This window comes from Schistocerca americana, chromosome 4 (genome assembly GCF_021461395.2).
Source record: "Schistocerca americana isolate TAMUIC-IGC-003095 chromosome 4, iqSchAmer2.1, whole genome shotgun sequence".
NCBI lineage: Eukaryota > Metazoa > Arthropoda > Insecta > Orthoptera > Acrididae > Schistocerca > Schistocerca americana.
Genome location: NC_060122.1, coordinates 135416915 through 135489003, shown reverse-complemented (window position 1 = coordinate 135489003; position 72089 = coordinate 135416915). Strand labels below are relative to the sequence as shown.

At 43.9% G+C, this 72089-nt stretch overlaps 1 protein-coding gene across 1 annotated transcript; it reads left to right on the top strand.

Moving 5' to 3' along the window:
* The first annotated feature begins 25653 nt into the window (after window positions 1-25653).
* On the top strand, window positions 25654-64223 carry LOC124612486 (tyrosine 3-monooxygenase). The gene is made up of 11 exons (XM_047140720.1): window positions 25654-25965; window positions 40055-40166; window positions 40448-40549; window positions 41503-41613; window positions 45267-45412; window positions 46847-47030; window positions 49047-49203; window positions 49289-49485; window positions 51408-51543; window positions 60115-60471; window positions 63984-64223. Exons 1-11 carry the CDS (start codon window positions 25897-25899, stop codon window positions 64156-64158), a joined length of 1746 nt encoding a protein of 581 aa, XP_046996676.1. The 5' UTR covers window positions 25654-25896; the 3' UTR covers window positions 64159-64223.
* The last annotated feature ends 7866 nt before the right edge of the window (window positions 64224-72089 follow it).

The window sequence follows — 72089 nt, the reverse complement described above, 5'->3', positions numbered from 1 at the left end:
ATTGAAAATGTCTGGTCAATAGTGGCCGAGCAACTGGCTCGTCGCAATACACCAGTCACTACTCTGATGAACTGTGGTATCGTGTTGAAGCTGCATGGTCAGCTGTACCTGTACACGCCATCCAAGCTCTGTTTGACTCAATGCTCAGCCGTATCAATGCCGTTATTACCGCCAGAGGCGGTTGTTCTGGGTACCGATTTCTCAGGATCTATGCACCCAAATTGCGTGAAAATGTAATCACATGTCAGTTCTAGTATAATGTATTTGTCCAATGAATACCCGTTTATCATCTGCATTTCTTCTTGGTGTAGCAATTTTAATGGCCAGTATTGTAATATGCATATCGATTATCTTGTGGTAATCATAGATTTGATGTATGTTACAGGTACTATCGAACCGTGGCGTTACACTTCAACAAACTAGACGCTGGGTTATACGCCTACGCGAATGTAAACAAAGCCATGGCAGCGGTCGGCGACCTCCCGGCGCGCAATAGCCGGCGCGCCGACCGCGGCTGGAGCCGGTTTCGCAGCGTGCACCGTGGTGGGGTGAGCCAGGCAGGCAGACGAGCTGCTGGCCGCACATTAGCGGCGTGAGTCAGGCGTCTGCGGGGCCTCCCCGCCCGCCACCTCTAACTGTACCGCCCGGCTTTCCTACCGCCTACGTCACGGCAGGTGCAGCGGGTCCGGGCTGTGCTACTGGCCGCCCTGCCGTGTCAAGGCCAAATGTCACGTTCCAGTCTGACTACTGCTCTACACTCTTTACAAAACTCAATACCGTCTAAAACACTGGTCTTCAAACAGCGGACCGTGAGCCACATGCAACCCAAATCAATTGTTCGTGCAGCCCGCTGTTCTCAGCCGTGTAATATACATCTAACACCTGAGTCCGAAAACGTCAACTAACGTTAAGAGCGTCTTAAGGGTGCTCTCTAAAAACACACTACTAGCCATTAAAATTGCTACACCAAGAAGAAATGCAGATGATAAACGGGTATCATTGGACAAATATATTATCCTAGAACTCACATGTGATTACATTTTCACGCAATTTGGGTGCATAGATCCTGAGAAATCAGACCCAGAACAACCACCTCCGGCCGGCTTGATACGCCAGGGCATTGAGTCAAACAGAGCTTGGATGGCGTGTACAGGTACAGCTGACCATGCTGCTTCAACACGATACCACAGTTCATCATGAGTAGTCACTGGCGTATTGTGACGAGCCAGTTGCTCGGCCACCATTGACCAGACGTTTTGAATTGGTGAGAGATCTGGAGAATGTGCTGGCCAGGGCAGCAGTCGAACATTTTCTGTATCCAGAAAGGCCCATACAGGACCTGCAACATGCGGTCGTGCATTATCCTTCTGAAATATAGGGTTTCGCAGGGATCGAATGGAGGGTAGGGTCACGGGTCGTAACACATCTAAAATGTAATGTCCACTGTTCAAAGTGCCGTCAATGCAAACAAGAGGTGACCGACACGTATAACCAATGGCATCCTATACCACCAAGCCGGGTGATACGCCAGTATGGCGAAGACGAATACACGCTTCCAATGTACGTTCACCGCGATGTCGCCAAACTCGGATGCGACCATCATGGTGCTGTAAACAGAACCTGGATTCATCCGAAAAAATGACGTTTTGCCATTGGTGCACACAGGTTCGTCGTTGAGTACACCATCGCAGGCGCTCCTGTTTGTGATGGAGCGTCAAGGGTAACTGCAAGCCGGCCGAAGTGGCCGTGCGGTTAAAGGCGCTGCAGTCTGGAACCGCAAGACCGCTACGGTCGCAGGTTCGAATCCTGCCTCGGGCATGGATGTTTGTGATGTCCTTAGGTTAGTTAGGTTTAACTAGTTCTAAGTTCTAGGGGACTAATGACCTCAGCAGTTGAGTCCCATAGTGCTCAGAGCCATTTGAACCATTTTTTTTGGTAACTGCAACCATGGTCTCCGAGCTGATAGTCCGTGCTGCTGCAAACGTCGTCGAACTGTTCGTGCAGATGGTTGGTGTCTTGCAAACGTCCCCATCTGTTGACTTCGGCATCGAGACGTGGCTGCACGATCCGTTACAGCCATACGGATAAGATGCCTGTCATGTCGACTGCTAGTGATACGAGGCCGTTGGGATACCACCACGCAAGGTGTTACGCCAGTATGGCGATGACGAATACACGATTGCAATGTGCGTTCACCACGATGTCGCCAAACACGGATGCGACCATCATCGTGCTGTAAACAGAACCTGGATTCATCCGAAAAAATGACGCTTTGCCATTCGTGCACACAGGTTCGTCGTTGAGTATACCATCGCAGGCGCTCCTGTCTGTGATGCAGCGTCAAAGGTAACCGCAGCCGCGGTCTCCGAGCTGATAGTCCATCCTGCTGCAAACGTCGTCGAACTGGTCGTGCAGACGGTTGTTATCTTGCAAACGTCCCCATCTGTTGACTCAGGGATCGAGACGTGGCTGCACGATCCGTTACAGCCGTGTGGATACGATGCCTCTCATGTCGACTGCTAGTGATACGAGGCCGTTGGGATCCAGCACGGCGTTCAGTATTACCCTCCTGAACCCACCGATTCCATATTCTGCCAACAGTCATTGGATCTCGACCAACGCGAGCAGCAATGTCGCGATACGATAAACCGCAATCGCGATAGGCTACAATTCGACCTTTATCAAAGTGATGGTACGCATTTCTCCATGTTACACGAGGCATCACAACAACGTTTCACCAGTAACGCCGGTCAACTTCTGTTTGTGTATGAGAAATCGGTTGCAAACTTTCCTCATGTCAGTACGTTGTAGGTGTCGCCACCGGCGCCAACCTTGTGTGAATGCTCTGAAAAACTAATCATTTGCATATCACAGCATCTTCTTCCTGTCGGTTAAATTTCGCGTCTGTAACACGTCATTTTCGTGGTGTAGGATTTTAATGGCCAGTAGTGTAGCAGTGTTTTTGTGACAGTATTACAATAAAGGTTGCAGCTATGTACAGAGCCAGTCGTAGTTCTGGTCTTATAACGTTAAGCATTGTTGTGAGATGAATAGTCCTTAATATATTGTGACCAGTTGCGGTACAGATTGATGACATTTATCAACTACAGGCCTGTCGCTGCTTTTGTACTAATGTTAAGTGGTGGTGGTGTAGCCTGTACAGGGGTTGGACAAAAATATGGAAATATCCCGAGAAACGCGTTCTTGAACATAAATACAGATGCTAGCCAAGCCTCCATACTGCACTGTCGTATTCGAACACACACGGCACCTGGGTATGTTCTCAATACGTTAAAAGCCTCAGTTGCGACCAGACGAGGTTATTGCAGTTGTGAGAGCACTATGTCGGAGCCAAATGAATTCGAACGTCGGAAAACTGTTGGGGTTCGTATGGTGGGTACTTCTGTAACCAAGGTAGCCGAAGTATTTGATGTTTCATGTGGTATCGATAGTAACGATGCCACATAGTTTTAAAGGTTGGCACTACTCCGAGACACCGACGGCAGCGCCCTCTAGCTGTTGCTGTGCAGCTCTGCGAGTTCCGCTACAGACTGCCCATTTCATGCGGTACAGCCAGCCAGGACACTTCGCTTCAGCATCCCACCTTGCAAGTTATGTAAAATGTTTGCATATGTTTATCCACTAGTAAAGGTGCTTTTAACAGTATGTGCAGTACCGAGAGATTACTACCTTTTCCCGTTCCTGTTCCTTACATACGCGCCGCCTCCCAGGCTGGATACAAAATTTCAAGTGGCACTTCATCGAAGATATATACTATCTACAGGGGAAGCGGAAAAACACTATCGGCGAATCAAACGCAGACGAAAGTGTGTATTGGGTGATCGTGACAGAGTCATTGAAGGGGATTATAACGAAAAATACGGGGAAGACAGCTGCAAAAGTCAATGCGTAACTGAATGTCGCTCTCGTGAATCCTGCCACTACCAAAACAACACGAAAAAGCAGCTGCAGTTCCAGAACCACACATCAATGACGCAGATGCCGGTAACAGGAAAATTTGGTGCCGAAACCTTACGTTTGGAGCAATAGAAGAAAGCCATTTGGTTGGGTGGGTCTTATTTCTCACTGTTTCCAACTACTGGCCGAGTAAGAGTGAAATATGGCGGGGTTCACTGATGATTTGGGCAACCATATCTTGGTATTCCATGGATTCCATAGGTATACTGGAAGGTCGTACTGACCATTTTAGCTGATCAGGTCCATCCTACGGTACAGTATAATATTTGTTCCCTAATGCTGATGCTGTGTTCCAAGATGACAGGGCCGCAGTCCACACAGCTCTCATCGCCAATGATTGGTTTTGAAAGCACGAGCGCATCTTCCCCGGCCACTAACACAGTCACCAGATCTCAACATTACTGAGCCTTTGTGGTCTACGTTGGAGAGAAGGTTGTGTAATCGCTGTCCACCTCCATCCATCGTTACCTGAACTTGCTAGTATTTTGCAGGAAGAGTGGTATAAGATCCCACTGAAAAGCCAAAAATGACCTGTATTTCTCCAATGCGAGACTACTTGGAACTGTTTTGAATACCAACGGGTTTTCTGATCAGCATAAGACATGCTAATATGTTTCGGTTTTGGTGTTTCCGTAGTTTTCTCAAATCCCTGTAGATGGGCTTCAGTAACTTCCATGCGCTGACTACGTGTGGAGTTTGGCTTTCGTACGTATTAACTGAAAGTTTAGCGGACAAAGATTGGTGGACATGCTTGTCAGGAAATGATCTCTGTATCGACAGTCTGTATCATTGTCAAATGAACAGCAATTAGCTCTAAATGGAGAAAAATGTAAGTAAACGCAGATGAGTAGGAAAAATAAAGCTATAATGCTCGAGTACGACATTAGCAGTGTGCTGCTTGACACACTCACTTCGATTAAATGTCTAAGTGGAACATTGCAAGGCAGTATGAAATGGAATGAGCATGTATGGATTGTAGGAGGAAAGGAGAGTGATGGACTTCGGTATATCGGCAAAATTTTTAGGAAATTGGAGTACATATGCAAAGCAGACGGCATGTAGGACTCTAGTGCGATTCTTTGTTGAGTACTGTTCTAGTGTTTGGCATCAACACCAGGTCGGATTAAAGGCTGACATGGAAGCAATTCAGAGATGAGCTACTAGAGTTGTTGCCAGAAGGTTCAGACAACAATTATTACGGAGATGCTTCGGTAATTCAGAAGGGAATCCCTGGGAGGAAGGCGGCTTTACTTCAATGAGCACTATTGAGAAAATTTTGAGAAACGGCGTTTGAGACTGACAGAAAGATTCTACTGCCAATGTACATTTCGTGTAAGGACCATGAAAATAAGATTACAGGGACTAGGGCTCGTACGGAGGCATATAGACAGTCGTTTTCCCCTCGCTGTATCTGCGTTTGGGACTAGGAAGGGAATGACCAGTAGCGGTATAGGGTAAGGTCCGCCACGCACCACACGATCGTTTGCGGAGTCTGTATGTTGGTGTATATGTGGATTCTCCTGCTGCCACCGTATATTTCGTGTAAGGACCATGAAGGTAAGATACGAGAAATTAGGGCCCATACAGAGGCTTTTAGACAATCGTTTCTCCCTCCTCTATTTGCGAATGGAACAGAACAGGAAATGACTAGTAGTGGTACAAAGACCCTCTACCACGTACCTTGCAGTGGCTTTCGAGTATGTTTATAAATGTAGACGTAGAATGAAAAACTAGGTAATGTGTGTAACTGAATAAATGGAGAAGTTATAAGTAGTAGGGTAGTGGGGTTCCGAGCGCAATTTTGATATCAAATTAATATGCAAATTAATTAAATTGATCCCGCCAACCCCGATCACCGACCACGCCCACCCCCGCCCCTGGATGATGTCACGTGTTTTTCTCAGCTGCACGTGTGCCCCAGTCCCTCCCCCTCGCCCTCCCCTCGCCCACCCCTGCCCCTTCCCCAACCTACCCTAACGGCGGAAATTTTAATTTTGGCGGGAATTTCGAATTATGGTCGGAATTTCTTTATCCCAGGGCTGTGCTGACATCTCATCCCACCCCCCACCCGAAAATTGACAGGAAATTAAAATCGGCAGCACCATTTCTGCAACTCGAACGCTGGTCCTCATGGATGGAAAGGCCAAGTGTCCCTCCCCCCCCTCCCCCCCCCCCCCAACGCAATTAAACCACCAGAGTCAATTGGAATTGACAGGAAATTAAAAATGGCTGTGCACTTTCTCAGACTCAAACCTTGATTCTCCTGGATATAAAGCCAAAATGCACCCCTTAACATATGGAAACTGTCCAGACGTGGGAGAGCAAGGTTAGGTTAGTATACTTTATTTATTTTGGTTGGGAAACTGACGCAAAGATCGATTCTAATTACGTAATTAATCACAAAGATTGGACCTAATTGCACAACTATATGCATAGTGCTACACAAGGATGGCCTAAAATCGCAATAAGCTCAAAAACTGACGATGCCATACAACTGGTTTTATCCAACTAGGAAATAATTTCGCAATATCACTCGAAACTAGCGACAGAGACACTTAGACTTTACGCTACATCTACAAACTGGCAGGAAAAAGGCAGGGGTGTAAGGTACTATCTTTATTCTTTTTGGTGGAAATAATTCAACTGACGAGATGCTGTTGTTGGGCAGAGAGGTTAAAAAGTGTATTACCTGTAAGCATACAGTATCTGTTGCTGTTTGGGATCAGAGTTCGCTACAGATGCCTGCTCAAAAACCATCCTGCAGCCCAGATAATCGAAGCCAATACATGTTACCACAAGTGATGGGGGAAAAAAAAACATGTCACAGATTTAATTACACTTTGAAATTGTCATGAAAAAACCAGCACTCGTAATGAATGGGTCATAATGCAACACATGTACTGGGGAAAATCGTCGTCCTAAAAGACTTCAGAGTGGGTGGTAGTTGAACATGCGTTCTCCTCTATAGGCAACCACAAACTGCCGAAATTCGAGGCCCTCTTCCTCCCTCTCTCCATCTCTCCCTCCCTCCATCCACCTACAGGAGGGGGCGGGGGGGGGGGGCACATGCTTCTTCAAATGGCCGGATGCTCCACAGAGATTCTCACGCCCCCGCTGCCCACCCTTTGCTGTTTTCTGCTGACCTGCATATGGCTGCAGGCCCCACCAGAGCCTCCACGGTTACTCGCGATATGCGGCATGCCTTTGAGGCTCCACCCCTTAGCACAAAAGGGAAATTTACAGGCATAACTCTGCCCATCTGGAGAATGGTCCAGATGTCCTGCAGCAGTCGGCTTTCCACCATCTGGCCACTGCCTTAAGGCGACACTCCTACGCCAACGCAGCAGCGTGTATAGTCAACTGAACAATAGGAGATAAGCCGCCTCAAGTGCAACTTGTTCGTCTAATGTATAGGGCCCCTGATGGTTAGGGAGCGCACCTGCAGCAGTGACCTGTCACAGACTAGGCAGGCCCCCAACGCCTTCAGTAGGCCTCTCGTTCTGCGATGGAAAACACTTTCATTTGACGTCAACGCATCTATAATCAAGCATGTATTAAAAACAGGAAAAAACGTTGGCGACCATAATAAATGTTCTCTTTCCAAGAAAATAGGCAAAGTCAATTTTCTCTTCGTTTTATGAGCAATCTCAGTATAGTTTTTACATCCGACTGCAGAAAAAAATCTACATTTAGCAATTTCTTTCAGCTTATTGAACAAATTATACGACCTGAGAGCGTCTCTTGCGTTCAGTGTCTGTAAATAAACTGTCATGCATGTGTGTATTACGAACATTTCAGACAATCTTTCATGCCATTGGCACACATTTCGGAAAAACCACATTCATTTTAAGTTTGGCAAGAAGAAGCTATAATTCAAGAGAATGTAGCTGTTTTGTACACTATGACAGGTCCCCTTTTACCAGTGTGATGCTGTATCATACTAGCGTTTACGGAACAAATCGTGAGAGCCTGTCTCGCCCTGTGTAGGTGGGAGATTCAAATTTCTTTAAAAGATATTGCCGCAACGAATAAAAAAAGAGAGGAACGCTTGCCAAGAACCATTCCGTGGCGCCCTATCCATTTCTTCCACCCGCAAGGTGGTATATCATTGATATCAATTTGATTGGCTAATTAATTAAATTGATCATGAGAGTCAGTTTGTATGGCGAGCAATTTTTTTTTCAGCAGTCGGATTACACTTGCCAAGTAGGACAACTGGGAATCCATGGAGGGGACATGATGTTCTTTTCGAGGAACAATAATGAGTCTATTGGCACACACGGTCACATAGTGTTACACTTTCAGGCAGAAATTCTGTCCGAAATGCTGTCCACAATCTGGAATCAAGTCTACCCATTCTGCCACATATTTGTGTTGGATCCTGTACATACATCTTTTACTGATTACAGCCACTGGTGAATCATATTCGAGTTACTCTCGTACCTCAAAACGAGTCACCTTTTTTCGAACATATCTGCTAAGAACCCCATACATCAAGAACTCCAGCGCTGTTTTAGACAGTCCCTCTGCATCTTGTAACTGCTCCTAACTCTCTGCCCAGCCCTCTCTGCAACTTGATCAATGTGATAGTTCCAATTTAAGTCTGACCTGTACGGAAGTAGGAGAGCGCTATATCTAAGAGCTTCTGCATCATGTGGGGAAACGGGGCGAGCTAAGTTAATGCGACAGGAGCGCGTTTTGACCACTTGGTGGAAATGGGAACATGGTGTCGCAGCTCTGCCAACTGAGTACAGTGTATAAGGCCAGCGCCAAACGAAGCTTTCCCTGTAACACAAGGTAATAGAAGAGATAGTACAAGTAGTTATAGTGGCGTTTATTGTTGGGAAAATTGCGAAGACTACACATCATACATGGCGTGGAGGAAGGATGAAGATTTTGCTGCTACATTGCGACACATCTACAAACTACATGCAGGTACTTCAGCCTGAAGGAGATCTGTGTCTCTCAGGGTTCTAGATGTACCCATGACCGGTTAGTGGCTGACGCTACAGATCTTTATTTATGGAAATATACACTACAGTCACCAACGAATTTTACATATTCACATACACCTTTACCTTTTATCCAAATAAATACAGATTCAGTAGGATTGAGTTTTCTTTTGTTACGTGTATACAATACAAGTGGAGACGTAGAGTCATAATCAGATTTACCAAAGTCTTTATTAGCAATTTCAAACATATGATAAGTGCGAAACGAAATTACATCTCTATCATTAAAACTTTCGAGTCCAGGTACACTTGGAACTCCGCTACCACCTCTTACTATGGCAAATCTTAACCATCCATTCCCATGGGAGAAGGTATCGTTTGTGTCCAAACTAAGAGTACATCCAAGAAACACACATGTAACAGCAACTGTTGCTGTCACGTCTTCGTACGAAGCATTTGTATAACGATTGGAATTCATGATATCCATTGTTTTATGGCGCTAAACGATAAGTTAGTTTCTTTGAATAAAACCGTATAGGGCCTGAAGACGAAAAAATGAATTGCTGTAACTGGTTGCTTTCAGAATAAAATAAAATATCTTAAAGTATACGGTCGTCGGTGAAGTTCATTGACACTAAAAGTACTTACCAGCCGATGTCTCCTGGCCATGATGAACCAACAGAGACCCTAAATATATACAGTGATCATGCTGCGAGATTTCGATTACTTCTATATATAAATGAAGAACTGCATGTACTCCCATTTTGTATCCATATTTTTCCATATTTTGGTCACTTTTTCCTTATTTTCTAAATTCTCCATATTTTCCAAATTTTTCGCACACTTTCCATTTTTCCCCATTTTTTGCCATATTGTATGTGTAAATGTGCAATAATTTATTAGGCCCTTATTGCGTACGCAATCACGTTTTTGAGCATTCAATAGTGATTTTGATGACTCCAATATACCAGAGAGTTATTACAAAGTGTCTGAAATATCTCTTTTTCCTCAAAATGGCAACCCAGAAAGGAAACCCCCATCAGCATATAATGCTAACTACCAGATCTAAACTTCAGATGTACTAACCAAATAATACAAAAATCCGATGCAAGTCACACAAATATGGCTTCATTCATAACCTCTGAACAATATGGAAACAGCCTTTTGGGATTCCACAAGTCTGAGCACAATTGATGTGCATGATGCAAGCCAGAGTAGCATAGGGTGTCAGTCAGCATTGCTCTGTGCACATATATGTACAAGCTGCTGGCAGATGGTATGACGGAGACCACAACACATGCTCACCTCCCAAAAGCAGCCCCTAGCAGCCAACCAGTGTTGATACAGTTGGCAGAGGATTCAAGGGTACATGTTTGGTGACGCACGCTAGGCACACATCCATTCGTAGTAGGATGCAGCACATCTCTCCCTGACGCAAAGTGGTACCCAGTCGATGGAGGAGATGCAGACAGCCTGACAAGAGACTTATACATTTGATCTGCAGCCAGTGCCAATGGAGGGGACAGGACGACGTGACTGGTGGGCACCAGAGAATAGGTCTGGAATGCATGAAGAGGCAGGGTAACCTGAGGGCAGTGGGCCGGCATGGCGCCCAATGACAGCATGGAGACGAGGGTGCCACTGCCATCTCTGTATCATCATCAGCAGGCAGGTCCTGGTGCCAAGGAGATGGGGCTGGACCCACCAGCGATGATGGTTGAGGCGATGATGACGAGAGGGCCAGTGGAGATGACCAGAACAGCAGGCTATGGCAATGGACCTATGGTTGGAGGTGTACCAGCACCCAGCACTGGAAAGCTGGAGCCCAAGGGCACTACCCATGGAGGAGGTAACCACCTCCATAGCAGAGCAACAACAGACTTGAGTTGGAAGGTGTCAGAGTGGGCTGCAGTGACAGGGACCACACTTGTGAACTGGTAGGTTCCAGTGGGGAGCAGGGATACAGCTAACTGAAGTGGCGAGCCACCAGCCAATCGACTGTATGAAAGTCACAAAGAGAGCGTCCATGGCGGCGGACAACGGTGATCAGTATCCACCTGGGCCAGTCGCACCCACACTGGTGATCCTGGCATGAAGCACCCGGACGAAGGCAACTGGGGCAGCCGCTGGAGAAAGTGGAGGAGCAGAGCACGCATGGCTGCAGGCCATGATGCAACTCAGCCAGGCTCCGCTCCCCCATAAGTGTGAAGTGATAGGTTCTCAAAAAATGGAGAGAGGCAACGACTAGGGAAGAATCCACAACAACGTTTCTCATTTGGGACTTGAATGTACGCACTAATCATTCCGCCACTCCACTTGATTGGAAGTGGAATGGCGGAGCCGCAACATGACGAATTCCGTGGAAGGAACAAAAAAATTGAAAAGTATGAGAAACAATTTTTCTTTCAGTCCCAATATCTTCGTGCCTTTGTTTTTTCCAAATCTTTATGTAAAAAAATTATTTCTCTTGAGACGCTTTTATACATTACTAGAGGCAAAAATTTTGACATGAAAGTACTCTTACCTTAGGCTACTCTAGACTAACAGAGATGTGTAAAAATTTTTCAGAATTTTTACTATTATTTAAAATTGTCACTAATTAGACGTGGTACAGTGAGTTGACCTTGATCTACACATTTTCATGATGGTAACTATAGTTAATGTACTTAATGTGAACTAGGAACTCAGGAAAGAGAGCAGTCTTAGAATCTCCCTCTTGAAAACTGCGAACAACACATTTATACTACAGCAGCGCATCTAGGAGAGAGGGAAGGCACTACAGACATGTAGCCATTGTCCTCGCCTAACAGGAAACCAGTCAGGTGCATTGGCGAAACCACCTCTGAGAGGAGTGGGCTGCGTCTGCACAGCTTTAAGCAGCTCTCACACGCTCAGTATGGTTGACACAATAACATTGTGTCAGTATATTGCATGCAAGTGCGAGGTCAAGATCGGCACAATATCGCTGCTCAGTATTTATGTACAGATTAGATTTTTTAGATTAAATTTACTTTCATTCGAATTGATCCGTAATGAGGAGGTCCTCCAGGATGTAAAAAAGGTCAGAAAAACAATAATACATGACAAATATTTACAAATCAAACAAATAAGCTAATGTATCATTCCACAGGTCCCAAGTGGAATGATCGTAATTTTTTTAATGAACACTATATGAAAGATCATTTTACAAACTATGATGCACTGAATTTAAAATAGAAAAGTTTTTTTATTTCTAAGGTAATAAATATATAATAGAACTACTATAATGCTTATTTACAATGAACACATTACTGCACTAAAATGGTGCACAAGTTAGATTGTACTTTATATATATCTTACACACACACACACACACACACACACACACACACACACACATACACACACGTGCGCGAGCGCGTGAGCTACTGAGAAATTCATCAATGGAGTAGCAGGAATTGGCCACCAATAAATCCTTTAGGCTTCTCTCAAACTGAACTTCATTGTTTGATAAGCTTTTCATGGCTGCTGGCAATTTATTGAAAATGTGTGTTCCCGAATAATGCACATCTTTTTGTACAAGAGTGGCTTCAAATCCTTGTGAAGATTATTCTTATTTCTAGTATTGATTCCATGAATTGAGCTGTTGGTTTGAAAAAGTGATATATTTTTAATGACAAAGTTCGTTAAGGAATAAATATATTGGGAAGCTGTAGTCAGTATCCCTAGTTCCCTAAACAGGCTTCTGTAGGATGTTCTTGAGTTCACACCACATATAACTCTTACTGCACGTTTTTGTGCCCGGAAAACTTTAGCTTAGCTTGATGAATTACCCCAAAAAATAATCACGTATGACATTATGGAATGAAAGTAAGCGTAGTATGCCAGCTTTTTCATTTTTATATCCCCTGTGTCTGACACAATTCGCATTGCAAACAGAGATTTGTTAAGACGCTTCAGCAGTTCTGTGGTGTGCTCGTCCCAGTTGAATTTATTATCAAACTGTAATCACAAGAATTTAACACTATCCACTTCTTCTATCTGCTTGTCAGCGTATGTTGGGCACGTACTCGTGGGACAGCCCATACAAGTTCTGAACTGCATGTAGTGTGTTTTTTCAAAGTTTAGTGACAAAGAATTGGCTAGGAACCAGTGATTAATGTCCACAAATATTTTATTAGCCGATCTTTCTAAGACTACACTTGATTTGCTATTTATTGCAATGTTTGTATCATCAGCAAACAAAACAAAACAGGATACATCAGTCAGAATTATGCCTTCGCAGTAAATATATCGGTGCTCAAAGATGTGTAACTCGTATGTACAGTGATTGAGTTGCTTGTCTCGCAAAACACAAGCAGAAACTATGGAGAAAAAGCAAAACCGCTGTGGAACGCTTACAGTCGCCATCTCAATGGGTCATGAATTATTCGTGGCAGAATATTTTCTTAAAAAACAGCTAATTACGAACTGAACTAGTGAACCGTGTAATTTATCATGTACAATTGCCGTTTTTATGTATTTCTCTACAGAAACTACTGTTACAGACGAAACAAAACAACTATTTATTGATTACTGTTTGCAAGCTTACCTGATCATTCTATATTGCAGAGCCTGTTATTCTGAATTACGGTGCAAAGTTTCTTTGGACATGCGTGCATGTGACTTTCAAGTTATGATCTACTTTTCTTTGTTTAAATAGATTAAGTACTTTTTGCAGTTGTTTAGATAGTACAGTTTATTGAAATGCAACAGACCAGAAAATGATACATTTTAAACGCTTGCTGCTATCTCTTAAGCAGCAATGTTGAAGACATTTGGATTTTAAGCTTCTTCTTCAAACAGATGACGTATTTTTTGTCCTAGATCTCACCCAAATTAGAAATACGGTTAGGTAGCGTGGTTCAATGCTCGAGTACATATGAGACAGTTTCCACACATTAAAAAAGTGATCTACAATCGGAGTTGTATCAGTGAGACTCTGTGATCATCGCAGCAGGCTTTTAAAATCTGTTATTGTGATATCACTACACTATTTTAGCAGAGCTACCCCTCTACTTTCTTGTGCGTATCTTATTTTCTATAAATAACAAATGACAAAATAAATAATTTACAGAACACTGTATATTCTTGCATTCATAATCGAATAGGTACATATTATATTTTGTTTTAGTTAGTTAGTTGTTTAGCAACATGTTCCATGAATTATTTTGCACAATAGATCGTAATGATATGGAACGAGTCATTATCATTCACATCGCACATTAATTTGTACATACAGTTACATTCTGAACATTTCTAACTATTTTTACAAAAAGGAAAAAAGATATACAAATGTGAGTTAGTAATTCCTATCCACCACCTCCTACACATTACAATAACAAACATTCTTCTACAGAATAGAAGAAGTTGTCAAGGAGTTTCTCAGTTTGTTATCAAATTTTACTTTTCTGTCTGTCAGACATTTTATTGAACTGAGTAAATGATGAAAAATTTTGGCTGCAGCACTGTGCGCCTCTTTTTGTGCTAAAGAGAACCTTAATGTGGAGTAATGAAAGTCATTCTGGTGCTGTACTTGTGTACCTCATTGTTCCTCTTGAACTGCAGTGGATTATTTACAACAAATTTCATGAGGGAATAAATATACAGTGAGGCAATGTTCAGAATGCCCAAATCCTTAAACAGATGTATTGCAAGATGATCGTGGGTGACCACCATATATTTTCACAGCACGTTTTTGTGCGATGAAGACTTTCTTTCTTAAAGATGAGTTACCCCAGAACACAATTCCATATGACACTATTGAATAAAAACATGCAAAATATAACAACATACTGATTTGTCTTTCCCCAAGATTTACAACGATTGTAAGCACAAATGAGGCTGAACTATGTTGTTTTAGGACTTACAAAATGTGTTTTTTTCTGATTTAAATCCTCATCAATGTGAACCCCTAAGAATTTTGAATTTTCCACCCTATTTTGATTTCCTCGCCATGTGTTACACTTATCATTGCATAGTATCTCTAGAAGTACAAAACTGAATGCGCTGGGTCTTTTTAAAACTGAGAGTGAGACCATTCACAGAGAAACAATCAATGATACTTTTAAGAACTTTGTTTATCATTTCTTAAGTCCCCCTTAAACATCCCAACAACCACCACCACCATTTCTTCTGTTTCTGTATGTATGCTTCGATTGGTTACAATAGTAGTGTCATCTGCAAAAAGAACTAATTATGTTTGTTGTACACTAGATGGAAGATCGTTTACTTATATGAGGAACAGTAGTGGACCGAAGATTGACCCTTGGGGAACCCCATTTGTGATTTCTCCCCAGTCAGAATTACGTCCCTGAACTATACTGCTTGAATTATTCAGAAAAACTTTCTGCATTCTTTTGTTTAGATATGACATTGTTTGGTTGGCTATACCATCAATCCCATAGAATATTAATTTATCTAGGAGAATACTTGATTCACACAGTCAAATGCCTTAGAGAGGTCGCTGATGATACCAACTGGTGCCACTTTATTATTTAATGCTTGTCACATCTAGTTAGTGAACATGTAAATGGCATTCTCAGTAGAGTAACCTTTCTGAAATCAGACTGTGATTTGCTAAGGATACTATTGTTGCTAAGGTGAGATACTGTTCCAGAATACATCACCTACTCAAAAATTTTAGAGAACGATGTCAGCAGTGACAGAGATTGGAAATTATTGTCATCTCTCTAATCACCTTTCTTAAAGAGCAGTTCAACAGCAGCATATTTCAGTCTGTCTGGAAAAATGCCTAGTTAGTGACGCATTACACATTTCACGTAAGACAGGGCTTATTACATGGGAACAAATTTTTAGTTCTCTACTCGAAACACCATCAGAACCAGATGAAGTTTGAGAGAACATATAATTTTCTTAATTTCAGAAGAAGAAGTTGACGATACATTCATATGACTGAATTTTGTGAAGTTACATTTTCAACATACTGTTGTGTTGTTGCCCTTGAACAGTTTGTCTCTATGCTTTCCACTATGTTTAAGAAATGATTATTAAATGCATTTGCTATCTGTCACGCATCATTTATAGCCCTTCCATCCAGTTCAATAGTGCTGATGTGTTGTTTTCTGACTGATTATAATGTCTCTCGCTTCACTACTCTCCAAGTCTGTTGTTGGAAGTAGAGATTTCTGACATTATGTGCATGTTCTTTGATTTTTTAATAACCTTCCTTAGTAATTTTAAGTATTTTTTGTGGTGTGTAACTGCTGCAGGTTCCCGACTTTTTCTTGCTAAAAGATACATTACCCTTTTTCTTTCACAAGATATTTTAATTCCTCTAGCGATCCATGGTTTTGACCTGGATATTTAGTGTCCTTTCTGACTGCCTTATGTAGAAAGCTATTTTAAAATAATGATATGAATTTATCATGGAATACGTTAAATTTTATGTTAGCTTTCAGTTCATTATAAATTACATCTCATGTTGTCTCCTGTAAACAATTTTAAAAACATTTGTCCTGTAGTCATTAATTATTCGAACTGATTTCCACTGAGAGTTGATGGACATATAGTGGCTGGTCGGTTTGTTTGGGGAAGAAGACCAGCGAGGTCATCGGTCTCATTGGATTAGGGAAGGACGGGGAAGGAAGTCGGCCGTGCCCTTACAAAGAAACCATTCCGGCATTTGCCTGGAGCGATTTAGCGAAATCACGGACATAAAGTGAACCAGAATTAAACGAAAAGGGGTAGACAGTTTCCCAAATGTCATATTGATTTCAGAAAAACGGGAATTGAGTGTTTTATTTGAATTTTTTGTTCAAGTGTAAACGGAAAAAATATTGTTTATGTGGTGTCACCGCCAGACACCACACTTGCTAGGTGGTAGCCTTTTAAATCGGCCGCGGTCCATTAGTACATGTCGGTCCCGCGTGTCGCCACTGTCAGTGATAGCAGACCGAGCCTAGTGGTCCTGTAGTCACACCGCCGTGCACCGGTGACAGCGGCATGTAGAGAGGGACACCACATGCTAAGTGGAGTACAGAAAATCCGACTCCCAACGCTAGTGTGCTGTTTTGATGACTCTGGAACCACAGTCCATATGACTCGAGTTAAAGCGACAGGAAACATGAAAAATTCAGGAAGCACATTTTGTGGTGTCACCGCCAGACACCACACTTGCTAGGTGGTAGTTTTAAATCGGCCGCGGTCCATTAGTACATGTCGGACCCGCGTGTCGTCACTGTCAGTGATTGCAGACCGAGCGCCACCACACGGCAGGTCTCGAGAGACTTACTAGCACTCGCCCCAGTTGTACGGACGACTTAGCTAGCGCTGCAACACTGACGAAGCCTCGTTTATTTGCAGAGAAGATAGAATAGCCTTCAGCTAAGTCAATGGCTACGACCTAGCAAGGCGCCATAGCAATTGATAGTTATCGTATGAAGCATGTCTCATCAAGAACGATGTATTCAAATGATGGATTAAAGTTAAGTATTCCAGCAGCTACGTACTTTTCTTTATAGCATTCATTACGTATTCCTTTTCAGACCTCACGCCAGCCTGCTTGAGTTTAACGCGTGCATTTCGGCCTTCTCTAGCTATACAACAGTTTAGTTAGAACAAAACAATTAGAAGACATGATCCCCAAACTGAATTCGAGACCCAAAATCCTTGCGTAACAGAAGAGATATTGTGAAAGTGCGGGTGTGAATGGTGACTCACCGGCAGCCTCACCGTGTCGGAACATGTTTTTGCTTCTACTGCACCTCACACGAGTCTCTTACGTCTATTGCCTGGTACTGAATGTTTTAAATAATGCTGAATGGTTTACGCTAGCGGTAGATGATAATAGTCCCGCTTTCTTTTTATTATCTCCTTTCCGAAGCTTGTTTAATTAAGAAACTGCGTCAACGAAGATGCCAGCCAACAGTAGCCTCCAAAAATGGACGCAAGCATTGACGTAGGTGCAAATACGTCAGCATCACACAATGGAGGATGCTGTGGAACAGCTGCACAGATCCTGCAGATCGAATATGGAATGTACCTCCTAAGATCTCATCCATATAATCATTAAATGAACAAAACGCAGTAAATGGGCGGGAAAACTAGAACGCCAACTTCAAGTGAAGCAAGACTGAAAACCGTCGTTTAAGGTGTACTTCGAAGAAGCGATGAATTTTTAAAAAAATCGAGAGAGGAATAACAGCAAGAGGGGGGAGGGGCAGGTACAAAAACGAATGAGCACATGTGACGCAGTCCGTCAGGCCGGAAGTCTCAGAACTATTGCGCAGACTACTTAACACAGAAAATAGATTGACACTAAACAAAAGAACAACGGAAGTGAAGACGACTGATAGGAAGGAGAACAGCGACTTGGCAGAGGTTCATTTAGAACAATACAGTTGAATAATTGAAGTAATTTTGCTGTAATGAAGGCGAGATTTCACGAGATGATCGAAGCAAGGAAGATATAAAATAGATGGGCGCCAGTAGAGAGAACAAGAAAACTTTGCGTATCACAGCATATCAAATGGTTTTTAGTACTGGTGTGAAATTACAGAACATGTTACTGAAACTTTGTATGAAAGTGAGACAAGGAGTGGGCGGGGGAGGGAGGGGGAAGAGAGGGAGACGAAACTGTAAATATTTCAAATGTAGTGCCACTCAATAGGCTATTTAAAAATATATGGACGGGTAAAACGCAAACTGAAGCGATAGTAAGAACAACAGGGGAAAAAGTAAGCCTACGGAAATCCTTACCGGGAAAAGGGGAACGACAGTGGTACCTTTGGTAGGTAAATCAGATTGAGTTAATGAGCAGAAGAGGGTAAATTTCTTTTGGTGGAAAAATACTTGTTCAAACGAACTTGCCAAAATATGGATTGAGGTGTAACCGCTGAAGAAGCGAAAGATTTTTGCTAAGTAACAGCGAGATTACACTATGTCGCCGAGGGAAGAAATACATCAGAAGCAAGTATATGATGACGTTACGTTTGGTTATTATCTAGAAGTAAAACGTCTATAACATCGTAGGAGAAGGCGGAAAATGGCATCACACAGTTCAAACGAACAATCCCTACATGAATGCAAAAGAACAATGAGCAATCTAAGTAGTGAAAAAGAGAGAGGGTAACATTCAAACATTTCAATAAGATTTTCATTCAAAACGGTAACATTTCGATAAGAAATTTTTTTGTTTCAAACTGTCATTAGATACTTTCAGATATTTAATTCAAATGTAACTGAAATTGACTGGTGTTGAGTACATTATATTGAAACTTAGTATCCTCTGTTTAATGAAGAATAAACAGTTTTCACATATACGTAACACCTTTCATCTCCAAGAAAACATTCAGATTAAATCTTCAGTTACGAAATGAAATAGTTTGGGCATGGTTTTTACCACTGAGTTACCCACGAAGGCGTTAAATTCGCAGTATTATCATAATAGGAACAGAAGAAATACCTTTTGAGACTTTCTAGGTATATGTTGCTCTCCTGAACGAAATAGGCATTTATAAAACCTGCAAACGGGAGCAGTCAAATACAGCTTCGGAGCAGATTCAGTTGGTATACATGCAAGTATGGAAATGAATGTAAAAGAAACTTAAAATGACAATGGTGCTGGTTTCTAAGGTAGTCTACGGTTTCTCTTCAATTTGATTTACGATTCTCCTCTCGAGGTATAAATAAAAAATAATCTAACTCCCTGAGGAGGTCAAGGGCCCCCGTCGGTCTAAAGAAGCAACAATAAATTGTCAGACGCAAGGAAGGACTATACTTCCCACACCATAGGTCGGAGGAAAACACCACCTTAGTGGTCATTTTTGCTTTGTCGCGTAACCGCAAACAAACAGAAAAATAAACTGCAGTTTGACCACAGCAAACTTTTTCCGTTGTGGCCCTTTGTTCACTGGCAGCCAACTCTCAGGTAAAGGCTGTGCGAAACGATTAATGGGAGAGATGGCTGACTGAGTACGCAGATTGATTTGACGCTGCCAATCTACGCCACTGACAACACTCAGTCCAGCACCGAGTGGACGTAATTACGTAACGCTTGCTCTGCAGTCATTCGCTCTCGACTTTTAATGGTGGCTAACCTGTTCCATCCTAGCAGGTGTTTCAACAAAGAGGGAGAAGAGAGCGTGATCCTATCCTACTACAATGGAAAAAAAGCAGGCTTGAGGAGAAGAAAAACAAGAGCACTGCACGTCGATATCACCTTGGAGTGTGGAGATGAGAATTTTGTGTGTGTTCGTAACTATTTCGCGTAAAGGTTGAAAAAAGCTGCAAGCGGTACAAACTACGAAGGTGTCCAACCATTTTCGGTTGCCAGTGATATCCAGTCGCCACGCAAGTCACGTACTCCAGTCATAATTTCTTAATCTATAGGAACGTTTTTATGTAGGTGTTTCTATTGTCAGGCCACAAAATCAACAAAGGAGAATTTTAGCTTCGGAAGCTGGATTTAATCACGTTAATTTGCAGTTTAATGTTGAATGAACGTAGATCTGTCATGTACGGTATGCTAACTATCAAGTTGATAAATCAACAAATGAGGTAGCGTTGCCGCGCTGCCGTTCCAACGTCAAAACGCAATTTTAGAGTAGTATCAGATATCTGACAATATTGCCTACGTGTAAGGTCGACGACAACGGGAAGATTCAGTAGGATTATTATCCGCAAAACGACAAATAATTGCAAGTATTTGTCACTCTGTGATGCGAAGAAGAAACAGTCGATAGAACCCGTAGAGCGACTGTATTTCACTGGCTAAACTCTCAGCTGTCTGCCAACAACACGTACGTGACCCGGCGGTCAACCAGAAAAGCAAGCGATACATTCTTGAAATACCAGAATTTAATAAGTACGTTCCACGACCTCTGAATGCGCTAAGTAAGTACGATACTGGCTGAAGATCGCAGTACTGTGAGTCGTTTTGGACCAATGGGCTACAAAGTAATGTTGTCAAAAGGAAAATGATTTAGTACCTTCAGGATCACTTTGACCCAAATGGATCAGTAACCTAAGATGATTTTTTTTTCAATGCACAGCAGAGTCAATAAGTTTTTATGGCATAGTGAATTAACAAACCAAGAACTATTTCTTTTTTACGTATAGCCAGTGACCAAGTTGCTCTGAATATATCCTGTATGTCTCACACGCTGTTGTACACACTGTGAAAATAATAGAATAGGACCTCAAGGTTTTTGACACTCTCTGTAGGGACTAAGCAAACCTTCTTACCACGTTTTTCAGAAGGGATAGCTGCAGTTGTTTGTTCGTAACAACCCCTTCCCGCAATAAAGAGATCGTCTACAACGTCACATCGCAGACGACGCCTTCCGCCCAGCAAAGAAAAAGTGATGCCCACTAGACCTTGTATAGTGTTTACATACATTTTGCAACGTGTCAGTCACGTGCATGAACGTTGAAAAGACAGAAAAGGCAGTGGGTCGCGACACAGGGAAAACCGATGTTCCACGTTTTTATGTAACGTCCCACTTACATTGAGCTTAGCATCTTCACAATTCATTTGAGGATGTCCTACCTAAGCATTTATTTTTATTCCTGACTCACTGACTTTCTGACGTATTATTCTCGTGAACATCAACGTGATTTGCTTCGCAGGTGGAAAGCCCTGAGACGAAGCACTGCTCCCTGTCACACACCTCAGCTGGTCAAGTTCACGGGAGACCTTACACGGCGGGCCCCGCTGTCGTGGCGAGTCCCGTTTTCCGACGCAGCACCGCACCTGACACGAGCACTTAGTCTAATTCAGCGTATGCGTTGTAGAAACCAAAAGCATCAATACGTATTTCTCTCAGACGGAAATAATAATTCTTCGTCCGTCTCTCCATCACATTTTATAGAAATAATGGTGATAGTTCGTGTGACATTCACGTGTATTCTACTACTAGTCTTAGAATTAGTTTCGCGCAAGTATAAAATGCTCTGAAACGAGTCCAGTATTCGCATAAAACTGTGAGAATATAGCTTAAAATTTATCTATTAAGATTTATTTAGAGTTGGATAGGTTTGGATGTGGGAACCGACGTCTTAATAAGGTATGCTCTCCTTTATTTCTCCTAATTACTAATTTCCTTACTGTTATCACCTCTGTAGTGAAGCACCTAGTGAGATGGTACAGTGCTAATGGGATGAGCGATGTTCAAAACCCCTTCCGGCCATCCACATATAAAACTTAGGTGATTTCCCTAATAATTTAGTGTGAATGTCAGGATAATCCTTTCCCTTCCTTGTTCCATCCGAACCCGTGATCCGTCTCCAATTACCTCGTCATCCACGTAACATTAAACTTTTTTTTTTAATTCAGTCAACCTTCATTTTAAACAGCTGGAAAGAACTTTCCTAGTCTAGTAAGTCACCTGTCAGACTGACATGTCAATTGTTTGCTAAGTCTGCACATCCTTTTTTCATCACCTCCAGTAATGTGGAAGAGGTTTATTAACGTTTATAATCATTGTAGTGTGTACTGGATACGAGACATACGGATAACTGATATTTGCATTCGTTATTTTATTTATTCCCTCACGAAATGGGAAAATTTAGCGAATAGGTCTGCAGAATAGGAATTACATTTGTGTAGAATAACGACACAGCTTGATAAATAACTTTTTACTTCGTGACCAACTCATGGAATAGTTATGGGTACTCTCGATGCTAATTACATTCGTTGTACACCTGAAAATGACTACAGCAGCTGATGATATTTTTGTCAGTTCAAATTCTCCAGTTTCGAGTACACAGAAGTAGCTCTTTCATCACCAATTGTCTCCACACCATGGCTAATTCTCTTCATGTACAACACAGTACACACCGAAGCGTAAGAACACACTATTGTATTTAGTAAACAATATCCAGATGTGCAAACGAATAAAATATAGAAAAATCTAATTCGCTTTATCTGAAAATAAAATGAACAACGAGGCCCAGTTCCATGTGACTCAACTACGCTATAAATAAACCTATTACGCAGCACGTATTTCCGAAACATATTAACATTTCTGCCCAATAAAGAATTCGCATGAGTATAGGACTCAAATTATTTACTCTAGAGGACAACGCTCTCCCACATGACAGGTCTCAGTATACATCGCGGCCCAACTACAGCGAAAAAAGACAGCACAACCTGGCGTAGGCCAAGGATCGCTTTAATTTAGACACGGAGAATCTAAATCGTGATTTTCGGACAGGAATCTGATTCGCCGTTCTACTTAATGAGAGTCCTGTGGCTTATAGGCTTGCTCACAGCGTCAGGTCACAACTACAGTCTGCAGGGAATACATTGATAACGTAGCATTCGCTTTAAGTCCTTCTACAGACACTACTGACATCTAAACAGTAAAGAAACGAGGGGGAATAATAATGCAGTCTTCACAAATGGCAGTGCATCGAAACTGTCAAGACCATCAGTTACGTTAGCTTTACGACTCCCTTGCATCAACACTAACAGAAATTCTCGTCTATATTCGTCACATTAGGTTACTAGTCCAAAGGGAAAAATATTGGTTCAAATGGCTCTGAGCACTATGGGACTTAACATCTGAGGTCATCAGTCCCCTAGAACTTAGAACTACTTAAACCTAACTAACCTAAGGACATGACACACATCCATGCCCGAGTCAGGGTTCGAACCTGCGACCGTAGCGGCGCGCGGTTCCAGAATGAAGCACCTAGAACCGGTCGGCACTACGGTCGACGGAAAAAATATTCTACGAGTTTTGCAATATCGGTCGTCACAAGCCATTTCCACAAGGGATTTATTTTGCCGCTGTTCACGCACTATTCCCAGTGAAATACTCATATTCTCCTCTCGCCACTGAATATTAAACGCTCATTATAATGACTTGCAAGGGGTCGACATTTCGACAGTGCCAAAATTGTAAAGACACTCAGACAACTTGCAAAGACACTGATACAAACATTTTCAGAAATGACTGCAACCAGTCGCCTTTTGTAGTGGTAGAATTTTCATTTTACCTTTACAGGACATAATATGAAGCGCTTGGAAGCTGTTTTACCTCTGCAAAGTTTGTGCCGTGGTGTGTAACTAACATAACTCGAAAATCACAATTCAACCAGAACAGTGATGTCCATACCAACAACACTAGAGACAAAAATAATCATTGCTACCCCTTACTAAAGTTGTCAGTGGCTCATAAAGGAGTTCAGTATGCAGCAACAAAAAATTTTTGATCTATCCAATAACATAAAATATCTGACAGGTAGCAACGCAAGTTTTAAATTAACCTAAAATCATTTCTCCTAGACAGCTCCTATTCAACGGATGAGTTTCCATTTCAAAATTGATAGCCTGAACAAAAAACACTTAATATCAAGTATAGCAGCACGTATAGGACTAAAAAAGCGTTAATGATAACACTAATCATGTATACGTATCTTGTAAACTGACTCGTCCCACATCATTTTGATAAAAAGAATCGCTCAAATTATTTATGAAACATGTAACTAACCTAAACTACGTTTTACGAAGTTATTTCTGCCCCAGGATTCAAATAACATTACACAACGCCTCCGCAACCTCCTCCACAATGCTATAAGCAGTCACTAAAAGCTGTGTACCATCTGATGACGAGTGGCTAGGCGACTTGATACCTGTAGTGTTCAAAATGGCTCTAAACACTATGGGACTTAACATCTCAGGTCATCAGTCCCCTAGAACTTAGAACTACTTAAACCTAACTAACCTAAGGACATCACACACATCCATGCCCGAGGCAGGGTTCGAACCTGCGACCGTAGCGGTCGCGCGGTTCCAGACTGAAGCGCCTAGAACCGCTCGGCCTGTAGTGTTAAAAGGACAAAAGGTGAGTGATTGCACTCATTCTCAAACCCTTTAGTCATCACAGTCACAGTGTCCCACACATCCATAAATGGAAAAAACTTTGCTGAGACAAACGGTCTACACGAGAGAAGCCTACAAGTGCGTTTTTGCAATCCTGCACGGCGCACACGAATTCAAGTCATCACAGTACCGACACTAAGAAACTCAGTCACAGGAAGGAAGCAAAATCTACGCATCCGTTCGGAAGATAGTGGAACAACGCTGGCACACGCGATCTGGACGCGCGCTGAGCTCCGCGCGACGCTGCGGAATGTTTACGTGGAGACGCGGATGCTGCTGCAGCGACGGCGGCGGCGGCGGCAACGGTGGGCGCACTGGCCACCGCGGCGGCCGCGGCCGGTGAGAGCGGCCGTGACGTCAGCGCGCTCGTCTCAACCTCATTTTCCTGCAACCGGCAGTGCAGGCTGCGACAGCGGGGGAGGCCACAGAGGGCGGCGCGAGGATTTTCGTCGCGGTGATTCAAAGTAGTTTTCCCACAGCGCGTCGGGCAGGGCGCTCGTGTCCACCGCCGCCCCCGATCCGCGCAGACGTCCCCGCATTCATTCACGCAGTCGCGCAACAGCCTCTGCCGCTAAGGTCAGCCACCGCCAATCGCAGGCCGCGAAGGAGGGGAACCCCTGTCGCACTGACCAATAGGAGGGCGGCAGCGCTGCCGGCGGGAAAAAGGGCCCCCTTCGCCACGGTGGGAAGGAAGGGGCAGCGCGGCGCTTCGCGGCCGTCGCAGCCCACGCCGCCGCTCCCGATACGTTTGGGGCGAGAAATTTCGTAATAATTGCAGGCGGGCGGCGCGCGCGAAGGCTAGGGGGCGCTCGGGGGCTGCGCGCGGAGTGGGGGCAGCGCTGTATTTAAGGGCCCGCGCCAGCGCCGAGGGTGTCTGACGAGCTGCGGCCGAGTGGTGAAGTGTACGACTAGCGGAGTCAGTGGTCGTGCAGAATCCGCCGAGCGGCAACACCTCAGCTCAGCTCTAGCTCCCTCTGTCTCTGTCCGTTCGGCGACAGTCACCACTCGCCTGCCAGCCTGGAGTTCGCAGCGTTCGGCGTACTGAGCCACAGCTTCTCCCCGAGACCCTCCAGCCCCAAGACGCGACAACCCTCAGACATGATGGCCGTAGCTGCTGCCCAGAAGAACCGCGAGATGTTCGCCATCAAGAAATCCTACAGCATCGAGGTGAGTTTCCTGTCGCGTCCAAGTTGAAAGAACTGGCAGTTAAAGCCTAACACTAGTATTCGTTCGGGAAATGCAGTTATCTCATACTAACTCTTATGCCTTCAATATTCCGAACTAGAATCGCATTCTGAGACTATACATTTACATTAGCTCTTTGCGTCAGATGGAAAATTTTTGCTGGTTCGCCACAAACTTTCCTGTATCACAAACAGTTAACGTAAGTTCATAGTTGCAGAATGTGTATGTATTTCGTAATAAATCCCACAGTTGTAATTGTTAGAACAGTATCTGTTCTTTCAGACCTGCTTGTATGTCACTTCGTAACCACGGGCATTGTAACCATCAGTTATGACTTTAACTTTGAGATACAATCTCGTTCAATGTGCGAATCTGTTACTAAAATTAGAAACTTTCGTTTGCCATGAGGGAGGGTGGGGTGTTACCTTCAAAGATAAAGAACTCTAGAGCTGGAAAAGACGCGCATACTAAATCAAAAACCGAAACCGTTAAATATTTCACTGTAGGCACTGGTGATATGTTGCCTGCGTTAAAATTTTAAATGGTTAAAAGTCGGTATTTCATTAATACTAAAACAAGTTTCTGCCGTTACTCCGATGTTGGCAACGGCGGCCGATTTTCGGTTTTGATTTTCCAATTGGCACAAAATTTAAATCCACCGAAACTAACTCCTTATATAAAAAAAATCCCTCTCAGTAGTTTTTAAATTTAGGGCAGCGTACAGCCTTGTTTGCTTGGAGCGCATAAATGGCATTACGAAACAGTATACCCGTTCTGTGTGATGGAACCGTAGTCAAATAAGATAACGCAATCCAATTTTGTAGGAACAGTGGCTGTTTACTTACATGCCTGAGAAACAACGGCCCGCTAGCAGCATGTAGTTACAGTTCCCTTATGATGTTTACACTGTACCGTATTAGCTTCTGTCGCAATGAAATGCACGCGGAGTGAAGGCGGTAAACTGGGAAGCAAGGCAGCTGCACAACTTGTTACCGGGCACTTCCGTACTTGGTATTGCAACCAAGAGAACTGTTTCTGTAAAAACGCGGATGCTCTCAAATGAACACGAGCACACGGTCTGCTCACTCTCCATGTTTAACTTTATGACCTTTCTCTCCTAAAATTCAAAACAGAATTTCGCAGAATTGTATTAAAATGTCACTCTGATTGCAAGAATAATTGCGAAAGATTGTAGCGATGAATCGGAGCTGACATATTTTTTGTCTACATACTCTTCCATACCAAGAAGCTCGGGAAAATTGTCTGTCACAAAAGAAATTTAGTTTTAGTTAATAATTGTGGCGTTTACTTTTAATAGATTTATCTTCTGTTCTAAACTTTCGGCCATCTTCTTCAAAAGCTATATCATAAAGATTTGTGTATCTAGTCATTGTGTACTGTCTTAAACTTTGGCACAGCTGAAGAGGAAATATCTCGTTAAGATTCACACATTCAGAATTACTAAAACATTCATGACAACTCATAAGTCTTACTTACATTTACTGTCAGATTAGTTTTTAAATAACGTAATTTTTTTCGCTCATGACTGCATATACACTTTTCTACCGAAAAATTTCGTTATTTCAGCTGTTTAATAACATTAACGGCACTACTGCGAAAAAATTGTTCACACTTCATGGAATATTCTTTGATGAAAGGATATTACGATTCCTTTAATTTCTCTAGCATCGCATAGAATCAGAGGTGCAAAAATTGTAGATTTGTTTTCTGTAAATAAAATTTAGGGAAAAACCTATTTTCGTTGTATAATTACTAACTGTACTAAATTTCTATAAGGAAGCTAAAATTATCCAGGTTTACAATTGTACTGGAGACTGTTTCGTAAAATGAAAAACAGGAAACCTGTTCTAAAGACCAAAGCTGGTCCTATCGGAGGTGGTGTGCCCTTGGCTTCTTCAGGCCATCTAACAGGAACAAGGGGAGCTACGGTTTAACGTGAAGTCACTGTAAAGCACTGTTTTTAATAGGAACTATTTCCTAAGCGATGTGCTAGGAGCAGCTGGGGACTGAACCCGGTACCTTGATTTATGGTCTGACACGGAGCTGCTCTCTCTGCCATAAGGAAAAGAAACTTAAGATTCCAGTAGTTCAGTTATCTTTTATTTCCAAACCCCACGCCTCTCCTCCCACAGCATATTACTTGGATAAACTGTCCCGCTGAAGGGAATAGTGGACGGAAGGTCATCAAATTCTTCGCGTGGCCATTCCACTTTAAGTTTTCGCCAAATTCGCTTGAGGCAAAGTTTGGGCGGTTCCTTTCAAGGTACACCGCCACTTACGTGGTTCCTGTACTGATGTGACGACGACGACGACGACGACTGACGGTAAGCAGCCCTATGCCTTTCTCGGGCAGGGCGCCGCTGTTAGCCGATCGGGCTTCCTCCCGCGCAACACCTCGGTGAGACGCCGTCCCGCTGTGTTTACTTTGGGCGCCAGCCACTCCCGAGCAGCCAGCTTAGCCTCTGCATGCCGCAGCTCCGTTATCAACTCTGCTGTCTGCTAGTTTGTCGTCGCGTTGTCACATCGCCTCCAGACAAATTTAGCCTACAAAACCAGCTCGCAGCATTCTAATAATTCCTTTGTGTGCAATATTAAACTGATGCTAATGAAAGTTTCCGTTTCTTAGAGGCGTAAGTTATGAATAACAGATAATCGTTCAAAATACCAAACCACTAATCAGTAAACTGCAATGAATAACCTCTGGAACAAACACGAAATAAATGATAGGTAACAGTTACATTAGCGAAGTATTGTCTGGAAGAAGAACCGAGGTAAAGTAGTGAAGAAAAATGTAAAACGAAACGAAGGCGACTGGTACATCCTGGCTAACGAATACAGCAGATAAACCGGCAACATAGTAAAACGGGAAACTTCCTGACACATTAAAGTAGTGTACCGGACCGACATTTGAATGAGGGACCTTTGCCTTTAGAGCGTCAAGTGCTCGCAACAAATCGAAAAACTCCTTAATGAAGCAGTTCAGAGTGATAAGTTTTCACTGACATTTATGGAAGTTTGTTTTCCTTGGGGATGAGGAACAGTTGAAAATGAAATTAGTGTAAAGGATGCTGCGCGATGTCTCTGGAACCTTAACTCGCCCTGCTAACTGTTATTTTAAACGGACATATTTAATGAAAAATGCCATTTGTTTCAAATACCTGTTAGCTTCTCCAAAACAGAAGTCTTCACTGCAGAAAAACTTTAATCAGGCTTACATTAGCCAAACAAGTCATATCAACAGTATTAGCCACACGACGGCAAAAACCTTTTCATGTAAAGTAAAACTGAATACGTAACTCCTGTTACGTACTGTGAATACTTTTAGTTTATTTCCCGAACATGGTATAATTAGTTCTTCCGTTCAGTCGAACACAGGCACCTGTAATGATTAAGTTAATGACACTCTGAGAGTCGCCAATTGCGGTGAAACAACGCCAGTAGAACATTTAAATTGTGAAGTACCCCATTGTCACCTGAAAGAAATTGGATAACAGGATAGGATGGTTGGCGTATTAAGTAGCGTAGCTTGTGGTAGGTAATTGCAAGATAACTGATAAAAGGCGTAAAACGGTGGAAAAATTTTAAATGTTGTCCACAAACGCAGTGAAAGCCGCGCTAAGTGGAATAAAAGCCTAGCCATGCGAGACAGAGGAAAGTGAACGGGAAAATTTCACTAGTGCTGTAGAGGGAAAAGGAGTGTCTAAAAGGGGATAAAACGCTTATTTCTGAGCAGTTTGGTTATCGTTAATTCTTGCTCTTCATTCGTGTTTCGTGAACGAAGCGTAGCAAGAGCGGGGAGATATTGCTTCTTGGGACATCGTTTCTGTGTATCGCAGACCATGGTGTGAACATCGAACGGTATATAGTTTAGTGGAAGAAAAGTCTTCTAAATATTTGTACAAAACAAACGGTGAAATTCCTTCACGGAGAAGGAACAGGCAGCTGCAGAAGTAGTGCACCCGTAACAGGTGTCGGCAGAAGCGGCCAGGCCAGATACTCGCGTGTCCTGCGCGAGGACGGCGAAACCTTGGGGCAGCTTCCTCCTGCGAGGTCTGGTAGCAACAGTTCCCGGTTCGTGGGGAACCAGTTATCGCGAGAAACAAAGAATGTCCTCTACGCGTCGCAGTCACTGCTCTTGACGCAATCTGCGTAGCTTGCGTCCCTGGAGAACGTAGCCAGCCAAATAACCTGCGACAAACTTCTGCACAGCACCAGCTACAGAAGGGACTCGTTCGGAAAATTGACATGTCGTAATAGGGAAATTACAAAACTTTGAACTGCAGCAAAACTGTCACTCTCTCTTAAACGTAGCTGACGCAGTGGTAAAAACCTCTTGAGTAGGTTGAGTATGTGATCATCTAGAGTGGCTTTCCACAGAATTTGTATGTTAAAGCTTTAGTAAACATAGGATTCTCCATTAACCATTGTTCTCTCATCGCTTGTCATGGAATAGGGATGTTTGGTTAAGTCTACATTGGATGGTACTGCAAACTTTGACTAGGAGAATTCAGTGTTGCTTGTCGTACTACAATCTAATTCGCGTAAATGAAACGAACAGTTCTTTAAACGACAATCAGATACGTGTGTCAGCTTCGTCCTGTAACTCTCATACTGGTATTATGTTAATAAATTTCTTTGCTGTGTAAACACTTGTCCCTCCATAGCTTCCAAAAATTATATTTTTATAAGTCATTCCGGTAAACTAAGATTCTAAACATTTAAAAAAGTTAAGAGGTCAACTTCGGAAACGCGTAAAAGCATATCCTAGAATGGCAAATATTTGAATTCCAGAAATAAATGGTTCGAATCTAGGTACTGTAAAATTTGCATAAAATTCTGCTGGTGGTTCACTTCCTGTCTGACGACATAGTTCTCCACACTTCACCCCCTTTGGCGGCATGTTAAGAACCCTCCTTTCATGGAAACCAGTTCCTTCAACCATGGTGGGCTGCAAGCAGCATCTGATGTAAAGAATTACATTGAGGCAGCAAAGTTAGTTCGTTTGACTAAGAAAGTCGTTACGTAATGGTACTCCTTGCTGGCGGGCCAGTGTGGCCGAGCGGTTCTAGGCGCTTGTCTGGAATAGCGCGACCGCTAGGGTCGCAGGTTCGAATCCTACCTCGGGCATGGGTGTGTGTGTGATGTCCTTAGGTTAGTTAGGTTTGAGTAGTTCTAAGTTCTAGGGGACTGATGACCACAACAGTTAAGTCCCATAGTGCTCAGAGCCATTCGAGCCGTACTCCTTGATGTTTAACAGGTTCGTTATATCATCCTACTAGGTCTTGCCTGCACTGTTTGGTACTGATTCGTCGTAATCGTGGGATGGTCGCTCAAATCGGTAGTGTTTAGTGTTTCTTCGCACTACGAACGTGACCACTTACACTAAATATGCATTCGGCGTGACAAATGCGTCGTTCTTGCTTAAAGTGCGAAATTGTCCGAAATTTTGGGTCCCCGCCAAGACTGACGGCAAGGTCGGCGTCCGGTGAGAGTAGCGGCGTCACGCCACGTCACGTAAGCGCCAAGGCAAGGCCCGTCCCTGCCCGGCAGCTTCGCCTGTCGTAAGTCGCTGTGCTTATATAATCAACAGGCCGGCTGGTTGCACCAACGGCTGCCTCCGCGTAAATACTCGTGTGCGCTACGGATACTGCACGACGCGCACCGTCTGCGGCGGAGGGATAAGATCTCTTCGTAGGCATCTAGGCAGAGAATGGTGCGGACACGACCAGCATAGAGGAAGGTCCTGACAGTATGCTCGTTAAGTGAGCTAGTCCGCGGTAAAATGTCAGCTACGGGTATCTCAAAAACTCACTATACTAACTGCATCTCACAGGGGCGGCACTTTCCAGGCAACTTGCTGAATCTACTTCCGGCTGAGGCTGCGAAGATACGCAGGGATAACATACTCGAACGTACGAAGGTACTAGATATGCCAAGATGGTTTTTACTTGGACTGCAAAAAATCCAGAAATACCGTGGATGTGAAATGCATTATGCAATGGTTGAGACTAAAGTCTGAGATCAACCGCTTTTGCGTTGTTTATACTGTATACCTCAGCAGGTGTGCGCTGCGACTGCTTGGCATGTCTTTCACCGTGTGACAAAGGCCGACTGCAGCTTGCTAATGCGGTCCCTGACATCCCACCAGGGAGGTTAATAAGAGACGTAATGCGGGAAGGGCACGGACGCAGCTGTGGTTGGCAGTGACAGCCGCGAGGACACGGCCTGTCCCCGTGTAAGTCGGCGTCCACGCCTCGTGCAGTAACCGCGGCCTACATATACGTCGTCGGCATCTGTGTGAGGTAACAGCATACTGCACGGGAGATACGAATGAAGTTTGATCCAGGAAACAGCCAAAGTTGCAAGACTCAGTTTATCTGACAACTTGCCTGGACAAGCTCCCTAATCATCCAGGCAGAAAGACGTATTGCGAAACAGCATGCAAACAATGCTCATATTGTAAATTTGTGTACATACCCTTATATCAAAGTCGTTTGCGTACAAATATAAAACCTTAACGTGGTTTGCATACTACTACGTAATATATCATTCTATTCGGATGATTTGGAAACGGGTTAAGATAACCAGCATATATTCAATTGCATAAAACTGAATTTTACTACCTTCTCTGCATCAGTCGTTAACAAAATCTGTACTGTTATTAACCCAACATGCTGGAAGCTGAAAAATGAAGTGAACCGGAATTACTATCTTTAACTCTTTCGCGATTCTCACTCCTCCCCCACCCCCACCAAATCCGTGCCTCCACACTAACGTGCCAGCCCAGTTAGCATGCGTGATATCTACAAATGCAGACGGGATCCAAAGATGGCTTTCTAGGTAAAAACTGGTCTACTACCAAAAACGCCAGAGCATAATATGCTGTACTGGTTGACTACAACAGAAACGTTGACGCTTCAGTAGTGAAGTGGCAGAGTGATTCTAGGCGCTACAGTCTGGAACCGCGTGACCGCTACAGTCGCAGGTTCGAATCCTGCCTCGGGCATGGATGTGTGTGATGTCCTTAGGTTAGTTGGGTTTCAGTAGTTCCAAGTTCTAGGGGCTGATGACCTCAGAAGTTGAGTCCCATAGTGCTCAGAGCCATTTGAGCCATTTTTTTTTTCAGTAGTAATGTTTTTTTTACTCATAATACGACTGCCCTAAGGGAGAAATAGACAACAAAATCAGTCGCTAATAAACTGACGCACAGATAACGCTAATACTTTGTGTGGGAGGAATGAAGGCATTTCCCCACCCCCCACCCCCCGCCCTGGAAGCTGGAGCACTGTTTAATTCATTGCAGAATTTTTATATACTTTGACTAACAATCTTGGATCTGGTTTTGTCACCCATAAAATTGTTCGTGTGCCAAATTCGCTTCCCTTTACTCTTGCTGCCCCCCACTCCTCCCCGTGGATAAATTACTGCTGATAATAAAAACAACATAACTAATAAGCGCTAGTGTTCTTGACTGCACTGAGCGTTTGACATGAAGAGACAACAGAATTTACCCAACTGAAGCCAAACTTTTCTAGAGGTGACGCGTTCGTCTCGGTAACGGAGATAAGGTGAACGTTCGCAAAAGCAAAAATCGTCGTTCCCTCGTCCCAGAAAGGCGTGCAGCCATCTAGGAAAAGGCAAACTTTGGTATAGCAACCTCGACCGGGATGGGAGCAGACGCTCTGTAAGTATGCGTTGCTGGGCTCCTGCCGCGTGGAGGCGTGCCTGAACATCTGAGTATCGATCACGGGCGACGGGCGAGTGAATGCGCCGCCGGCCACAAGCCACAAGGTTAACGGCATTTCACGGCGAGGGCGGGCCCGGCCCAGCCTGCCGAGGTCGCTGACAAGTGTGCAGAGCTGGAGGTGGCACAAAGGTGTGCGGCAACGACCATCCCAACTGGAGCACCCGCAGTCTCTTTGTTCGGGCAGCCACTCTCGGGGAAACATACTTTCATACCATCTTCTCCTGAGACAATCCATCAAGAAAGACTGACCTTTAACATTATCAGTCTGCGGACACACAAGATGCGTACGTGAACCTTAAGTCACCTGACGTGCTTCTAAAGGTCTTTCAAGCGGGTATTTTTTATTTTGCATTAATCATAGGGGACGAAGGAACTGAACGCATCTGTAAAGGCGGTTTCGACGAGACTAGTTATCGCCAATGGCATAGCTCAGTGTACAGTCGGAACGGTTATATAAAGTTGGATATCTTGTCTAAATTTCCAGCATGTAATTCAGTCTCTAGAACAGGGGTCTCCAAACTACGGCCCGCGGGCCGAAACTGGCCCGCGAGGGCCGGCAAACCGGCCTGCGTTATCTAGCCGGTCATCCCCGGTATCCAGCCCGCCAAATATTTGAGGTGGTACCTATACTGCCAACAATTGAGTTTCGAGGCCTATTGCGACCAATACACCGCGACATTGGCTCTGCTACTCGCTACAAGACTACATAACTAAACTTATTGTTGCGCCACTTGAAATAACAATGCGTTGACATACTCAACCTCTGTTACGTCTTCCAGTAATAGTGTTGCTAACAGTGATTTTGAGATTTCGTTAACTTTGCAGGACGCTTTCGTGAAGAATGTGCAGTGACATACTTTTTTGTCGGTGAAATTCGCCAGAGTAAAATGCGCCAGAATTTCGGTCAGGTACGTCCACCAGTCAATTATGTAATTAAATAAAAATCGTAGTTCGTTTCAGTGCTAGCTATTCCCACAACCTTAGATTTTTTGCGATTTCATCTTTCCTTTAGCCTTACATTACGGTGATCATAGAGTGCTAGGGTGCTTTAATCCCACTAGGTAGATCTTGGCCCTTATGATTTCGTGGAGTCAATGCGATCCGCGGACTAAAAAGTTTGGATACCCGTGCTCTAGAATATTAATGTTGTTGCTACTAGGTAACACGCACTGACTCAGTATTACTGTGAGAATATCCTTTCTAGGATAAATACTAGGTCAACAAAGGAGCACTCATTTTGGAGCTGAAGACTTAACGTTTGGTAGCCACAGTATTTGTTAGAGTAGTCTGTACCCCCATCAATACTGCTTTAACAGTGTTGAGCTCATTTCTGCCCTGGGTACGCCAAAGATGGGCCCTTAAATTAGACGTAACGTATCAAGATTGTATCTTACGGGAGATAACATGTAGCTCGATTACTAGATGGCGCAAAGAATGCCGGCAATGTGACAGTTCTCGACGCGCGCTAACACTTGCAAAAGACGTGATTCCTGTCCCCCTGCGGATCCTCGAGCCCGACAACCTGTTGCTGGCGGCAGAGGCGGACAGTAATTGGGTCCGAAGCTTCCGTGGCGACAAAGGCGGCGACGGCGGCGGAACCTTTTAAGAAGGTCGGAAGCGGCGCGGCCGGCTCGGCGGCCGCGTCACGCTCGACTTGCCTAACTGGGCCCTCGGCTGCCTTTCTATTCCGGGCCCGTCGCTGTCCCCGCTATAATGGCCACTGACTCGCTTGCCGCAGATTGTTCTCCAATAACTGTTCGTGCAGCGCGAAAGGCGCTCCGTCGTCAGCGCGAAAGGGGACAGAACGAGGCAACTATTTCCGCCCCTTAAGATGAAATCTTAGTGCGGATCGCAACGGGGCACGATTATCGATGTCATACACAAAATGAAACGAGGAGCGTGATAATCTTAGATTTCCTCTTTCCTATAGGGTTCAAATGTCTACCGATGTGTAGTATTTGCATCTGATAAATGTGGCGCCCTAAAATAAAGAATATGCTAATAAAGTATGCACCCAACGAACTACGTGACGATGATAGATACTAAAATACTGAATGCCGATGGCTGTTGATACACGCCTGCAACAGCTAAAGTAATCCACAGCAAAGTCAGTACGTACAACTTGTTACAGAAGTAACAATATGGTGACATTAGTCATACTGAGACATTAGGCTTTAGTCCTAAACATGCCACTAAGCGAGAATTTAAAGTAGCGACTTTGCGCAGCTATGAACATTCCTGCGGTGTTACACACTGATTGGTGCAAAGTCAGTTCTACAGTTAGCACCTAGCCAAACCACACGTAATTAGTTTTCTTGGATCACCCTACTTAAAAACTTTAGTGGTAGCATTTCAGGTATTAGTGTCTAAAGTGTATTAGAACTCTTCATAATTAACAAATAAAAGCTGATTTACATGAATGCAAGAATTAGGATTATTCTCTCGATAAAACACTGGCTCTCACTACCGCGCCTTATTTCTCTGGAGAATTTTTCTTAGACACGCACAGCACGTTTTTCCATCGTCCCTCACTGCGAGACGGATTCTCGCAAATCCCACGGGGAACGATAGCTCGCAGGAAGACGGGCGGCAAGCGAATCGAATTCTCGTATCCCCAGGAGTGTGACCCAATCACGTGCCATGGAAATGGGGCTTGCTTTGTTTCCAGACAGCTGTACTGAAATTGACAGAACAATGAAATGTACGTACTATTGAAACTTAGGCGGTCTTCCGTAAAGAAATGAATACTTCCCTCGCAGCTCTCTCTCGCTGTGAAGTGAGATACCGCAGCCTATGCATACCCTTTAGTTACCTTGGAAATTATTTTGCCGTTGATAAAAAGGTATCACTACTTCGTAACTGTTAAGACAGACCCGTTAGCTATTCAACAATTCTATTGCGGACACGGAGAGGTTAGTCCTCGCAACGCGTCGGTTTCGCATAATGCGTAAAATATTAACCGCCAAGAAATACGTATCTCACAGTTTGTTTGACGGCCGTAAAGTTTCTCCTTAAAACACGTCCCAATTTCGTTCATTAAAATAAAACGTGGGTTTGTCTTCACGATATCCCGTTAGGTCGCGTGTTAGAGCATCAGCTGCGAAGACAAAGGGCAGTCCTCTCAGGAAATTGGATTCCGCCACCCGCAGAAAAGCCTCTCGTCTCAGAATTGCCGCCTCGCTGACCGTAGCGGAAATTACTCAATCGTAAGTTGGACGTGACTCGAGATTCAGGTCTGGGACGTCAGTTGCAGGCTGCACGCTGTGTGGAAGTGAACTCGGAAAACCAACTCATTCTGAGTACATACGTTTACATAATTTATATACAAATAGTCCTTTTAATATAATCCTTTAGTAATGTCTGCTAAACTGACTACCTACTTCCTACCGCATCTTACATTCTAGTTGTGCTAATCTATAAGTATCTCCCACAGCTTGAGAGTTTAAATTATCATCAAAGACGTTCTGAAGGTCTCGTTACGATAGTGACACTGTAAGGTGCCAGGGCATGAGCACTTCCACGTTAGCTTACCAACTTTTGTATTAATAATAAAGGGACTGGCAAGTGCATCAGATCATGGCTCATATTGAATTATAATAAATGAGGCACTCTCGAGCAGTATTTCCTGAATGTCTCCATGATTAAATCACTAACTTAAAGCGTTTGTGAAAAGTGTCGGAAGTTGAGAATTGTGGAATATAAAGTCTGCAGATGGCCGTAGCTCGCCGGGCCGCCGTGGGCGGCAGGTACCCGTCACCGGAAACGCGGGATAATACGGCGCTTTTGCTGTGCTGGGCAACACGTGACGAAGACGGGAATTTAGTTTGCCTAGGGGCGTTATGACCTACTCGATCATTGGGTAGATCTCGGAAATGCCGTTGGCGGGATTTCGGCGATGATAGTATTCTTCTGCCGCGTTTTCGTACGTTTGGGAGACGGGGAATTGTGGAGAAGGTGGACTTCGCTTTCACCCATCGAGAGGTACGGACTTGTAGACGGCGTCTTGGCTATCGTCTTCGAAGGGAGATATACGGTCTGTTTCGCAGTACTGCACCAACGGGTGTTCCGTGCAGAGTTCTGCGGTTAGAGCTCTTTCTGTGCTCAGAAGTGAGATTTCACGAACGCCTAACCACTTCCAACAACTTACCTAATATTCTCGATCTAGAAGTTATCCTTGCGAGGTGCCGAGTATTTGTCAACGTAGATGCCGGTAATAGGGGGCGCGTAATTGCAAATTGTTAATGTGCCATTCTCAGGAGTGTATGGGTGGACAAAGAAATACTTTTTTTTGTTGTAAATTTTGTGAGTTGCGGGGAATATCAAATTAAAATGCCAGCATTACAATCGAATTATCGACCTCATTGTAGCTAGCATTTACCCTGTCCCAGTAAGCTTTACATGTACTCGAGTCACTCCACAGCTTGCGCAGACGGGACGGAAAGGTTTGCGGTGTTCCATGTCAGCGACGGACAAATGAGCTTAAAACACGGAAGCTGAATTTCCATGACTTTGTTATAATTTTACTAGTGATGAATTGTCCAAAAATCAACTGCAAGTACATAGTAATTGATATTGGCTGAGTGAACGGCTAGATGAGACGATTCCGTCAAGTAAAAACGAAAATATGGTCACGTTCGGTGGTATTCTTTAGTAGATAGCAATGAAGTGAACGATCGAACGTGCGGCTGGTGGAATGTGCGGGCGGCTACGTGCCTGGAGATGTAAGGCGGGCAACCCGCGGCGCGGCGCGGCGCTGCGCCTGTAGCTGCGTGGCCGGCAGCCAGCCAGCCAAGGCCGTGCGCCGTTACTGTTACCAGTTATTACGGAGGGGCCCGGCCAGTTGGCAGGGCGTGGCCTGTCACACGCGGGGTGCTCGCAGCCGCTACGCCAGATCCTTATCTGCATTCTGCACCGGTGACTTTCCGCAGGACGCCGTTGCGTCACCGCGGTGCAACGGCGCGACACTGCACACCTCCTCGCAGTGTTTGCGTAAGCCTGCCGTGGTAGTAGCAGGCCGGCAGGAAAGTCTAGCCGCGCCGATTAACCTTGGCTTACATGTCCAGCGTGCGGCGGCTAATGGTTCTCGGGAGAACGAACCACATATAGTTGGAGGCCAGAAGCGAATGGAGGTTCGCCGCGAGCGGCCGTTGGCTGGAGAGAGCTGTCGACCAGTGACCTCGTGGCCAACCTGCGGAGCAGGAAGCCGCTGCGGGCAAGGTCTGCCACAGTGTTTACGCCGCGGCAGGGGGCGCGGCGCTAGTGGGGGCCTCGCAGCTCCCAGCTGACAACGGCTCGATTATGGTCCTCAGAAAGAATCGCGAGGATGATACGAATGAAGCTAAGTCTTCATCTCTGATCAAAACAGCTAAATCATAGTTGATACCATACCGCTATATTGAGAACGAAGGTAAAAACTCCTGTCTTGCTTCCCTCACTTCAGTTTACCATAATCCCCTAAATTTATTAGAGCTGAATGTCGAAGCTTTCGGGAGGACGACGGTTCAATCCCGCGTCCGGCCATCCTGATTTAGGTTTTCCGTGACTTTCCTAAATCGCTCCAGGCGAATGCCGGGATGGTTCCTTTGAAAGGGCACGGCCGTCTTCCTTCCCCATCCTTCCCTAACCCGATGAGACCGATGACCTCGCTGTCTGGTCTCCTTCCCCAAACAACCCAGCCCAACCCTCGAAGCTTTCACGAAACTCAGCGCCTTCCTCTAGCTCTCCTCAGTGCGGTGCCATTATTCATTCTTGTACTTGGAAAGCAATTTTCTCCCATCTTCTAAGTGCCACATTTTAGATACCTAAAGTAGTAGATGTAACACAGGTAATATAAGTATCTGTGAATGTACCTACCATACACGGAATACACTTTCACTTCTTGAAGGTAGATCTATGACGCAGTTCACTATACACAGTCGGCACATAAAGTGCGTTAACAAAGAAATGATGCCAGTCGCGTAGGTGATAACCACTTTCTACATTTCGGTGCTTTCCACGTACTCGTCGTTACTGCTTGTCAACACCCAGGTTTCTTTATCGTAAAAACAGTAAAACAAAAAACTTGTCTATGAAATTTTACCTAGTCCCGGATGTTTTTCCCCTCTTCTCGTGGTAAAACTGACGAACCGCCAGCCGGCCGGTCGTCTCCTAATGGCTTGAGCATCGATAAGATAGCGTCGGCAGCTGCCGCGGCTAGGGGAGCCCCGCTTTACGTAACGGCGGCAGGGAGAACGCCACCGGCCGCCGCAATGCGACCAGTGTGTGGACAGTGTGTGCTGAGCACCGCGCACCGCCATGTTCCAGAACGGCTACCCGTCCCGGCGCCGCTCTCTCGTGGACGACGCGCGCTTCGAGACGCTGGTGGTGAAGCAGACCAAGCAGAGCGTGCTCGAGGAAGCCCGCCAGATCTACAACGGTGAGTCGGCAGCTTAGTCTGGAAAACCGTAGCCTCAAATCTGTAGTCTTCCAGCAGTGTGCCAAAAAAATTGAAATTTGCATCAATAGTTACGTCACGTACTTCCATTTGAATCCGCAGCTAGTTGTAAATTTCACCTTAATAGTACGCATGAAATAGTATTAGTAGACTGTTACGCCTTCAGTGTGTAGTTTTTTTTAACGGTCCTTAATGCGCCTTGTTCTTGTATATTAGCCCGCTTTCGTCTTACCCTTGCATGTGGATGTTATCACCCTGTTTAGATGCTCCAACTGACTCTGCTGAGGTAAACGAGGTTCAGGAGAAAGATGTCCCTGCCGCAGAAGAAATCGAGAACACATCGCAAGAGGAAGTATCCACAACAGGTAAGATCGTTTCCGAGCAAATTTCCTGCATCACGAAATCTTTGCGCTGTCGGACATGAAAGTTCTTGTAGCCGTTTCCTTTCTAAAACACATCCTTCTGAATAAACTACTTCTGCATAATCTAGTGATTGCTAGGTCCGTGCGTACCTAATATTACGGAACTGGTACGATTGGTAAGCTGTCATTTTAACCAGAGTAAAAATACGAAACGCTATCAGTGCACTTCATTTGTGTAGAACAAACTAAATTACTGGATGACGTAACTGGATTACGCCTTGACACACCTAAGTTAGATTTTTTTTCAATCTGAAATCAAAACTTCAAAAACATACGTGGGTGACGATGTATTAAGATTCTGTAGCAAAAATATATGGAAGGTGGGAAATCGTAACGCGTCATTTACATAGGTCATTAGACACACCACCGCAGAGTAAACAGGCAGAAGAGATAATTGGTTGTTTTCTTTCTAGTGAAACCGTCACTGAATTTACCTTGTAAATGATTTGGGAATACCTAAACAGAGTGTTTGACGAGATTCTGAACAGTTCTTCTGAAAGCTAGTCCAGTGGCTTAATACCTGACTTGAATCTCTGTAACGGTTTCCCGCGAATCCTCTTCCAACATGTGGTGGATAATTCCAAATAAAAAGCGGCGGCAGCTACTGACGTTCAGTGTCCAGGTACGAACGAAACAAGCTTGGCCATCCGCGTATAGTTTTATTAACGGAATGGGATGTGAATTAGTGCCGAAACCGTAACGAGGTCAAACAGTAATTGTTAATAGCTGGTCGTAATGTCAATGGATGGCGAGCGCCGTGAAACACTCCGATCGGACTTGACCCAGTAGTAACAGGGTGGGGTATCGGACATGTCCGGCAGCTGCAGAATGTTATCCCGCATGAACGCTTGGCATGACTGATGTGCTGATGTTGTTGTTGGCGCCGCGCGCTGCAGAAGTGACCGAAGACTCTAGCGAGCCGCCCAGCGACGCCGTAGAGCCGCAGCTACAGGAGACACAGCCGGAGAAGCCCGTGCAGAACGGCCACGCAGCCAGCGGCGAAGCAGGTCAGTCCCTCCTCTCCTGAGAACCAGTTGATGTCGAGCCTGAGGCTAACTACTTCTAACACTATCCGTATCAGGTCAGGTATGCCACACCTCGACCTCTATTTACCATATAGTACGGAGCAAATGTAATTTCCTGAAAAAAGCCCCCAGCCATAGACATTGCTCAGCGCTTCCACAAACTTAAGAGATATAGACTGAGACACTACACAGAGGAGGAACTTCTATCTAGGCAGAACCAGCTCCAGCAGAAAGTGTCACAGTATGCGGAAAAGAAATGTAGTATACAGCCTTCACGGCCTCCTACGTTGCTGCCATGGGATATTAACCTGCTAGGCCATGTTACCATACCTTTGTTTCCATTTTTCTACTACTGCCATAGCAATCCTTCGCGTGTTTAGTATGACAAGTGCACCCACTAAAACCATTAATTCATTTCCTAGGACGATCCTGAAAATACGAGGGCTATCAACAAAGTACATTACGTTTTGGAATTAAAAATAAAGTATTGAAAATTTTTTTTATTACATACAGATGAAAGCCACACTTCTACATAGTTGCCATTTAAATTAAGGCAATTATCGTAGCGATGGGCGAGCTTGGAAATTCCTTCGTCGTAAAATTCGGCCACCTGCGCCTTCAACCACGTGGTAAATCAGTAACCCGGTACAAATACGATTTTTGTGGATTTCCTGGAAAGAGGCACTACAATACCCTCAAAGGTATTGCCAAACTTTGCACAACCTCAGAAGAGCAATACAAAACAAGCGCAGGGAAAAGTTGGGCTCAAAGACCTTGCTGATTCACGACAACGCCCGGCCACTCGTGAAGTTCTCGAATCTTCTAATTGGGAGTTGTTTCCTCATCCGCCGTACAGTCCCGACCTGGCACCGAGCGACTTCCACTTATTCCCAGCAATGAAGAAGTGGTTGGCTATGCAGCGTTTTGATGACGATGCACAGCTTCAAGAAGAGGTAACCACGTAGTTGAAGACGCAGGCGGCCGAATTTTACGACGAAGGAATTTCCAAGCTCGTCCATCGCTACGATAAGTGCCTTAATTTAAATTGCAACTATGTAGAAAAGTATTTAAGTGTGGCTTTCATCTGTATATAATAAAAAAAATTTCCAATACTTCATTTATTTTTAATTCCAAAACGTAATGTACTTTGTGGATAGCCCTCGTAACTCGGTTGTCGTGGCAGCTCAAGCTCAACGCAGCCTGAAGAGGCACCGCTATGGATAACTACGCCTAGTTGATAAGGTTTATAATATCTCATTGGCCGGCCTTGTTCGAAACAAAGTGAACTTGTCATTGCAGTTAGACAGTAGCAACATAGACTCGCTTGATTCGTTGTACGTAAACTTTTGAGTCCACAGTCCATTGCTGCTATGCTTAACGTTTCACAGTACGGAAGAAATAAGCACATACGAAATTCAGTGGCTGAATTCTGAAGAGGAAATGTAAAAGGGGCGTAAGTGTTGGAGCTCTGAAAGAGGGTAAATGGAGTGGAAATTCACTTGCTGCCACCTTCTTTTTGGTCGTAACAAAAGAGAGCTGCTGTTAAGGCAAAGCGGCGGGAGTTGGGTGGAGGGTCACGGTGAGTGGTTGGGAGTGGGGAGCTGTCGAGGGGAAGCGGACGAAAGCGGTCAGGGGGTCGAAAAGACGCAGCCTGCTGCTGTCAAGGAGGAAAGTCGATGGCACGCTCAGGTACAGTGTACATCACATGTGTAAGAGACTCCGATAATTACCAAATTCCAGAATGAAACTTTTCACTCTAGAGTGCAGTGTGCGCTGTTACGAAACATCAGTCTCCGCAATATTTCTTTCAGGACTGCAAGTCTCGCAGGAGAACTTGGGTGAAGTTCGGAAGGTAGGAGACGAGATACTGGTGGAAGTACAGCTGTGAGATCGGGTCGTGAGTCGTGCTTGGGTAACTCATTTGGTAGAGCACTTACCCGCGAAAGACAAAGGTCCCGACTTAACCTCGCTCCAGCACACAGTTTTAATCTGCCACTGTTCGCCCTTTTCACACGCCCCGATCAGCATGGTTATTGTGCTTCTTCGCAGAAGTTTAAAAAATAAGCTTAGAGGATCGGTTTCATCTCCTTATATACAATAGAAATATGGCGTAATTTGCTCGGCTATTCTTAGAGGGATTCGGGTTTCTATTGAAATTGAGTGTGACGCCATTAATGCACACGAAACTTTGCCGTGGGTAGTAAAATGGACCAATGGAACCTCGAGCCTTTATAGTATTCCAGTCTCCTTAATGCAATCGTGTGACGAAAATAAATACTGAAGGAGAAAGAAAGCGTGTTCCCGCGCTGGCGGTGCGCGCAGCCAGACACGCTACCTCAGAAGGCGGCAGTGGTGACCGGGCAGTGGGCACGTGCCTCTGTGGGGAGTCACGCCGCACTTTCTCCCAGCACGTCACCCACGGCGAGAGTACCGTCACACTCGTACGGCAACGTGTGTGTGTGTGTGTGTGTGTGTGTGTGTGTGTGTGTGTGTGTGTGTGTGTCGACATTCGCCAGCCATTACCACAAAGGTCTCGGAAAACGTTTAGGAAGAATAGGAAAAAACAATGCAATTGTAAACGTCGTTTCTGTACATGTAGCATCTCAAATATTCACAGAACCGGTGCCCTGTCAGGTTACTAGAAATATAAATTACCGAGGGAAGTGTTAACGTTTGTCAAATCTGATTCATAAAGTTCTTACCAGCCTATGAAGAATCTAACTTCTCCGCGGTGGTCTAATGGTTAGCATCACGCGGTCCCGGGCTAGATTCCTGGACGGATCAGAGATTTTCTTCGCTCGAGGACTACGTATTTCTTGACCTAATCATACATCTTCATAGACGCCGAAGTCAAATAGACTAGCACCATGCGGTTGAACAACCCCAGATAGTATGCCAGGCCCACGTGATACCTTCATTTTTCACTCCTCCGTTTGAACAGCCAATCACCCTTGTGCGGTTCGTTTGCACAAAATCAGGTTTAAGTTAGGTATTCTGGAATCGGATGTAAGACGCAAATTGCATCAGTATTTTTGAGATGACTTGTCACAGTTCACTGGAAGCACACCAATGGCAAACCACTCTCACCGGATGTGACCCTCTTTTCTCGCAGTACGGAGTTAATAGCCTGCGTAAGTTTTGTACGACAGTAGCATATTTTTAATTCTTGCAAGGTGTTGAGCAGATACTTCGTACTTATCAGGATCACGAAAGAATGCAATTTAATATTCATTTCTTTATGTACTACACATTCTAATGTACAACCAGTTTTGAGATGAAAGAGCCAGCTCAAGAGCAGTCGTTACAGATGAGGTGAATTTTCTCCATAATCTAACAATTTTAAGCAGTTTTCCTCAGTGCTTTAGATTCCACACAGTACTTGACATTTAGAGAACTCGTGTATGAGAGAGTAATTTGAAATAATTTGTCGTCCTACGTTAAGAAGTAAGTTTCTAAAATAACACGTAATATAAACATAATGAGCCAGTTGTAAGATACCTATTTCTTCAATTCATGTAGATTGTATTGATATCCCTAAATGCAGAAGAGTAATAACAGCTGTAGTTCAGTTTGAGCTAACCGTAACCACACTTACTCGAGGAGCTGAAGCGTGACGTTTGCCTGGTGTGGTGCAGATGCGGAGATGACAGAGGAAGAGGTGCTGCTCGCCAACGCGGCCAGCGAGAGTGCAGAAGCCGAGCAGGCCATCCAGAAGGCAGCGCTCGTGCTGCGCATGCGCGAGGGGCTCGGTTCTCTCGCCAGGATCCTCAAGACCATAGAGGTAAGTCTGTCCCAGAGCGATTAAACTAAGGCAATACTTGTGGATTTTTTTCGTAAATCATCTGAGAACGGTTCAGAAATTACATAAAACTCAGGTTCATGAACATCTGCCAATAGACGGTTATAATTAAGTTCTTTAGGATGACAAAGCGCGCTTAACTCTTCGAATAGCCCGGTGACAGAGGAGAGCGGAACAGTCAAAATAGTGGTGAAAAACGTTTGATTCGTTGGCAGGTGACCTTTCTCCACTCCCGGCTGAAGGCGTTCTGCATTAGTTACGTGTCGCGGCCGTAACCCTCTCATAGCCCACCTGTCTTGTGATCTGCCATTAATTACTTAGCACTTTATCTACCGTTATTACAATAACAGGGAGCTTCATTATAAACTCATTTCATTTCGGTCAGAAAGTGTCTGCAGCATACGAAGATTGATATTCAGTCATTGAATGAGTTTTGTTTTGTTTCGGGTCCTTAGCCAGATAACTAAGCTGCATTTGTCTTCGTTGTAGTTAATTGCTGAATCAGTGGTGCGTTGTAAATCTAAGAATTACCAAGTAAATGGTTACTTAGACGTGTAAGCAGTCGTGCAATTGCATTCATCTGCACGTCAGTTAATAGATGATAGAAATTTTTCTGCTTCAACATGGTTTCATGAGATCCTGCTACGTGATGGAAACGATTCCTAGAACTTGGTCAGCAGATAAAACCGGAACCAGAGAATGTCGGACAGAGGCTAGAATGTCTGTTTTCGTTTGCAAACGTGTTACGCGTTTAACCAGCGGGCCCGTTGCCTTGTTGATCGGTCTCGTTGATACGTTGACTGTAACGCTAACTACATTGGGAAGAGGACCTGAATGTCAGCAGAACGTGAGGCCTACCTCATTTGGAGAAAACTGCAGTGAAGCGATTGGGCATGAGTTTGTTGAACTATGCTCAAGTGATTGGAGGACGTGTAGTTATACCTCGGTCCTCTAGAGTTCCAGCTAGGTATTTTAACCTCGGGTTCAATTGGAGTCACTCTGAAATTTGTTACATTCAGAAAGAAAAGTGCTTCCCGTCACTCACCACGAATATTTTCATAACAGTACAAACAGCTACAGTTTTAGCTGGAATTAATTGCTAGACAGAGTGTAGCTTGCTACTATTGCCAGAGATTTGTATTTGGGGCAAAGAATTTTAATATATTGGTACGGTCATCTCGCAATCCTCAAGTAAGACAGTATTGTGTAGTGTTAATTTAAAATTTCGCGAGAATAAATTACACGTTTTCCACATGTGTATGAAGTTTACGACCTTCCTGGCTTTCTTCAAAATTTTTGCCCGAAACTGTTGCTAAAGAGTCGTGCAAAATCAGATAATTAGTGAGTAAAATTTCTCTAAATTTTAAGCCTGTTGACAAGTGTCACTTACTGACCGCCTCGTGTCTTACCCGGCAGAACTTCAAGGGCCAGGTGTGCCACCTGGAGACGCGCGAGTCGCGGCAAGAGAGCGGCAGCCTGGACGTGCTGGTGCGCGTGTCGATGACCCGCCAGGCGCTGCTCCTGCTGCTTCGCTCGCTGCGCCAGAGCGCTGCCCTCTCCGCCGTCACGCTCATGGCAGACAACAGCGTCAGCATCAAGGGTGAGTCTGCCCCCGGTATTTCACTCACCTCCTGTACAGCTCGGCAACTGAGATATATATCACACACATCCGTGCTCGGAAGGAGAACACAAGTGTCCCAGCCCGATTCCCCAGAACCTGCGCTCAGTGGAGGAAGGATCAAAATAAGCTACCGGCCGAGCGGTTCTAGGCGCTTCAGTCTGGAACCACGCGACCGCTACGTTGCAAGTTCGAATCATGCTTCGGGCATGGATGTGTGATGTCATTAGGTTACTAAGGTTTAAGTAGTTCTACGTTCTAGGGGACTGATGACCTCAGATGTTAAGTCTTAGTGCTCAGGGGCATTTGTACCAATAAGCTACCCCACAGTTTTTTGCGAAAACGACAGTTTTCGAGGTAATTTGTGCCTGCTAGCGAGAAAACACGCCAACCGAAGTAGCGGTGCAGGGGCTAGCGTACCGGTTGCCCAGTCTTGTGGCCAGTGTTCGAAATAAGATTAATGTTCTTCAGTTTCTCGTTTATCTACCGAGGTCCGTATTTTATTGCACAAATATTTTGCGGTGAGTATTAAAATAACGTTCTTATTTGTCTAATTGCCCCTGAATGAATTAAAGTAATGAATGAGAATTTTTTGAAATGATTTGCGGTGAAATTCCTGCAGTTTCGTCACAACATACAGTTTCCACAAATATAATCATCTATTCGCGGTCTGTCGCGAAATTGGTGCCCAGCGTGAAGTCTTCGGCACTATCAACGATGTTTCTTCCCAGAGAGATCCAAAAGAAAGGTGGTCTGATAAACCTGGCTTCGAGCAGTGTCGTTGTGTTCAGAATTTCTGTCCAGAACGTAGCAACGATTGGCATCATCCAGCAATACAGCAAATCTTCCTGAATAATATACATAAGAACGAAATATAAAAAGTTAATACAAGAACTGGCGTAAGAACGAAATGTAAGAATAAGGATTTAAAGACTGTAAACCTTGACAAATCATACCACATACGTAATAAACATAAGCCAGTTATTGTGAAACATTTGTAATTTTATAATTAATATAATACCCTTGACTCCCCAAACTTGAAAAAAACGTTCTATTTACCCTCTACGAACGTAGGTACAAGATATTAAAAAATAAACAGTAATCGGGTTTTGAATACAGGAAGCACAACTGATGTCGCGACGCTAGCCACTGTGCAACCACTTTCGATGAACTTACTGTGCGCTAAAAGGCACCTACGGCACCTAGAAAACTTTATCTTGGGTAAGCAGACACACGTGTTAGCTTATCTTTGAAACACGCCTTTATTTCAAGCAATTCATCCTCCTGGATCGAGATTGTAAACAGCGTAGGCAAAGTACTGTAATCACAAGTTAGAGATACGTCTTAGTTGAAAACAAAAATTTGGCGCCAGTAAAATTTCGTTACGTACGCATCAACTGTGACAAGACAGCAAAAAATTTTATCTTAGCACGGCTGTAACCGTACATGACTGCGTAGACGACGAAACATAGACTGCACATTTCGAGTATGCTTCTCAGAACCGTCCTGTCTAGTGATGCAGAGCTAAATGTTTGGGTCGCGTGATACAGTTCTGCGGTTGATAGATTTTTTTCGGGTTTCTCAACGCTGCGAGACATTTCAGTGACGCAGAAACTAATTCAGTTACCTCGAAAAAATTTCCTGTTAGCATTCACTAATGAAATAAATCTGAAGGTATTTAGATATAAAGGAACGGCTGCTGCCAAAATTGGTTACAGGCACTAACTCACGGAAACAAAAGTTGTAATTACGCAATTTCAATAATGCCACAAATTGTTTGTCAAAAAATGGTACTTCTAAACGAAACAGCCACCACGGAAAAAATGACTGCGCATAAACGACGCAGGTTAAAGGCTGGTGTTTTTACATCAAAGAAAAAGTTGTGTGTCTTCAGGAAGTTTGGCCGCTTGCTGTGAAATTTGCATTTTATATATAATCGTCTTGGCTTGTTGAAAGCGGCGTGACGGTATTGACAACGGATGTGTGCTTGTTCCACAGATCCGTGGTTTCCGCGCCACGCCAGCGACCTGGACAACTGCAACCACCTGATGACAAAGTACGAGCCAGAGCTGGACATGAACCACCCGGGCTTCGCCGATAAGGTGTACCGCGAGCGCAGGAAGATGATAGCCAACATCGCGTTCGCCTACAAGTAGTGAGTACCACACCCCAGATAGCTTTTCTGCCTTGCCGCGCTCCTGCCGCGTGTAACTGTCTGAGACACTGGTTCTCGTCCACAGCGGAGACCCGATCCCCCGCATCGAGTACACGCCCGAGGAGACGGCCACGTGGAAGCAGGTGTTCCGCGCCACCATCGAGCTGCTGCCAAAGTACGCGTGCGTCGAGTACCGACGCGTCTTCAAGCTGCTGCAGCAGGCCGGCATCTTCACCGAGGAGCGCATCCCACAGCTCGAGGAGATGTCCAACTTCATGAGCAGTGAGTACAGCACTCGTGCGTCGGTGCAGCCTACGCTTCTCGCAATAACGCTTAGAGAAATCAATATTAAAATCTTTCACGACCGCTAAGTATTTCTGAAATGGCAAGCCTAGGCGATGTAGTTTCTTAATCACACTAGTTTCCAAACGGTATGCAAGACAGGTTTCAGCAAGACTCTAAAGCACAACATTCACTTAGTCTAGTTATTTCACAATTCATATTCAAGGAGACTTTCACGTGGCAAGACGAAAATGCCTCTAAAAAAAATGTAAAATTTAGGTTCAAAAGTGTTAGGGAGTAAAAAGCTACTAGTCTCAGAATAAAGATAACTGGCTTTAACTTAACGTAAGCTAACTTTATAGAAGCTTTCAGTAAAGTTAATAAAACAATGAACGTTCATAAATGGTTTGGTTAATATTGTCATTAGCTAACAGACCGGCTGTGTTGCTGTCTGTGAGTGGAGTCACAAACCCATACGCAGCATTTCTGTCTACACAGGAACCTCGGTAATACAATGTTTTATTGCAGCTACTGTTAATTTTTGTAAATTCACTTCTGCAGAGTTTCGAAATGTCAACAAAATTAGTTAGTAACATCGGTCGTGGACTTGGACTGGATGTGAAACAAATACAGTTTTCCTTTATGAAAACTCCCACAGCAGTCAGTCTTCAAAACCCGAGCGGGAAGAGCAGCAAATATAATTAGATAAGAACTAGAATGAAGTCTCTATTTACCACGACCTTCATTTTTTGTAGTTTGACTGTCCGACACATGTGAAGTTACCTTCAACAAACGTATCACCTGACGATGAATGTAAAACGTTGAAAGAACTAAGTAAAATACGCAGTGGCAGTTCGAACGAACTATTCTTAAACTATTTTTTCAATAAAATGTCAATGTGTTACAGTCCTATCAAAAATCCTAGAGCAAAGTTTATTCAGTCATCAGTCTTATGACTGATTTCATTAGATTAGATTAATTATTCATTCCATAGACCTATAAAAGCAGGAATCCTCCTGGGTGTGGAACACGTCAGATACACATTACAAAAATGTAATTAGAAAAACTTGAGTATCATTAATTTTACTGATCCTCGGTCAATAAACAGTAAAATTGTGTACATGAATTAAACTTCTAATATTTACGGGTTTAATACTTGCATCTGCATTTCATTAAATGCATCATTCAGACATTTGCTAGTTTCTTGGCTATTACAACCAAGCATTGTCAAAAATTAAAGTAAATTATCCATTTCAGTGATCCTCGGTTAAGAAGTCAGATTATGTACAAGTTTAAAATTAAAACTTCCACTATTTACAGACTTCAGACTTACATCTGCACATGACACCCCACGATTTCCCCTGCAGTATAAACTTGTTTACCTCAAAATAACTTACACCAAAAGCCTAGATAAATGAATCTATTTTGTTTACCTGTTTCCTGCCCTCTTACGCTCCCTACAGCACAATGGAAGTTGATCTATGGTGTTCTATCATACTCGCTATCGACCTGTACCTTCTTGTTTCCTTTCGCCGACGATTCTGCGGAGAAGCTCTGCATTTCATATCAATTCACCAGCTTTCCAGTATCCTCTTACAGCACCACATCTCAAACGCTTCGATTCTCATTTCGGTTTTCCCACAGTCCACGACTGAATTCCATATAATAGTGCAAACGGGTATTCTCTTAAACATACTCCACAAAGCCTAGCTTTGATACTAAGATTTTAATGAATACTGCTCTTTTGCTGTACTCTCAGTGCACTTTCTTGTAATTACTTCATTCTATTTAAAAGCTCTTGTAATGATCCCTCACTTCCATTGATCACATACCCTTCCACTGTTGTTTATCCTACACCTGGACCTCCCTGCCATTGCCCGCCGAGTCGCTCGCCATTAGCCGGCCTGCTCGCCTGCCCGCAGAGCACACGGGCTTCCGGCTGCGACCCGCCGCCGGGCTCCTGACGGCGCGCGACTTCCTGGCCAGTCTGGCGTTCCGCATCTTCCAGAGCACGCAGTACGTCAGGCACACTTCGTCGCCCACGCACACTCCTGAACCGTGAGTATCTCGCATCTGCCTCTGCTTAGTGTTTGTGCCTCTCGTCTGCCTAGCAACACACACTTCGTAAAGATTAACAGCAATGCCCCATTGCTTCATTTCAGACAGGGACCTTTAGCTCGCTTGCAGTAGCTAGCTTGGTTACAACCGTAAATCGTCAGCCACTCTTAAATTTCTATGTTGCCAATTAACTCGTGTGTGGAATGTGATTTTCATAAATTTAATTCAAAAACTATCACACACTAAACTGCTAAGACAGTTTAAACGTTACCAAAATTTACAGCGCGACTTCTTTCTATTAGTTTCTACGAATAACTTGTTCCCGTCTTACACATCTTCGGCAACGGCCATGCCCCTGTGGATACACTGGTTCGTCAGATCACCAAAGTTAAGCGCTGTTGGGCGTGGCCGGCTCTTGGATCGATTACCATCCGGGACATCATGCGCAGTTACCATTTTTTCGGGGTGCACTCTGCCTCGTGATGCCAATTGAGGAGCTATTCGACCGAATAGTAGCGGCTCCTGTCAAAGACAACCACTATAACGACCGGGAGAGTGGTGTGCTGACCACACGCCCCTCCTATCCGCCTCCTCAGCCCAAGATGACAAGGCGGTCGGATGGTCCCGATGGGCCACCTGTGAACTGAAGACGGAGTGCTTTCTTGCTCATCTTCAGTGCCACAGTAAATAGATTGAGGAGAAACTTTCTTAGTCTCGTGTGTGTGCCTTCTCGAGAACTGGGAATTCTGTTAAAGCTATCGTAAAACACTCATGACTCAGTACTGAAGTTATGCCACACTTTTCAGGTGTGAAACTCTGACCACAACATGTTTCGGGACTGTCATCTAATTATCATCTGCTTAAAACTTCTATGCCTAAAATGCACCGCCAAAAGTAAAAACCTTGCAGTTTCAAGCCGAGCTGGAGTAGAACACTCAAACACAAGACGTCGTAAGAGGAGTTTCATGTTCAACAACGCATGTCTGCTTCTCGGTTTCCAGTTACGATGCCTAATGGCATGGAAGTTTAAGCACTTTATAATAACGCAGCCCCGAAGCATGCAGTGGTGAAAATCACACGTTTGACAACTGGTGCGTAGCTTCCCAAGTACTGAACAGTAGAATTGTCAGCTGAAGCTCCGTTTAAATAACGGATAGTTTAACAGCTTTGGTCACCACAACAATTCTTTCTCTTCGGAAAGATATCAACCTGAGCAAAAGAAAAAGGCTGTCTCAAGAAGCATGCTTCTGCTCTGGAGTTAGAGAAATATGTGTTGGGCTGTTCTTTATAAGTTGTAATACCATGATGGTGTCATGATAGAAACGTAACTGGTTCATGCAAGAGTTAGTGTGAAACTGTTACAAAAAACTTGTTTCTGCAACATTTAATCGTATTTGGGCTGACATCAGTGTCACTTCTTTCTACTTAGTGCAAAGAAAAATTGACTTCCCTAATTCCTCCTCCGTCCTTCGTAAGCAACATCAGGAGTACAAATTTTAAATGTAGAAGTACCCCATTTGTTGGATGTAGATGTTCACACGTGAAACCGATGTGCCATGATAATCAAAGGAAGCTTCAGCATGAAAAAGTAGCGCTTATATTTTGAAGAACTGTCCATGCCACAGTAAGTATTCCTGCGATAGCTTCATACTAAACTTTCCAGACAGTCATTAATAACTCAATGTGCCAGTTACGGTGTTCATACGGGTGAGAACTATTATTCAAAGCAACGCTATTCACACAGCATAAAATAAGACCAGGGAAGCAAATAAGTGTAATAAATTCGAAATGGCGATTTTACGCTGAAAAGGAAAACAAAAAATTGAACGTCTGGACTGTACATCTACCGTAAGATGTACTATCTAGAAGACGGGAAACACGATAAACAAATTAAAATGGACTGAGTTCAGAGAATTCAGTTAACTAAAGACCGGTGGACGGTCCAGTAACGACTGTGATAAGCGAATGGTGGTGATGTCGGGAAGTCTCCTTTCGAAGAAAACACGCCATCGACTGGAAATCCCTGTCACAACACAACACATCAGCCGAACACCTGCCAAGAGTTAGACAGAACACGCTTCCTTTATAGCACTAACGAAATATGAAATTCGTTAGCGTTAAAAAAATACTCCGTTAACCAAATAATACAATAACGTAAGCTAAATCCTTCTGTAATAAGACAGACTGAAAACTTTCAGAGAAATGCAACAAAATGGAAGCTCCGTGAAGATAGTGTTTCCTTTGATAAACTGTCAGCAACTATTTCTTATTGTGGTAGACGTATACTAGAACGCCGTCCCTGCAAATGTAAAGATGTCGATTTCGAAATACTCCATTACGGAAATGACCTGAGCGTCGTTTAGATACTCTCTCCCATCACATAATCAACCCTGGAAACTGCCACTTGGAGTGACGTTAAGTTGGAAAAATGTGAGCGGGGGGGGGGGGGGGGGGAGGAATGATCTCAATTTAAAGTATTAGACGTAATTTGCGTTTGGTTTTCTTATTACAAGAGATTCTCCTTCGATTACGCTTGGCTGTAACGTAAAATAAAAGTAATTACGTTGTCAGAATCCTCAAACAGCAATGTTTTATCGGGTCTGTAAGAGGTTTCAAATCTCCAAACTAATTCCTAAAACCAGCTGCGATTGCAGATTTACAGCCTACCCATTGCTTTGTTGCGTCCTTGTGAGGGCTAAAAAGTGCTTCCATGCACGCACTAGTCATTGGTTGAAACGTACGGCTGCAATTAAAATATAGGCAGTTGATATAAACATGAACCGTGCACTTTCAAAGGAAACTAATGTGCAGGATTTCTAATGAATGCATTTTTAGCACATGCACCTCGTACCTTCTACTTGTCCCAGAAGCTAATGACTTAGGCTGCTGAAGAGATTAAATCTTTTTAACTTCTGTAACTTTAAGCCAACGTGAGACATTAAAGTGATGCCTTTTTATCTGACCTCGAACAGTGTTCCATTAAATCTTGACATTTTTTCCCCGAAACTTTAGTTACAAATAAAAAGGAATAAAGAATATAAATGCTGTGAGAATAAGACAACTTTAAGTTTTAAAACCGAAAACAAATATGCAAAAACATTAGCTAGGCTGCTTTAGCCCAGAAGCAGGAAACTTCAACTCCAGCTCCAATGAGTGTTGCTGACATGCAGTAATCTTGCAGTGACTCGATCGGTCAAGAAGAGTTGTAGGTTGTTTGTTCTGCACTAAAACTGTACAGGTTGCTCGATACTGAGTATCCCCCTTAATATCTGCTTTTAATCTTGTTTCTCTCCGCAGTCTGTGGGAGTTGCAGAGAAGAACAGTGCACTCCCCTTAGAAATGTTTATTACGTAATGACGAAGGTGAGAGAACTTAATGTCGTGTTCGAAATTGACCAACACGTATGTGGAAACACCAACGAACTCAGTACGCATAGGCGCACACTGCACCACACCATAAGTTTTCGGACCGTCTGCCTAAAAAAAATTCATTTTTGTGTCAAACCTAAAAAGCTAATACAAATCGAATCAGTGGGCTCACAGAAAGGAATTAGGGCATTTCTCTTCCAGCTGGGAGTATCGCCCAAAGTAACAGAGAGCGGGAGTTGGGCGCGGAACTGGTGGAGGGCGAAGGCTTGCCCCCGCCCCGCACAGCTCCCCAGGGACGAACAAAAGAAAGAGCCGGGCTGCGGCTCAACCTGAGCCGCTACTCTCAATTAACGACCCACGCAAGCCGTCCCTCGGAGGCCGATCAGAAAAATTGCCCGATCAGAGGCTAGTAAGATTCTCAAAGAGAATGCGCCGTATTTTCCTTCTTTTACTCTTTCAGCTCTTCAACGCTGAAATTCCTTCGGGCAAAAATTTCTGACGTAGAAGTCTTTTGAGAATTAATTCAGCTATCACAGGACACGAACTGATTTATGTCCAGAAAACTTCATACCTGCAGTTTTACGCACTAGTCAATAAAACGAACACAACATTTAACGTGTCGAGCTAGTGTAAGAACATAACGGAAAAACGTTTGCTGCAATACATTCCGTTCTGGAATGGAAAAAAAATGCATTCGCAATTGGAGAAATAATTTTCGTGCCCTTGAGGAAAACTTAGGTATCATTGTGACTTGCCTACCATAGTCTAGTGAAATTATTTTTGCATCTGAGAAGTCAAATAGTATGACGCAAACGGACGAGTCTTTACAGATTTTTCTGTGGTTCTGCATCTGTTTGCAGAATCAGAGGAAACTCCATCCAGATAAAAACTGAGAATGTAATGATAATACCGAGTCAGAGCGTATAGGACATCTTGTGCACTTCTGTTTCTACAAAAAGTCTGAAGAGTCGTTTCGTTCCAATCACGAATGAAAGTTAAAAATCGTCGTAAATGTTTTCGGTGTCCACTTCTAGTTACTTTTCGTGTCGTACTTTATGTAATATACACCAAAAGTTTAGCTCCTTCACAAATGCCTGAACGTCAATCACTGTCGTAAGAACGATATCGATTTCTGTACCTCTTAGTTTCTCATCAAATAAGCAGTATCTTCTGTCATTCAAACGATGTAAGCTTCATTACTGAGGTATTTTATGGGCATCAGGCCATGTTCCACAGCATACTTCTGTTTAATCTTCCAGTGCCGGAGACATCAGGTGTAAGCGACTCTGGAAGCAGCTAGTCTCAAATAAGCTCAGCAAGCCGAACTGTTTCATACGACGATCAGTTCGTGACGTCATTACATCGTTGCCTAAGTTTGGGAGTTGCACCGACGTTTCTTGGTTTTTAGCTTCTAGTGTGGAATAGTTGGCACTATTCTATAACCAAGGCCCACAATCTGTCTACTCAAATAGCAAAGAATTGAAAGTTGTTTCTTGAGCTTTTGAATTTCTATGGCCTTTACATCCCAATGTGCTAACGATTAGATCTTGGTAAAACCAGTGTCAGAAACTAATTTTGTCTCTTAGTTCCAATGTGCTAATATTTGGACGCTACAAAGGACCAACGCCCACCAGTTGCCGCAGCAGGACTACACAAAATCATTTGCACTTACGGTGAAATGTGCGTAACTACGAAAATAAGCGTCAACACTCGCCGTAAAAAAAAAGAGCAATTGGCGCCTGGGCAATGCGGATAAATCGGCAGTAGCAGAACATGCACTGGGACCGGGGAACCACACATTCTGATACTGCGGTTTCATCAAGATCTAATCATTACTACGCTAGGATGCAGCGAGGTCGTAAAAACTGGAAGTCTGTAATAGAAGACTGAAATTAGACATAGCCTTAGTGTTAAATAAAACAAACGCGCCAACTCTTCCTCACTACAAGTTCTGTAGCATAGTTGGGTGCTATTCCGCGGTGGTAGGCAGCGGTCTGATATCACGAACCGACTGTTGGGTGGATACATATAAACAGCTAGGTTTTCTGAGGTTTGTTGATACCAACTGCTATGTCGTTAAAGTTCCTGAAATCCCGGGCAGTGGAAGATGTTAGTCAAAGAATACCTTGGACCACGGCTTAATACCGAATAAACAAATATTAGCAATGAAATGTCAAATGTTTCAGTGATAGCTCCAGAAGAAATGCCTCCCGCTCAAACACAAATGTGTGTAGAGGGAACAAGCATTTCCTCAAATATGTATCTGCATGAATTAGTAGCAAACGCACTGAATATGGTTTAGGTTTTCAGGAATAATAAACGAATTTCAGCGCAAAGAGTATTAAAGTTCTAAGTAGTAAGGCACCAACAATTTTATCTGAAGCATTTTTGGCGTCCAAATTGTTTAAACAAGGCCCGTAACTTTCCCAAAGAGGAAGTCGGCACACACACAAAACTGCTTCCACTCCTATTTCACACAGGGCTTTCAGCTGCGAAGACTGCAGCAATGTGGCTTCGCGCCACACAGCAGAGTAGCAGTTTCGCTTCATCCTCTGGAGATTGTTCCGTTCCGCCCTCCTTTCTGAACTGTTCTCCCGTGACAGGAACATCATCACGCCGCATGCAATCGAATTACGTGGAAGCAGCGACTGGAATGACATCGCTAAAAGCCCGGGGTTAATTGGCCGTCAGTGGGGCGCTAGATGAGGAGGGATCCATTACGGGCGCGCTAATGCAATCACGGCGGGCAGCCGGCAGCCGGCTGGCCCGGCGCGCCGTGTTGTTGCAGCCCGCCACGCTGGACTGCGCCCCGCTGCTCGCTCCTTGAAGCTCGCTCGGAAGAGTTTTCTTTCCGCCTTCCCCTCCCCCTCCCCCTCAGTTATAAAGTGCAGTAATACAGGCAACTAGCTGCTCTTCCCTCAACCACTTCTCAGGTTGCGTAGTTTAACTTCGCACACTTGCAGGTACTCATATCACTCTCATAAGTTCAGGCTTCAAAACCAAAAACAAACGCGCATCTAAGTGATCTCTTAAGAGCTCAAAGTGCAAATTACCCAATACAGTATACTGCAAGGATGCTTTTGCAAAGTATCACAACAGGCTCATTCGCCGTGGCATGTATCCTGTATTAGTGTGTTGCATTTCAGTGATCTGGTCCCAAAGACTTGTTCCCGACTCCATAATTTAGCTAACGCAGATCTGTGCAGATATTACTGTGGCACATACTCCCTAAAAAAACTAGTGTCCTCATTGGAGATCGTAATTTGACGTTGTACAGCAATTTAACATTTCGGATGGTCTCTAAAACGCTAATCTGCTAAGCGGTGAGATTTACTGCCGTTCATTCCTTGGCAACTTCTCATCGTGACTTCTGCCGAAATAGGTTTTGTTGAACAGTTATTGTAACTTACCAAACAGGTAACTAGTACTGGTATGGTTGAACAAAGGATGTCAGTTTTCGGTCCGAAAACTGGTGTGATGCAGCTCTCCATGCTACTCTATCCAGTGCAACCCTCTTAATCTCCGAACAACTTCTGCAACCTACACTCTTCTGAATGTTTACTGTATTCAGCTTTGTTCAAAAAAATGTTCAAATGTGTGTGTGAAATCTTATGGGACTTTCCTTTAGTCATCTTGTGCCACTAGTTTTTTCTCCAAAATTGTGTTTAGTACCTCGTTAACTACGGGATCTACCCAGCTATCTTCAGCACCGCATTTCAAAAGCTTTTATTCTCTAATGCAAACTATTCACTTTCGTACATGGTTACACTCCATTTACATACTTTCAGAAAAGACTTTATAAAACGTCTATAGTCGATAACAGCAATTTTCTCTTCAGAAACGCGTTTCCTTCCAGTGACAGCCTAAATTTTATATCCTCTCTACTTCGGCCATCGTCATTTACTTTGCTGCCCAAATAACACTAGTTTATTATTTTAAGTGTTTCGTATCCTAATTTAATTCCCTCATCACACGAATTATTTCCACCACATTCAATTATCCTTGGTTAGCTTATCTTGATCATCTTATATATACTGAAGACTGTTCATTTAGTTCAACTGCTATTCAATCCTTAACTGCCTGTGACAGAATTACAATGACTTCGGCAAACCTCCGTCCTTTTCTTCTCTCTGAACTTAAATACCTACTCGAAAGTTTTTACATTCCTTCAGTGCTTGTTCAGTGTAGTGATTCAATAGCGCCGGGGACAGGCTAAACTTTAAGTGCTTGCCATTCATGTCCCTCGATTATTAAAACTGGCGTCTGGTTTCCTCACAAGTTGTAAATAGACTTTAGTTCCCTGTATTTTACCCCTTCATAGTTTCAAAGAGGGTATTCCAGTCAACATTATCCGAAGCTGTCTCTAAGTCTACAAATGCTATAAACGTAGGTTTGCTTTTCCTTAACCTAGCTTCTAAGGGAAGTCTGGCGTCAGTATTGCCTTGTGTTTGTTCCTACTTTCTCCGCAATCCGAACTGATCTTTCCCGAGGTCGGCTTCTACAACTTTTTCCATTCTTCTGTATTCTTGTTAGTATTTTGCACTCGCGACATAACGAACTGATGGTTCTGTAATATTCACGCCTGTCAGCACCTCCATTCTTTAGAATTGGAATTATATTCTTCTTGGAGTTTTGAGCGTATTGCGCCTGTTCTTGCCTCAGTTTAAACGTGAATTCTCTAAAACGTTACCGAGCGGGGTGGCGCAGTGGTTAACACACTGTACTCGCATTCGGGAGGGAGACTGTTCAATCCCGCGTCCGGCCATCCTGATTTAGGTTTTCCGTGATTTTTCCCTAAATCGCTCCAGGCAAATGCCGGGATGGTTCCTCTGAAAAGGCACGGCCGAATTCCTTCCCTGATCCGACGAGACCAATGACCTCGCAGTTTGGTCTCTTCACACAAAACAACTCTAAAACGTTGGAACAGTGGTTCCTAATGACACTTCGGATAAACCCTAACGTAACAGACGAAGTTTCCTGTCTTTGAGAAACTTGCGAGAAACCAGCGAAACTAGAGTTCTTAAATAAGTAAACACGGATTGGGCTGTTAACTTCAAGTGAGCAAATACGTGAAAGTACAAATTACCTTTCCTGGCGCAGTAAACTTGAGAGCATCGCAGAACCGTAATGTCTGGTGACGGCTACACTACTGCACAGACGGCACTCGGCTCGGCTAAGAGGACGCGCTTTCTTTCTTCCGCAGCGACTGCATCCACGAGCTGATCGGTCACATGCCGCTGCTGGCGGACCCCAGCTTCGCGCAGTTCTCGCAGGAGATCGGCCTCGCTTCCCTCGGCGCGTCTGACGCGGAGATCGAGAAGCTGTCGACGGTGTACTGGTTCACGGTCGAGTTCGGCCTGTGCAAGGAGAAGGGCCAGCTGAAGGCGTACGGCGCCGGGCTGCTGTCGTCGACGCGCGAGCTGCTGCACGCCGTGTCCGACAAGCCAGAGCACCGGCCCTTCGAGCCCTCGCTGACCGCCATCCAGCCCTACCAGGACCAGGACGTGCAGCCCGTCTACTACGTCGCGGAGAGCTTCGAGGATGCCAAGGACAAGTTCAGGTGCGTAAAACTCTCCTCCTCCTCCCACCACAGGCCATCTCCACAGCGCTTAGCCACTTCGTTTCGCAAATGATTCTAAGAGGTGACGCAGTAACGCCACACTGGCCTCGTGTTAGATATAGCAGCGGTTCACATTTCGATTCGACCACCCAGATTTACCTCCTTTGTGATTTCCGCAAAAATTACACGGAGATGCTTTCCACAAGGCTCGGCCGATTTCCTTGCCCAGTCTGAGGTCGCGCTCCGTGTGTAATGACCTGCTACTACCAAATGATGGCACAGTAAATTTCTTTTTCCCATGTTCCTGTACACACGAGAGTTTAGAGTTCCCATAAAGTACAGTTTTGCCACTGCTATTTGCGAATTTCTCTACTCGAAAATTATGTAACTGCGAACCACAAAATACCGGGTGATCAAAAAGTCAGTATATATCCTGAAACTTAATAAACCACGGAATAATGTAGATAGAGGTAAAAATTGACACGCATGCTTGGAATGACATGGGGTTTTATTAGAAGCAAAAGAATTATTGCTAGATGCGTGAAAGATCTCTTGCACGCGTCGTTTGGTGATCGTGTGCTCAGCCGCCACTTCAGTCATGCTTGGGCTCCCAGGTCCTCAGACCTCAGTCCGTGCGATTATTGGCTTACCTGAAGTCGCAAGTGTATCGTGATCGACCGACATCTCTAGGGATGCTGAAAGAAAACATCCGGCGCCAATGCTTCACCATAACTCCGGTCATGATTTACAGTGCTGTTCACATTATTCCTAGACTACAGCTACTGTTGAGGAATGATGGTGGAAATATTGAGCATTTACTGTAAAGAACATCGTCCTTGCTTTGTCTTACTTGGTTATGCTAATTATTGCTATTCTGATCAGCTGAAGCGCCATCTGTCGGACATTTTTTTGAGTTTTTGTAATTTTGGTTGTAATAAACCCCATGTCATTCCAAGCACGCGTGTCAATTTGTATCTATGTACATTATTCCATCATTTATTCGGTTTTCAAATTTATACTGACTTTTTGATCCCCTGGTACTTAATTTACAAACGGATGAGTGTCCTTCCATTCCACTTCGGAGGAGGATTCAATACTACAAAGTTTTTTTATTAAAATATTAGACCATCCTCAAGGTACTTCCAAGTCACAAATTAACCCAAAATTTCGTGAAAATTTCTAAGTAAATGGCACGTTCATTGGAATGCTGAATGTTCCGAGATATTTCCCGCGCAGAAGCTAGTGCTGAGGAGAGTGGTTAAGCATTAAAAAGGTGATCGCACCAAATTCTACTTTTCTGTAGTAGCCCTAAACTGTTGCATAGCAGCATTATCTACGCTATGTGATGGTGACGCATTACAACTCTTGTCCCGTCATGACAGTGAAACTTGTTCATGTATTGTCTGCCATCTTCGTTACTCTCCGTAGTTAAAACGAAGCTTCAATTTGTTTACGAAAAATGAAACCTTTCCAAGCTGTTTGTTAAGCAGCTGGTAAGAGGACCAATGCGAAAAATTCGGCAGAACTTACCTAAAAGCCAACGGCCTGTAACACACACAAACTACTTAGTGTAATTACCCGACTGGGAACTGAAATCGTGTCAATCGGTCTGCCGGCCACAGTGACCGAGCGGTTCTAGGCGCTACAGACTGGAACCGCCGCGAACGCTACGGTCGCAGGTTCGAATCCTGCCTCGGGCGTGGATGTGTGTGATGTCCTTAGGTTAGTTAGGTTTAAGTAGTTCTAAGGTCTAGGGGACTGATGTTCTCAGATGTTAAGTCCCATAGTGCTCAGAGCCATTTGAACAATTAACATCGGTCTGTATTTGTCGATAAAAATTGGGGCGCTATGTTTACGATGACTAACCATGGAGGACAGAATCGGCCCCCATCCCCGCAAAGAGGAAAACAGCACTCCGTAACGTCTCTGAAGTGCGTAACGCGTGCCTGGAGCGACATTGCGTGCGCTACGCCCGCACTTTCGCCACGCGCAATGGGCCGGCGGCGGCGCGACTTTCGCCTGTACAGTCCTCGATGGAAACACAGCTCTCGACAGCTGTGAGAACACTAGTCACGTGCGACACCAGCTTGCCAATACGTTACCAGTGGAAAAATTGCCACGGGGTGTTACCGCGTTTTTCACCGCACAAATATCCCACAGCAAGTGAGATAGCGATTTTATAATTTCACAGGCGGGCCATAGCTATTAAATGGTGAAGTTCATCACTTACGGCAGAAATCAGACGTAGACAGCTGGAAAGAACATTGCCAGAATTGTGAGGCTAGAGGGGAGGGGTAGTAAATCGTACGAGCGTACTGAAAGCTGAATATGTATATTACGCACTGATAAATAGGTAACCAAGACAGAAGCTTAAGAGTGTTAAACCAGTGGAAGCACAAAGGGATATAAAGGAAAAGCCCATCAAACGCCTAAAAAGTTCCTCAAACGCAATCGTGGACGATTTGTCCTGATTCCTACTAAAGGGAACACACATTGGTACCGTGGTGATTAAATCTGAGCTGAAAAGGATTAGAGAAATGGCTATAGTACGGCTACTTCCTTTCGGCACACTCGTTCTTTCCTCAGCAAGAAACCAGTTATGAGAGCTAGTAACTAAATGCAACTCAGCCATTAGATTCTGAACTTAAACTGTAGTGTCCTCATTTAAACGTCTACATCTACATACATACTCCACAGTCCACCATACGGTGCGTGGCGGAGGGTACCTCGTACAACTTGCACCTTCTCTCCCTGTACCACTCGCAAACAGAACGAGGGAAAAAATGACTGCCTATATGCCTCTATACGAGCCCTAATCTCCCTTATCTTCGTGTGTTTCCGCGAAATGTAAGTTGGCGGCAGTAAAATTGTACTGCAGTCAGCCTCAAATGCTGGTTCTCTAAATTTCCTAAGTAGCGATTCACGAAAAGAACGCCTCCTTTTCTCCAGAGACTCCCACCAGAGTTCCTGAAGCATTTCCGTAACACTCGCGTAATGATCAAACCTACCAGTAATACATCTAGCAGCCCGCATGTGAATTGCTTCTATGTCCTCCCTCAATCCGACCTGATAGGGATCCCAAACGCTCGAGCAGTACTCAAGAATAGGTCGTAATATTGTTTTATAAGCGGTCTCCTTTACAGATGAACCACATCTTCCCAAAACTCTACCAATGAACCGAAGATGACTATCCGCCTTCCCCACAACTCCCATTACATGCTCTTCCCACTTTCATATCGCTCTGCAATATGGTGCTATTTCGCCCAATAAGGACACGTTGGATTGCTTCCGACCAGTTCGTGGCATCAAATCGGAAGGCTGATCGGGATGGAAGCCATAAGAAAATATTAATATACCGTGGCTCCCTGATACTACCGTTGACCATGCGCTGAATTTAACTGCCACGAGTTGTCAGCACCGACGTGTGCCTTTTCATCTTGTTTGGCCTCAGCTACACACGACCGTAAGATTTGAGTGCAATGGTGTCTAACGTGTGGTTTTGTGTTCCGCAGGAGGTGGGTAGCTAGCGGCATGTCCCGCAAGTTCGAGGTTCGCTACAACCCGCACACCCAGCGCGTCGAGGTGCTGGACTCCGTGGAGCGGCTGGAGGGCTGCCTCTCGCAGCTCAACCTCGAGATGCTGCACCTCAACAACGCGCTGGCCAAGCTCAAGGCCAACTTCGCTTAAGGGACTCTCCTCGTGACCTCGTTTTCCCTGCACTTCACCACGTACTTAGCGTCCGCATCGTCCGCATCGTCCCCATCGTTGTACCCATTGTATAGTTCCCGCTCATAGCCCGCTGCAGATCCAGCGCACGCTAGCTGTGCAGGAGAGACGGCTGCTACCGGTGACTGCTTCCGTCAGACGGGAGTCGAGCGCGCGTCTCTGTCGAGTAGTTGCGACGCTGGCGGGCGGCTCCGCGGCGCAGAGTGGCGAGTGTGACGTCCGTGCCGGAGGGCGAGCGCCCCTGTGGGTGGCGCCAGTCCGGTGCGGGCGCCGCAGCGCACACGTGCCGACGCGCCCGCCATCTGTTAGCAAACTGCCGCTGCGAGTGACTACCGAGACGCGGCTCGCTGTCCACTAGCAACGCGTTCTCTGTGCCACTGAAAGGGGATTCCCCGCAATAAGAGATGGGAAATGGGACCAAGTGAGCTACGTACTAGTCTCGAGGCGTGGCTTCTGAGTGCGGCCTGCAGATCGGCGGCGGAGGACGAGGTACGCGCAACTGTGCGCGGGGCCCTGACTCCACCCCGCGTATCTGTTCATGCGTAAGCTGTCCTTCCCGCTGTGCTGAAAGGCTGTGCCAGGAAGCGCCGAGGTGGGGAGAAGACTATTCAGCAAGCCCGTCTCTCCTCTGCTGTATAAAAAAATAAATTAGCTCGTCATTCTCGCCGTCATATCCATTTGTAAATTGTATAAATGTATCACATCTTATGTATTGTAGCTGTAGAACTATTTTATTCTTGGGCGCTTGACCTCCTTCGTGCGTTCGATCTATTTATCTCCAAAATCATGATCTCGAAATCATTCCAGCTTTCTAACTTCTTTAGTGTGCTGTGTAGAGAAGTGTAATTATCTGGACTTAAACGTAGGCAGTTAAATTACGATTCTTTCTTTATCTACCAGGAGGGTTAAGCGTTACTGTGTGAAAGTTGTGTGTGTTTATGCGTGTGAACATAAATGTTTACTGTTTATAATTTAATGTTCTGTTTTTGTAACAATTTTATGGAATGACAGTGTTTGGTTCTTGTCAAATACTTCGTTGCCATCTCTCGTATGTATTATTTCACATGGCAATTGCACCATAATTACTGTAAACAATGAAATATTTACTCACGCTATAAAATGCACGTGCACTATATCTTTGTTCCTTAGTGAACAGATGTAATTTCAAAGTTACAAAATGTATTCTTCCTTTAAACACTGCATGTAGCTAAGAAGCTGTCAAATGCTGCTTACGTGATATAGGTAGCTTCGTCTGTCACACTATCCAATGAAATTAGAGGCTATTACTGCATGAAACAAAGCAGAATTGAGACTTGCAGGTGTAGAGTTCTACGATACCCTTATCTGGTTAGATTATAAGAGCTGTTTTATGCTACGTGCACTAAGTGTCCAAATATCTGCTAGTATTCCATGTGATACGTATGTACCTAATTTATCTTTGCAAATAAAATGCATATATTTAAGCCGAACGTTGTTCTTTAGTCACCTGTCTCTTCCTAAAGCCTTGTCAACACATACCTCAGCCGAGCCACAATCACTCAATAAATAGAATTAAATTAGCCCACCCACAAATGTGGAGCAGATTCGAAAATAACTATTGGAAAAATTATCACATAACTGTCGCCTTAGTAGACTAAAATGTGAAGTGCAGAAAAATATTTATAAATCGTAAAATACAGAGTTCAACTACTTCAGCACTGTCTTATCTTTCCAGGCACAAATTTGCCCTTAACATCCTGAGTTACCTACTTCAGCTTCGAGGAAGGAGAGGGAAATTGGGGGTATAGTTTGAAATGTAAAGAAAGTAAAATTCCGTAAACTTCAGACAAAATATCGCCTCTACTAATACTGATAATTAATGGATCAATAACATCTGGACAACATATTGGTGGACATTAATATGGGATGCACCCACCTTTCGTCTTTGCTTGAATTCTGCTCGGGACACTTTGTGAGGTGTTTGAATAAACAGCTCAAACCAGAGGTCATTGATGCTGGACGCTGGATTCCTAACTCGTCCCAAAGGTGGTGTTCTGGGTTCAAGTAGAGACGGTGAACAAGACAGTCCTTTCCAGGAATCATACTATCCACAAATCTTTCCCTCAAAGACGCTGCTTAGACAGGTTCCGTCGTCATGCTGATACAATCTTCTCTCCAGACTGTTCTTCTACTACACGAAGTACAAAAAGCTGTGAAAGTGTTCATATTCTTCCTCATTTAGCGTTTTCATGAGCACAGCAACCGCACAACGCCATAACCACAAAAAGCGCCCAGATACGGAAACCACCTCCGTGGCTTCTCTTGGAACTAGACATAATGGCAGGTTAATGTTCTCAAAACATTCGCCAAATCTAAATCGTTCCAGGCTATTACCACAGGGCAAAGCCGTATTTATGTCCAATGCCGTTCTGTGCCCCATCTCAAACGTCGCTCAGCAGACTGCAGCAACGGGTGGTTGAAGAGTTGCCCCACCAGCGTACCCCATTCTTCTAACCCTTCACGCACAGTCATTGCATTAAGCTGACTGCTGGTAACCCTTTGGAACTCGTTACTGAGTCCTTCCGCTGATTTCTTGCTATTTGCTACAGCCAACCACTGCAATGATCGATGGTTCCTGTTTGTCTGTACATGGTCAGCCTGGTCTTGGTTTAGCTATGGCTTCGCCTCTCCATTTAACAATTACCTCACCAACAGTCTAGTTTCGCAGCCTTAGAAGGGTTGAAATATCCCTTATTTTGTTGCTTAAGCGACATCCAGTGATTAGCCCACCTTCTAAATCAGTGAGCACTGCTGACTAATTCTGCTGTTACTGCCTTTCCATTGCTTACAAAATTCGCAGACCTTTTATACTGATGGGTCTGCCTCAGGTGATATCTAATGGTAAATCCTGCATTGTGTAGGCGTGTACTGAAACGTTAGACCAGATATATTTCGGGCAGGTACTTATCTCGAATTCTAACGAAAACTAAATTTTCTCAAATATTTGTTCTAGTGTTTCAGACGCAATAACGCAATAACTTTAAGGAATAAATAGTTCAGCTCAATAGCATAGCGGACATATTCCCTTGTTATCTAAAGTTTAGACTTCGAAAACCTACGCGATGGTGAAGCACCGCATTTACGTTACCCTGCCACTTGCCTTCTGGTGCAACATACTCTGCAAAGTTTCGCTTCCGGTTGGCCTTGGCATAGGTTTTTTACGGTGCTGTAAACTGACCATAATTTGGTCAGAGAAGTGGATTTTCTTGACAATGCCATGTGTCTACATAAGTGGTAAAATTAAAAGTATCCTCGCGAGAAGCAGAAAGTAACTACCATCTTAGAGGGCTGTATACTTTTTTCTTATGTACGATATACCTAAGCCGTATAGACAGTAGCTTCAGATTCCAAAGCAGAAGAAAAAAATTTCTTGGAGGCTTGTAAAACGAATTAGGGTTTCTTTCTTTTCTGAAACATTTCCAGAAACTCTCCATTTAATCGTCAACCAACACAGCAGCTTAACTTTAAGGCGAGGAGACGTTGAAGTCTCGAACAAGAGGGGTATGAAATTTGTAAGAGTAGGTAACTAAATCCACTATTAAGACTGACTCTGTTGATGGCCAAACAGAAGAGTATCATGAAATAAGCCGTTCTGTTTAAATATTCGGTGCCACTTAAGGGTACTTGACCATGAGAAGAGAATGTAACGACATAAAATAGTTTAAATGCCTGTGTTATGATGGGCACTGAAATCCCTGCACTGTATGAACCAATCAGTGTTGAAGAAATAAATGTGAAAGAAAAAGGCATTCCGTAAGCGTAAATGCTACATTCAGAGGTAAGGGTAAAGGTTCCATAATGTGAATTCTTGACTATAGGAATGCATACATTGTACATGTAGCCTTCCAGGCATATTAAAATAGCTCTTCAGGTTGTTTGGAAGACGTGATTACAAGAGTGAGTTTATGAATGAATACCAACATTAGGCTGAATCTCTCTCAGCTGTAACGTCTTCCTAAAGCTACCAGTTGTCTGCAGATAGCTGCAGTGGAACAAACGGAAACACTATTTCTTATCGCTTAAAGATGATGGCAGACCCGTGGAGGGTCCCCTTTCCAGCCCAGGTAATCAACCTGGTCAAGATTTGTTCACTTTATGAATACAATTTCTGAAATCTTTGGAAAATTAATTGTGGAGGGACAGACAATGACAGTGCGTTCTTCTCTATTACTGGTCATGAGTACGGCTAACTGCGAGCCACGGCTGCAAACGAGCTCAGAGTCGAACTCAGCCCCTTGATAGATGTTCGAGAGGAACACAGGAAAAAACGTTGCCCGCCAGCGGGTTATGATGAGCCTCGTGGACTGGGACGCGTTCTGTGGCGACGTCGCACACGTCGTCGAGGAAATGAGGGCAGGAGGGGAAACACGGAAGGGTGGGACTTGACGTCACTGATGGTGTGCGGTGAAAGCACCGCACAGCTCGCTTAGACTGGCTTTCGCACGTAGGTGTTGTGTGTTCTAGGCACATTCACAAACAGGTTTCCGGAGTTTGCTTTTAGCTGTAGATGTTTGTAATCGTCTGAAATACAGTGCAGTGTTTCGTTTTACAACCATGATAGCTTTTGCGTTTCTGTTCCAATTCAAAACTCAGAATGGAAATAAACGCAATTTGCTATAAAAACGTTTTCCGTGGCATCTCTTCAAGAAAAACTGGAAGCAGGCATTCGAAATCACAAAATTATATTCAATCGTTTTTGCAGTTAAAATGGTTGCGAAGGACAGAGTTGCATCTTATATAAATGAGCGGCACAATGATCAAGTTAAACAGAGGAGGGAAATTTTGAAAGGACTCATTCATTGATGCAGTGTGCACACTTGCGCGCACATTCATTTTCTTCCAAGTCTTCTGAAAGAACTTTCGCGTAATATGAATTCATTCAAAGAAAGTTGCCATCACTTGCCCCAACTAATGGAACTTGTCGTCCAGATTGGTCAACACAGTTAAAGAAAGAATAGAACTGTTGCAATGGTTTGACAGTGTTCTGGATAATAGTGACAACTGGGACGGCGATGCAGTGGTGAAGTAACTGTTGATCACTTCGGTGATAAATAGAATAAAGGTACTCTTCTTTCAACAAGCTGGAATTTATTCACCTGCTTTACTCTCAGAACTCCAAAAATTATAAACTAAATCTTCCTGATGATATTTCACATAAACTGTCACTAATTTATGGACCGATCTTACTTGTTAGACTTTGTTGCTTTGAAAAATGAACTCATTGTACTGTACAATTCACCCTAGTTCTCTTCAAAGAATGTATGTAAGTTAGCTTCATTAATGTACGAACCAGGCCTGATTTAAGGGTTCGATGAAATGCGTATATTATCAACTTTGATACTGACAGTAAATTCCGTGTGCTACATCTTCAGTGGAACGATCTTTCTCGACTGTTAAAAGAATCAACACATTTCTAAGAAACACACAGTCGCAGGAAAGACTAAGCGAGTTAAGTCTACCTTCCATAGAGAAGTAAACCCTTATCACTCTGAAGAGTAAGCACCTCTTTTACGATAGTGTCATTCAAAAATGTTTATGCTTGTTCCAAGAGGTAAGAATTGAACTGATGTACAAGTGACTTTTTTTGTAAGTAAATCTGACCAATTACAATTTTTTATCAAGGTTCATTCTATTCTGCTGACCAGGCCCTATTGCCGGTGCCTCCAACAATTTTGAAAGGAACAAGCATAGCTGTCCAAACGGTGTCCAGATCAGAAAAGCCTAAGAGTGTAGTTTTTTCACTATTGTCTGTACTTTCCGGAAACGCGATGGCCCTTAGCTGGTGAACGTCCAAAATATTGTTGAAACCACAGGACGTCCACAAACTAGAACAACAGTGTTCAAACCTCATAATTACTTTTAAAAAGGGTATGCCTCTTTTAACATAAATCACAAATGTGTTTGTACCTAATTTTTAATTCCCGTTATGTTTTTACAGACACGGAAAATAATATCACATTTTTAAACACTAATTTTGAAAAGGTTTTTGGAACATTTTGCAGCTATCATTACAAAAGTCACTGATTCTGAGAGCAGATACAATACTGAAAGCGAGTATTTTGTAATTGTTTTCCAAAACAGTGTTATTTGCTAAAATAATTTATCATCTGGTTCTGTTATCGACTAAACGAACTGAAATTGTTTACTCACTTCAAAAAACTAATTTAAAAGTGTTTCCTAAAAAATGTAATTACACAATTTCAGTAATAAATTTCAGAAAAAAAGCTCAGTTTGTAGAGCACTTACCCGCGAAAGGCAAAGATCCCGAGTTCGAGTATCGGTCCGGCACCCAGTTTTAATCTGCTTATGAAATGCCGTTTACCGCTAAAAGAGACAATAAACGGTAGCAAATTAAGGCAATGGAACCTGAATAATTTAAGACCCAGAGTTTTTCAATGAACTTAAAGAGACTACTAGGCAACGACTGATTGAAGAAGGAATCCACTACAATACGAATAGATATTTTTGAGAGAAGAATTGATGAAGGTAGCAGAGGATGTAAATGGGAAAATGGTACAGTAGACATTCTTGAATTTAATTGACAACAGAGAAAATATAAATATGCAGTAAATAAAGTAGGGCATAGGAAATAGGGGTCTAAAAAATGACGTTGACAGAGTGTCAAAAATCGCGACTGCGATTTTGCACGTGGAAAACATAGATTCCGAAAGTAAATAAGAAAAAGAGGAAAGAAAATTTTGCTCTAAAGAGAAGCAACTGTCAAGAGTTTATTTGGCAAACCAGAACGAAGGGAAGAAGGGAAGGCTGGAAGGGGGAAGGAGAGGAGAAGGGGCTATACAAACCAGCAGGAGCACGAGAGAAAGGTTTTAACAATCAAGTGAAAGACACTCTTTGAAACTCTCGCGGTATCGCAAAACACAGGGACCCAAGATTATTTACAACTTGAACAAAAACCAAACTGCAGCTCAAAGACTTCAAGGTTCAAATGGCTCTGAGCACTATGGGACTTAACATCTGTGGTCATCAGTCCCCTAGAACTTAGAACTACTTAAACCTAACTTACCTAAGGACATCACACACATCCATGCCCGAGGCAGGATTCGAATCTGCGACCGTAGCAGCCGCGCGGTTCCGGACTGAGCGCCTAGAACTTCAAGGACTCGAAAGGGTAGCAGTAAGCGAGAAGCAAAAGTAGAGAGCATATAAAATGCTGAGTGCCAGTAGCAAGAAAAGCGTTTCTGAATAAGAAAATTTGTTGACATCGAATATCAATTTAAATAGTTCGGTAGTGTTTTATAAGGTATTTATGTGGAGTTTAGCTTTGTATGCAAGTGAAACATGGACGATGAACAGTTCTGTCACGAAGACAATGCACGCTTTCGAAATGTGGTGCTAACGAAGAATGTTGAAGATTAGCTGTGTAGATCGTATAACTAAAGAACAGGTACTGAATTAAACTGCAGGAGAAAAGGAAATTATAGCACAGCTTGTCTAAAAGAGGGGATAAGTTGACAGGACATATTCTATGGTATCAAGGAATTGTCGGTTTCGTAATGGAGGCCAAATTATAGAGAGCGAACGACACTATTATTCATCTGTCACTAGTTGCGGATAGTTTATCAAAAACTGATTTAAAGCCGTAACTACCGTGTCTTCAATTTTTATTTCTTCTTATTCGGTTTGTTTATGTACCAGTTGCCCATGTAATGAAGTATATGCTGAAAACTAAAATTTGTTCATTTCTGTTCTCTCTCTCTCTCTCTCTCTCTCTCTCTCTCTCTCTCTCTCTGTGTGTGTGTGTGTGTGTGTGTGTGTGTGTGTGTGTGTGTGTGTGTGTGTGTAGTTATTCATGGCAAGTTGTAGAAAGTTGGATGCGATTGTAATAGCTGTGA

Coding starts and splice junctions, on each gene's coding strand:
- LOC124612486 (XM_047140720.1), top strand. CDS start 25,897: ATGATGGCCGTAGCTGCTGCCCAGAAGAACCGCGAGATGTTCGCCATC. Junction 41,614..45,266: donor CGCAGCCAGCGGCGAAGCAG/GTCAGTCCCTCC, acceptor GGTGTGGTGCAG/ATGCGGAGATGACAGAGGAA. Junction 49,486..51,407: donor GATGTCCAACTTCATGAGCA/GTGAGTACAGCA, acceptor GCCTGCCCGCAG/AGCACACGGGCTTCCGGCTG.